The 60,684-nt window shown below is 42.7% G+C and overlaps 2 protein-coding genes across 4 annotated transcripts; one reads left to right on the top strand and one right to left on the bottom strand.

Moving 5' to 3' along the window:
- Positions 1 to 4,270: 4,270 nt before the first annotated feature.
- LOC137258219 (uncharacterized) lies at positions 4,271 to 15,569 on the top strand. The gene is made up of 5 exons (XM_067795812.1): positions 4,271 to 4,567; positions 5,958 to 6,060; positions 7,660 to 7,822; positions 8,851 to 9,000; positions 14,970 to 15,569. The coding sequence occupies exons 1-5, from the start codon at positions 4,367 to 4,369 to the stop codon at positions 15,154 to 15,156; spliced, it is 804 nt and encodes a 267-aa protein (XP_067651913.1). The 5' UTR covers positions 4,271 to 4,366; the 3' UTR covers positions 15,157 to 15,569.
- Positions 15,570 to 17,963: 2,394 nt separating this feature from the next.
- Positions 17,964 to 48,284, bottom strand: LOC137257780 (RNA-binding protein fusilli-like). 3 transcript variants are annotated; one of them, XM_067795208.1, is made up of 13 exons: positions 47,822 to 48,284; positions 47,556 to 47,699; positions 44,711 to 44,936; positions 31,936 to 32,025; positions 28,412 to 28,466; positions 27,901 to 28,011; positions 27,107 to 27,282; positions 26,498 to 26,592; positions 25,745 to 25,960; positions 24,512 to 24,772; positions 23,617 to 23,845; positions 22,410 to 22,681; positions 17,964 to 21,484 (listed from the first exon to the last, which is right to left on the bottom strand). In XM_067795208.1, the coding sequence occupies exons 1-13, from the start codon at positions 47,942 to 47,944 to the stop codon at positions 21,326 to 21,328; spliced, it is 2,157 nt and encodes a 718-aa protein (XP_067651309.1). In that variant the 5' UTR covers positions 47,945 to 48,284; the 3' UTR covers positions 17,964 to 21,325. The 3 variants fall into 3 exon arrangements, with proteins under 3 accessions (XP_067651309.1, XP_067651310.1, XP_067651308.1); XM_067795209.1 differs by having other exon boundaries at positions 22,540 to 22,681; positions 47,822 to 48,062; XM_067795207.1 differs by lacking the exon at positions 17,964 to 21,484 and having other exon boundaries at positions 22,059 to 22,681; positions 47,822 to 48,062.
- Between the last annotated feature and the right edge of the window lie 12,400 nt (positions 48,285 to 60,684).

The following is a 60,684-nucleotide window of genomic DNA, read 5'->3' as shown; positions in this document are numbered from 1 at the left end:
GTGGGGGGAGCGGGGGTTTAGATTTTTTATTTATTTTTTTCTATTACACTTTTTTTTCTCTTTTAAATAAATTCATTTCAGAGGTAGGATGTTGGTGTATTGTATGCATTTTTGTCTTTTTTGTGTTTTTTTTGTGTTTATTTGGGGTTTGGGGGTATTTTTTTTGGCTTTTTTTAAATACTTCCATTTCATTCATAGAATGTTGGTGTATTGTAGACATTTCAGTTACAAATCAAGAAATCAGTATCCTTCTGTGTACAGTCAGCAATATAATTATGTTTGATGGTATTCTGTCTTCATTAAGTGCATGCATGCACTGTAGGTTTGACTACAACTCTTATGCTCCTGATAGGACATCTAAAATTATATCTTTGAGGGAACTATGAAAAGGCAAAATCTTCGTCATAATAAAATATAATCATGTATTTATTCATGCCAAAGTAGAATGTTTTCTGTAGTTATTTATTGTGACCTATGTATCCATTTATCCTGTCACCTTGCAATCTTTTAAGTTGGAGACGTATGTCCAGGACTAAAGAGATAGTTCTAACTACCCTTGGTTATATACGACAAACTGTTACGAGTATGTATGTCAACTTCTTCTTTATTGTTTTCAAAACGTTTCTGGGCTAGAAACGTTGTGAAAACAATAAAGAACTTGACATCCTTAACATTTTGTCGTATATTAGAATACCGACTTCTAAATGCCCTGTCAAGTACCCTTGATTAGTTATCCGTAAATCTGTATATAGATGATTTTTACTCAGAATATTATGTTCAGATTACATGTAAGTATCAGATATGAAACTGTAAATACAAATGTTGTGTGTGGGTTGTGTTTATTTAAAAAAAGAAAGTTAAAACCAGTTGTGTGGTGATGCATCCTGACAACCTGTGTGTTTTAAACCTGAGGTGTTGCTGAGACGCCCCACCTCCACAGTTCATTATGTAAACTTGTGTCCCTCCAGAAACTTAACATCTTGGGCTGGATTCATAGACTGCCATGCCATACTGTTGTGACCAAAACGGTTAATTTCTGAGAACTTTCTTGGCAAGTTAACCCACCAGAGCAGGATGTAAATGTACCAAAATCATTCCATTCATTTTTGTACAAATGGGGCACTTGAAGTACAAAAAAGCATGTGAATCAGGGATTTTGGTAAAAGTAGTTAATATAGATTTTGTAATACAACGTACTTAAATGCTTTAATACAACAGTGTGATTAGTTTAATCGATGAGGATGGGTCCCCTCTGCATCCCTGTAGATTCACCCTCTCTGGATCCACCTGTTGTGCACATACATACCATGGTTGGGTGTGACAACTTTAGAAAGTCACAGATGGTCCAACCAGCCTCCATGCTGGCCATCATCCTACCTCTTTCCTGTCTATCCTGCCTCGTCTCTGCCCTAACATAGTGAGTAATTTGTGGGAAACCTTTGTGTACTAATCAAAGGAACTTAAGAACACACACTCATTTCATACCTCTTTGTTAATATGTCAACGTCTGGTTCACTGTGGTAATTGTTCACTCATGCTACATCTGATTCTTTCATACTGTACAGTTACCCTTTCATGCCATGACAGAGCATAGTAATATGAAAGGATCCCTGTTCCCTGATGACATATTTTTAGATGTATATTCCATCTCCAGTCTGTTTTGATAAAAGACGTGGACCCTTTTGCCATCTTAGCTTCGTTTGGGTAGTGACGTCACCGTCATTGTCTGTATTTCTTCATATTCACCAACACCAACAAGACACAATTTGTCTCTCTGGAAAATATGTTGATGGGAAAACCGTTTCTCAAATCTGGTTGAAAATGAAATGGAATGGGACCAGGTTATTTATCATAACAGATTGAGATCACTGATAGTCATGAAAGCATTTTCTGAAGACTGACAAAGAGTCATTCTCTTTGAGTTCCTGTGCTTCTCAGTTTGGGCACAGTTGGTCCTTTTGGCATCTGTGACTTTTATAATGTAATTTATTGTACTTACTTACATTGTAATAAAATACGTTTACTAAAGTGAGTGTTGTTACATGTTGGCCTCATGAGGATTGCTGGTTAAAAGGGCCACCTCTGTGGAATGGAGGTTAAAGCGTCCCCCGGAGAGCTGAAGGTCGCGGGTTCCATCCTCGACCACGTTATCCCAAAAGACGTTAAAGTAAGGTACTTGTTGGACCCTGTCTGGCGCTCGGCATTAATGGTTACAAGGACTGGCAGGAGAAAATATACAAAATAGGAGTCCTTTTACCTTCAGAAAGCAGGAAGTTGCTTGTACGAACTACAACTACGAACTGTAATATCAGCACTCCAGGGGAGTATGCCCCCAGATGGATCCCCTTATATCCTCGGCCTTGAACGTGGATATTGCCTCGTAATGATAATGCTGGAAAATTGCCAAATATGGCGTCGAACTAAACTCGCTCATTCATATACGTACAACTGTACACTCCTCACCTTAAACTATTTCTGTTCATATATATTACGCAGGCTTCTAAGGTCACTCTCAAGTTATAAAATTACACCGCAATACGGATGGGATAAAGGCGCAGCGTTAAACAAAAAGAAAACAACGAAAGTTTAATCCACTGCAAGTATACGTGTTGGATGTAAGTGATCTTTTTCTGTTGTATGTCGAGGATGTCTTAATACTACCGTGTACCCCATCTCCTACACGCTGTCACTATAGATGTGTGGGATGTGACAAGACTCAAACCGGATCTAACTGCCAGACACGGATGTTGCTTGAGATATGTGTCCAAAAAACATATTGCGTCACACGCATACAAGATATATATCCTTAAAGATAAAATGAAAATAAATATGAACAATTTTTCATAGTTTACGTAGGGGCGATGGGGTAGCCTACTGGCACAAGTGTTCGCTCGTCACAACGAAGATCCATCGCCCACCTGGGTGCAATGTGTGAAGGACATTTCTGGCGTAGAACTAAACCTACGCAGAACTTACTCATGATGGCAAATCTCCCATCAGGTGTTGTAGATGTTAGATATGAACCTGCACACCAACATAAGATCGGTGTTGTAGATGTTAGATATGAACCTGCACACCAACATAAGATCGGTGTTGTAGATGTTAGATATGAACCTGCACACCAACATAAGATCGGTCTGCAATTTATAGAAAGAATTTTCGTGGCTTTTGTATGCAAATGGATTAAGTATATATATTGTTTCCCACAAAATATACACAATCCTGCTGAATTGATTCAGATTTCATTAGTCGGAAATGAAATGTACGACAACCCAAAAACTAACAAGAAAAAACCCCATCAAATTATATATTTACTTTGATTGCATGAGATCATTGCCGTGATATCTTCGGCCGATAATCGGTAAATATGTAGTATTTACGTGTCTTCTAGCATATGGAAGAAGCGGGGTAATCTTGTGGATAATGCTTTCGCTCATCTCGCCGAAGACCTGGGTTCGATTCAGTACTTGGGTGCAATTTGTGGAGCCCATTTCTGGTGTCGCCCGCCGTGATACTGCTGGAATATTGCTAATATTTCATGTTTGAAAGTGCAAGAGTGAGTGAGTGAGTTTAGTTTTACGTCGCACTCAGCAATATTCCAGCTATATGGCGGCGGTCAGTAAATAATCGAGTCTGGATCAGACAATCCAGTGATCAACAACATGAGCATCGATCTGCGCAACTGCGAACAGATGACATGTGTTAACCAAGTCAAATTTTATAGCTTCGCGTTTAGACAGCTTGGGAAGTAGTCTAAGTTAACTGTGTTCTCTGTAACCCGCGAAGATCCGGGTTACAATAGAGGCTCAGTACTTCTTGTAAGAGGCGACTAACTGGACCAGATGGTCAGGCTCGCTGATTTGGTTGACACATGTCGAAGTATCCCACTAGCACATATCGATGCTCATGCTGTTGATCACAGGACCGTCTGATCTATATTTTAAATAATGTATAGACCTCAGAGAGAGAGAGAGAGAGAGACTAATGTGTATTGAGTAACCCATGCTTGTAGTAAATGGTGATCGGGTGGTCAGGCTCGCTGGCATGTCATCGTATCCCAACTGTGTAGAGCGATGCTCATGCTGTTCATCTCCGGACTGTCTGCTCCAAACACGATTATTCAAAGACCACCGCCACACATAGCTGGAATATTGCCGGGTACACCATTAAACATCAAATCAAACAACCAACCGCTGCGATATGATTACGCTATATCCAAATCCATGTAACGTGTGTGTTATCGATCTGTTCTCACCTCGAAAACAACGCGTTCGAGCAAACCACAGCAACACACCAACCCGCATAGCAATATTTCTCGGTCAGTCAGCTAGCATACCTTGGTTTGCAACAGCATAGACGCCTGGTCATGGCTTCGATGACTGTGTATCAGTGTCTTTCTTACGTCCTCGCAGTCAACGTCGTTACGACAGCATGGGTGTACGTGGGTCACGTGAAGAGGCTGAGCTTCCAGACGCTGGCAAAAGCGATGTTCCTACCGACAGTGATGACGCTGTATTTCACGGACGATTTATGGTCCTTGGCTGTTCGAATACTCGGAGTGCGCCAGGTAGGTCACGTGCTCCGCCATGTTATCTAAGTATGTCACACCCTAACATCGTGCTGTGCCGTGAACCAGATCTGAGCGGTTCACGTGATATATCATCTTAGATCATTGTGTTACTTGAAGAAAAGAGGCGACTATGCTTGTCGTTAGAGGCGACTAACGGGATCGGGTGGTCAGGCTCGCTGTTTTGGTTGATGCATGTCATCGGTTCCCAATTGCGCAGATCGATGCTCATGTAGTTGATCACTGGATTGTCTGGTCCAGACTCGATTATTTACAGACCGCCACCATATAGCTGGAATATTGCTGAGTGCGGCGTAAAACTAAACTCACTCACTCACTCACTTGAAGAAAAGACACGGTCAAAACGTGTGCAAAAAGTATTTAATAAAGAAATGTTCATGATGTACAGTAGTTTAGTGGGTGTTTTCTACGTAGGCTTTACGGATATATATAGAGGATACTAACCGGCCTTCCGTGCAATACCATTTTTATTAAACGAGTTAATGATTTGGTATCAAACGAGCGAAAGCGCTGCGCAGGAACACCCCTACCACGACCTTGCCCATTGTTCTGAAATATTACATGTTGAAGAACCAACGTATTGTCGACGGCAACGTGAACCAGCCTGAGTAAGACGGTGACGTACAGTATTGTCGTGGGTCTGTTCTGTCTTCCAGTAGTGTCACGGTCTGTTGTGGTAGCTGGTATGAAGCGATTTTTCAAATGAGAGGTCACAATGTAGCGGTCTTGCCGGTATGACGTGACACGTGAACGTCCGCAACAAGAGTGGTCAGCGACGGTGTTTGTCTGCTGTTAGCGGTCTAGCAGCCTGTAGATGGTGGACTGGTGTGTTCCATTATGCCTGGCGACTCGTAGGATGCTTCAACCTGCCTCAATATTCCCTATTGCTCTCTGACGTTAGCACTAAAACGTGGAATGCTCACTGTTGCACAGACGTTAAGCAGTATCCGTTCCTTAATTAGCATCGTAAGAGCACAAACATCATGCAAAGAATTTATTTCTAACTTCACGACCTGACCCTGCACGGACAAAATGGAGACCACTGAGTTCACGGCGTTTGTGGGAATATTTCATTTGCCGTGCAAAACAGTATTAACGGAATTAATTATACACCAGAAACCTATTTAACACTGTTGATGTACTTCACAGTAGATATTGATGGATTTCGCGTTTCATTTGGTGGTGTGTATTTATGAATATACAAGTAACTTGGTTCAATAAATAGGGATTGACACGAGCAAGTGTGGCATATGACGTTTTACTCACTCTCTCTCTCTCTCTCTCTCTCTCTCTCCCCCTCTCTCTCTCTCCAGTACTACAATATGGAATACTACTTTGTACTTTGTCGCATGCTTCTTTTTCTATCTAGCCCTTGGAAGCTGTGGCCTTCTCGGCGGTAGCAGTATACAGTGTCGCCGCCCTGGTGGGAGCCTGTGCCGTCATTGACCTCCTCTTCGGATGGGCACAACCCAGTGAGTATATGTCTTGCAAAATAAAAAAAAGCCCCATACGTTGGCATAAAGTATATGTATTAGTGAAGGAATAAATGTTGACTGGCGTCACAAAGGGCAAACACATCTCTTTCAAGGAGATCCGTTAATAATTCAATATCGACCCCCCAAAAAACTTGATTGACAAGCTCAACAGGTACTCACTTCAAGAATCAGCGGTCTGGCCATTCACATCATACAGCTTAGTCGAAACGACATCATACATAGGCAGGTAGAATCCCCACAAGTCATCAGTACATTTCGTGATCTGAATTCGTCTCCAGACGCTGTCACGCATGTCATGCAGTATTGTGTAGGAGGAGCGCCATGGCCGTGTGTGACAAATACGTCACGCTCCCAACAGGACAAGTGATATGGCTGTGAGGAGCTTGTGTAGAAATACCGTCCTATATCTATATGGCAGCATCATATCCATGAATCGCGCAGCAACCAATGCCAAAGAGGTTAAGCTCTCGGTAGGAGGCGGGTTACCCCTGTGAGGAGCTTGTTTCTATGTTTCGTTACTATATCGGTGGTGTGCATCAACCAATCCGATTGGAAGCCTTAAATAAAATAATAGCTTCAAGTTTTCAGGGTAACACTGATACTTGGGTATGCAACTAGGGGCTGCTTGCTGTTGGTATTATCCACTCCCTAAACATTTCCTCTGTCACTAGACAGATTCAGCGTACATGAATATGATTTCGGTGGTACATGTGCACTAATATAGCGCCATAATTCAATGGAAACCTAGTTGTATAGGAAATAAAACACGCACATATGCCAACACGTGTCATGAGGTCTGAGTATATTGCTAAGGTGATGACTGTGTCATACAGATTGGCTGCTTTTGTGAAAACGGAAAATAGATAACTATTAAAACAATCATTTGATGATGAAGACATATATGACACACTTCCGAATGCAAGTTGATGGACCCCAATGACAGCCTCACGGAGTCGAATTCGCAAATGGGGGGAGATATACGCTAACGGACAAGTGAAGGTGTCTTCTGCGATAAAGAGAGCATGTTTTCTTGCTGTGTGGTGGAAAGTCCAATGTCTGTATCAGTTCCATGACCTGTTGATTACATTCACACCAGCATCAGGTTCCAAACGTCGTTGGAGTAATTCTGCGGTCATCATTGACGTTGATGGAGTACTGCGTTTGATTCTGGCACTCCCCGACCCCGTGGCTAATGCTGTTGTGCTCCCTGACGATGGGTCTATCTGTCAGGTACCTCTTGAAAATTACGGCTGTGATGGCCTACATCTGTATGACCTGGGGGCGGTTAGGTAGCCTAGTTGTTAAAGTGTTCGCTCGTCATCCAGACACCCGGGTTCGATTTCTCACATGGTACAATGTGTGAAACCCATTTCTGGTGCCCTCACCGTGATGCTGCAGGAATATTGCTAAAATCGGCTTGAAACTGAGCTCGCTCACTGTATGATCCGCATGACACTGAGGTCATGTTGGGTTGTCAAATAATTGTGTAAAGGGTATTTCAGTATGTATTTAATGTATGAAGCATTTATTCTCATCAAGAAAAGTCAGCCTGACTTATCCACTCCCGTGTGGCAGATCACCAGCCTGACCTCCAAGTGGACGTTTTGAACGGCACCTTTTTCAACGGCACCTTCTTGAGCAGCTTCCTCAGGGCGGCAGGGGAAGAAGTTGGATGGCGATGCTTCTTGCTGCCGTCACTGATGTCCCACTTCACGCCAGGTGTCGCTCTGTTACTTAGGTACGTAACGCTGGAAGTTCGAAACGTTAAAGAAAAGATGTCTGACGCTGCCATTGAGGTTATTTACTGTATTCCCCGAGGGTACATCACTGTGTTCCCCTGGTCTTAACTGGTACGTTAATGCGTCCTCCGATATTACATTAATCACTTTGTTCCCCTGCTCTTGGTACGTTAATGCACCCCAGCTATCACATTAATAACTGTGTTCCCTGCTGTTGGTAAGTTAATGCACCCCTGCTATCACATTAATAACTGTGTTCCCCTGCTCTTGGTAAGTTAATGCACCTCTGCTATCACATTAATAACTGTGTTCCCCTGCTCTTGATAAGTTAATGCACCCCAGCTATTACATTAATCACTTTGTTCGCGTTCTTGGTACGTTAATGCACCCCTGCTATCACATTAATAACTGTGTTCCCCTGCTCTTGATAAGTTAATGCACCCCAGCTATTACATTAATCACTTTGTTCGCGTTCTTGGTACGTTAATGCACCCCTGCTATCACATTAATAACTGTGTTCCCCTGCTCTTGATAAGTTAATGCACCCCAGCTATTACATTAATCACTTTGTTCGCGTTCATGGTACGTTAATGCACCCCCGCTATTACATTAATCACTTTGTTCGCGTTCTTGGTATGTTAATGCCTTCTCCCCCATTGCACTAATCAGCTAATGTAGTTCACCATATTCTCTCTAATTTGCACGTCACTATGTTCCCTTACTTTTTGATTCGTCACTGTGTTTCCTACTCTTTCTCACGTCACTGTTTCCCGCTGCCAGTTGTCTCCCCTTGTTCCCCTCATGCTTTGGGGTATATCTTTTTTAATCAGCATATTTCGTGCAGGATATAACTATAGGACCGCGGTCTGTAAAATATCCGAGTCTAGTACAGACAATCCCGTGATTGACATCATGAGCGTCAACGAACGCAATATGGGTGTATACAGATTTATATACTAAGTAGTACTGTGCATATGTTTATTTGTGGAGACATGTGTGCAACATTGTGGCCTCTTCAATTTTCCAGCGGTGTAGCTTGGGGACTGTTCCACGTGCCCGTGTTGATACTAATGACGTCACGACTGTCACCCCCTAGGCCACGCATGACCGTACTCGTACAGTGTTTATCGGTCACGTTGTCGGCGTTTCCCCATGGCTGGGTGGCAATCAAGTCAGGGTAGGTGTGTTTCTGTACAACGAGTGCGGTTGTAGATAAGGATACCAGATAGATATGGCGTGAGCTGGTCTCTAGGAATGTTGTGGTTGATTTGTGACCGATATAATTGCTTGTTTGTTTGTTTGTTGTTTAAAGCCACAGTCAGCAATATTCCAGATATATGACGGCTATCTGGACAGTAGTCTGGGCCAGACAAACCAGTGATTGACATCATGAGCATCCATCCACCGGAGCTGGAAAACGATGACCTGTCAACGAACCTGACCACCCGATCCTGGTTGTCGCCTCTTAGGACAAGCATGGAATGGTGGAGACCAGTTGTAACCCAGATCTTCACGGGCGTGACTGGTATGAGGGATGATTTACATCGCATTAAAACGATATACACCCACAAGAACTTAGTTAGGCACTCTCTGACATATCTCACGATTGAATGAGTCCCGATCTAAACCCCTTGGGACATGATTGGTCGCCATGTGTAACATAGGGATCCTCCTATACAGAACCTCACCCAGTTGGAAGATACTTTACAGGAGGAATGGCACAGACTGTCCCTACAGAGGATCAGGAGGATGACAGGGTGTGTGAGGAGGAGAGTGCTGGTTGTCGTAAAGTCACGTGGAGGTTACAGTCGGAACCGACCTTGAATCGTTGAAGACACGGAAACTGACATTTTTTGTAGGTGCACATTCACCAACAAAATCAATATCATACATTCCAGGGCCACACTTGCACAGTCATGGTTTTTCAAATGAGCAACTATCATCATAAAATCAACATCATTTAGTCGTTTTTTATGAGCCAAGGATCATAAGGCTCAGAAAAACTCACATTTTTCCATTGTTGTCACTACACTACGAGAAGTTCTGTGTACGTGCTGAAAACTTGTCATTGCGAAATACGGGGCGTGCGTAAGTAAACTCTTCGCATATTTACACTTAAATTTATTTCAGTTTGTGTAAGCGATGTTTGAGAATTTTGTCCTAGCATCTTTGAACGTCCACATCTGGGTTGACAAACCAGTTCCTCATTACTGCTGTGACGACATCGTCAGAATTGAATCCCTGGGAACAGGGACATCTGTGGGAGTCATATCTGGAGAATGCAGAGCTATCAGAAGCAGTTCAAACCCACAACTGTGGATTCTAGCCATATAAAAGACAGTGTTCACTGGTGCAATGATTCATAATTTCTATGATCCGCACATCGTTATTCGTAAGTTCACAGTCTGAAAAGAGCGCCTCAGTTAGCGTTTACTGTGTGGTCTTTGGGAAGATAGTCTACCATCATTAAATCTTTCCCAGAACAGAGAGGCCACAACGTGTCTATATATTATTTTGAAATGGCGAACTAAGGTATCATCCATAGACACAAATCGCTACCAGAGACTCTCTGATTGAGCTTAAAACTAATCGTTGAGTCTTTGTGCCTGTTGCTTTTCTATCAGACTTCAAAAGCCTTGGAACTAAAACAGCTACCATTTCAATACCCAAGTTCTTTTGATAATGGAATGTACTCATTTCTGGAAAGCGTCGTCTGAAATACCAAGATGACGCTCAGTCACCCTCAGGCGGAGTGATGGAGACGGAGATCGTCTTTTAAGCTTTCAGATCCACGGTTGAACTCTGTTGACCAACTCTTCACGTTAGGAAGGACATCTGTCTCTGGCGTTGGAGCCTGTCTTTTCTCCAAGTACTTGACCACAGCACGTTCTTCGTGTTTGTCAGTTGGCCAAATGTCACAGACCCATGGGCCATGTTTATCTGGCCCACTTCCAGAGCGAAAGGAGTTGTTCAGATTAGAGTATTTAAGTATGCGCCTCTGTGACTAATGACGTGTCAACAACGCAAGATTTCACTCTCACCCCAAGTCGTTCTATAAGAGGTTCAAAATGGATCGGTCAACCTTAACAGATCATGTTCACGTATCTCTTCATGTGTATCTCGCCCAGTCTCCGTGTTTGGGATACACGATCTGAGACACAGTATCTGTTCATAGCTCACTCGGTACGCTCAGTGTTTCAGATCTCGGTGTGGGTGTGTCTATGTATACCTCAATACTTGTTGGTGTGTCTCTGTATACTTCAACCATTGCGGGTGTGTATACATCAATCCCTGTGGGTGTGTCTGTGTATACATCAATCCTTGTGGGTGTGTCTGTGTATACATCAATCCCTATGGGTGTGCCTGCTTATACATCAATCCCTGTGGGTGTGTCTGTTTATACATCAATCCCTGTGGGTGTGTCTGTATGTACATCAATCCATGTGTCTGTGTATACATCAATCCCTGTGGGTGCGTCTGTGTATACATCAATGACTGTGTCTGTGTAGACATCAATCTTTGTTGGTGTGTCTGTGTATACATCAATCCCTGTGAGTGTCTGTGTATACATCAATCCCTGTGAGTGTGTCTGTGTATACATCAGTCCCTGTGTCTATGTATACATCAGTCCCTGTTGGTGTGTCTGTGTATACATCAATCCCTGTGTCTATGTATACATCAATCCCTGTGGGTGTGTCTGTGTATACATCAATTCCTGTCGGTGTGTCTGTGTATACATCAGTCCCTATAGGTGTGTCTGTATATACATCAATCCCTATGGGTGTGTCTGTTTATACATCAATCCCTGTGGGTGTGTCTGTGTATACATCAATCCCTGTGAGTGTGTCTGTGTATACATCAATCCCTGTGAGTGTGTCTGTGTATACATCAATCCCTGTCGGTGTGATTTCACAAGGCCACTGAGAGTACCACATACTCCATACACTGGTATACGTCTGGCTCATGTCAGTGTCATCGGGTCCGCTGTTATCAGTAGCATGCTCAATGTCAATAGAGTTGTGCCCCTTACAAGACATCAGGGGTCGTTACTCTCCGTTAATGACTCAGCAAAATGAAGCGTGCAGCGGCCGTAACACATAAAACTGAAACTTATTTCAAACGCAAAGCCGTGAGAGCTGCCCCAAAGAAGGTTCACACATCATGTACATTCAAAAGGTTTGAATATTTCTCTCATGTTCTCTCATTTAAAGAATTCGCCGTAGATTTTCGTTACCGTCTCCGCACTATGATAATCGTAAGTCATTGTTAATGTATGGGACTAACGATCATCTTAGCGCCAAGACAGCTGTGGACATCTGGGACCTGAGTCATAAATACACTGGCCCGTTACTTGGAAAGGATCAGCCGGGTTAAAGTTGCTATGTTTTGCAACTAACTAAAACAATTTCTGATCGTTTACAACGAAATACATAGACAATAAACGAATGATGCCATTTATTGACTAAAATACCATGCAAACCTCGTTATTCTCTATGGATGCGCAGAACACTGGATGATAAGAAAGGTAATACCTGTGTAAGTGAGGAATTTCTGGAGAACATCTTGCTAATCTGTTGATTGATACCCTATTAGATTGACTGCCGCTAATTTCGGGGTCAGGGGTACGATGGGGCAAGCAATGCGAGTGCTTGCAATGAGGGGTTGCAGGCACGGATAAGGGAACATTATCCTTTGGCGAACTACGTTCACAGTCCAGGGGCTTCTTTCACGAGAGCAACCTTTGCTAATGTTAACCTTAATCCCCATTCTTTAACACTGCACTAAGGTAACACGGTGGAGTGCACGTACAGATGCACTGACTACTTTCAAAGCATGCTTTTAGGTTGTTGTGGAAGCTCTCATTTTAATGCAGGATGGTGTAGGTTCTAACGCAAGAGCCCGTGTCCACTCGGTCCTTACGTTTGACTTCATGGTGGGTTTGTTGACCGTGGAACAAATTCTGCAGTACACAGTGCCTTTGTGCAAGAAACTGCAGTTCGCGAAAACAGGCCTCCTTGGTGCACTTGATGAATCCTCTTACGTCAGACTTTGCGAAGTGTACGGGATGATGTGCATCTCTTTCTGGACATTCCCGATGACGCCTGTGCTCTGGCAGCTATAAGCATGACATTCAGCCACAGGGGTAATGTTCCTGCTGATGCGCCCTTTCAATATCGGAAGAGAGCACTGTTCTATCCATTCGTTGACCATCTGATCTCTGAATTGCAACAGAGACTTGCGCTCAATGAAAGTCGGTTCCGGATACACTAGGTTATTCCATTCAAATAAAAAAAAAACATGTCACGAGACCTTGGAACAGATGTGTTTGAAAGCCTTCAGCACGACATTTCCCCTGCTGATCAACTTCTGCAAGCCTCTGAGCTCAGGCGCTGGAAGGAGAGGTGACGCAATAGTGATAGTCTTTGTGGAGCACTTGAAGAAGCAGATCCGGTTCTGTATCCGCCAAACCACATTTCCTTGAAGACTCGTCTTGCCATGCCTGTTTCAAAAACAACCCCCGTGACAACATCCAATTCTATGAAGAGGATCAAAACTTGGCTTCGAAACACTATGACTGAAAACCGACTGACATCTTTGGCTTTGCTTAATATTCACCGTAACGTCAGCATTGTAAGTCATCGATGAATTTGTTGGTCAGGCTGACAGACATCCTCGATATCTCCAGGTTATACGTTCCGATAAGTCTCCACTATACTCTGGACGCATCTACGGGTCGGCCCGATAATTTTATTACCTCCCTTTGCTGGCTTCGCATTCTCACAATAGCCAATCAGCTAAGCCGTCGTTGTAACCGAGCTTGCCAGTGTCAAGGAAGGTAGCGGTCGCGAAAGTTTGTCCGCAGTGCGACTCATATTTTGGGGAAATCATACAGACATATTTTTAGGCCCGAAACTTTTTAAAAAAAGTTTAATGTGTTAGATAATTTGAAAAGCGAAAGCGAGTTGTAATTGGTTCGCTCAAGTTCCCAGCGTAGACACCTGACTGAATAAAAAGCCAGCCAAGGGAGGAGGTGGATGCATCCAGGGTATAGTACAGACTTGTCGGAACGTATACCCTGGGGATATCGAGGATGGTTGACAGACGACTAGCAGGGTATAGTACAGACTTGTCGGAACGTATACCCTGGGGATATCGAGGATGGTTGACAGACGACTAGCAGGGTATAGTACAGACTTGTCGGAACGTATACCCTGGGGATATCGAGGATGGTTGACAGACGACTAGCAGGGTATAGTACAGACTTGTCGGAACGTATACCCGGGGGATATCGAGGATGGTTGACAGACGACTAGCAGGGTATAGTACAGACTTGTCGGAACGTATACCCTGGGGATATCGAGGATGGTTGACAGACGACTAGCAGGGTATAGTACAGACTTGTCGGAACGTATACCCGGGGGATATCGAGGATGGTTGACAGACGACTAGCAGGGTATAGTACAGACTTGTCGGAACGTATACCCGGGGGATATCGAGGATGGTTGACAGACGACTAGCAGGGTATAGTACAGACTTGTCGGAACGTATACCCGGGGGATATCGAGGATGGTTGACAGACGACTAGCAGGGTATAGTACAGACTTGTCGGAACGTATACCCGGGGGATATCGAGGATGGTTGACAGACGACTAGCAGGGTATAGTACAGACTTGTCGGAACGTATACCCGGGGGATATCGAGGATGGTTGACAGACGACTAGCATTAGTTTTGCTTAGTCGGCCATTATTGTCTTTTGAGGTCACTATGTTAGTAGTTTGAACTTTCAAACTGTATTAAATGACTTTCACTGTAGAAACTTTGTATCTGTTTTGAGTTCAAAGATGATTCACACTTCAATATCATTTCAGCATCTGCACATATTGATGTTGTTTTTGAATTTCTGTTGAAAGTTATCATTAATCCTACAATTTGTCTTCACGGATGAATATTAAGATAAATCAGTATATATCATTAGTATGTGTCAGTCCAATAAATGGTCAGGAAAAACATCCAGAGCATCTTGAATTATCTACAGAAATACCCTAAAATATATTGGTTTCCTAAAAAGGTCGTGGCGCTCGGATAATCCCCGTGTTATGATCGGCGTGCCTGTGTGTGCTACAATCCCTACACTTTTGTTTCAGATACTCAGTATGGGCGAGTGGCCTGATGCATACAGTGTGGAACCAGGTGAACCCAGTCATCTTGGGCAGCATTTACACTCAAGCACCAGGTATCATTGTCGGTCACCAGTGGCTCATCAACGGCGAGGGGCTGGCGGGATGTATTGTCATACTTCCTCTCGCCATTTGGCTATCGGTAACAATGTGAAGAGCAGATACGACACCAGGATCGCAATGTGTCATCACTGTGTGCGTGAGTGTATTTAGTTTTACGCCGCTTTTAGCAATGATCAAGCCATATTACGGTGGGGAACACCAGAAATGTGTTTCACAGATTTCGGGAATCGAACCTGGGTCTTTGGCTTGACAAGTGAACGCTTTAACCACTTGGCTACCCTACGGCTTCTGTATACGAGGAAAATCGGCGTGCTAATGATTTGAGGTTTCATACCTTGGCGCCAATACCAATAATAACACTTCATAATAAGCCATACTGTTTTTGTATATGTAATGGCACATATTATTGTGTAACGTTGTGGCAAACGAGTTTATATTATATGTGCCGCGTTAAGTTCTGTTTTGAATCATGTAAACAAGACGAAAATGCATTGACATATCAAATGGCTACTGTTATTATTTTCGATGCATATACGCCATAGCCAACTATCTTAAAAAACGAATTTATGGCGTGTACTTGACAGCGAGTGAGTGAGTGGATGAGTTAGCAATATTCCAGTAACATCATGGCGAGGGACACCAGAAATGGGTTTCACTCGTTGAGCTAAGGTGTGGAATCGAACCCGGGTCTTCGGCGTGACTAACGAACGCTTTAACGACCGCCCCAAAGTAAACAATGGAAAATATTTCATATTTTCATGTTATCTTACAGGACATATGTTGCATGTGTGTCGCGTAGCATATTTGTTCTTTGACACATAACTCAACCAACATCCATATCCTGTATGTACATCCGGTGTCCTTCTTGTCAATACTCACATGACAGTGTGTGGGAGGTGGTGTACACGGTATAATTAGGACATATTGAGCATGCAACAGAAAAAAATTACTTACATACAAACATGTGTGCATGTTAGCATGTGTAGCGTTTGTTTTTATATTTCTGACACGTTTGATCTGGATTGAAACAAGACGAGTGAGTGAGTTTAGTTTTACGCCGCTTTTAGCAATATTCCACGGAGGGGACACCAGAAAATGGGCTCCACACATTGTACCCATGTGGGGAATCGAACCCGGGTCTTCGGCATGGCGAGCGAACACGTTAACCACTAGGCTACCCCACCGAACCGAAACAGAACGGGTCGCGGATTGATAACAGTGACATGACATGACGTGACATGTGTTCGTTCCCTTCATGTATGTTTGAACAATAAGTTGTCATGACGCTCATGTATGTTTGAACATTGTTCTCATAACGTCCTTTGCTGTTTAACAACATATGTTGCAGATATATATTACGTTATCCAATATGTTTGAACAAGAACAGTAAACGTGCGTTTAAACAATGTTGTGCTCATGTCCATATGTTTGAACGACATGCTGTCATGACATCCATGTTTGAACATGCTATCCTCGCGTCTATGTACCTGAACAACATTATCATGGCGCCCATTTATTTGAACACGCTATCTTTACATGCATGTATTTGAACGTTATCATGACGTTCATATGGCATATGGTTGAACATGTTATCTTCATGTGCATGAATTCAAACGGTATCATAACGCCCATATGTTTGAACATGTTATTTTTACGTGCGTGTATTTGAACCTTATCGTGGCATCCATTCATTTGAACATGTTATTTTTACGTGCATGTATTTAGACGTTATCGCGACGCCCGTATTTTGAACATGTTATCCTCGTGTACATATGCATTTGTTATCGAGGCGTTCGTGTTTTTGAACATGTCAGCCTCAAGTGCATAAGTTTGAACACGTTACCCTGTCGTCCATATGTTTGAGAGTGTGTTGTTCTGGCATCCACGTGTTCCAGCGATAGATATATGCCATGAAACCCACGTGTGCCAGAACAATATTTAATATATCGTGGCGTGCATGCATGGTGAATAACGTATTATGGATATGGTGTTAAAACAATGTGAAAAACAGGCATGTGTGTTTGAACGAGGTTCTCAGGTAGCATGCATTCGAGTATGCCCAAAGTGTTGACTACACGCGTGAAGCAAGCTTTGCCGTAACGTGTGTGAACAAAGAGTGTTATGGTTTATCTCCTATCCATTATGACTTCCGCGGCGATCAAACAGGAACGAAATAAGTATTGTTTATGTTTACAATAGAATAGCATTTACCTCTGTTGCCCGGAGGGTCATGCGGAATAATCCTTGGGCATTTCCCATGGGGAGTCGAACCCGCGCCACAAGTGACAATGGCCAATGTTTCAACTACCACTTCGCACTTCAGCTGGGCGGTTTGTGGCAAATTGTGGAATGAATGGCGACACCATCTTAGCTCATACGTTTTTCTGACTATCTGACATAATTTCCGCATTTTCCTTACCCCGGAAATCGTAGCATTTGCGTGTCATTGGCGAAGCCTGGTTTCTTACACCCTCTCTTATCATTACGCTTCACTACTGCATAGAAATCATGTCAGGTGTCAGTAATGCTGAAAATAAACTCTCTCCCCGTGCCTCTCTTCAAAGAATCATCAACATTTACAGGTTTGTTCGAACATTATCAACTCGAAAAGGAAAAGCAGAGAAAAAAGGGATTCTTGTTTATCCTTACTTCCGTTTGAGAAGTAATGTTCTGAACCTGTCGCAGACGCAACGTCTCCCTTCATAAACTGCTCAATATTTCGCACTACCCGCCATATTCGTAAACACAGAAATGAAATTCGAATTTCCACCATTTCACTTGGCCTTAACCACTTGAGTTAATCAAGCGCTGATTTGTATGGAAAGCCACGGAATTTATAGTGGCCGTTCTGAGTATGGTTGAAGACGTGCTCGGAAAATAAGCAAAGCCAATACACTGTTATATTTCATATTTTAACTAACGATCGATACGTTTATTTCACGAAATAAATTAAAAGGGCAATACTTACACGAATAGAATACATTATAACTGCCAAACGTGGCGACTTCTAAATAAATCTATGAAAATAGAAGACAAGATAAAATCTTGACATGAGTGATGGCGTACAATGGCGGCCATGTCTCCAGGACAAGTGGCCTGAGCTCCAGACAGGGCATGGAGGCATCGCTTAAAAATATTAAGATCAGATAAATATGACTAGTTTCTCTGGCACGTATCTCTCCTATCTTCTGAAAACAGCAGCACTGACCAGCCTATGCCAAACCGTCACATGATCATCACGTGATCTGGACGGGGCTGGAAGGGGTGAGTGATTAAAAAGTATGGAGACCTGTTAATGGGACGGACATAGCACAAATATAAGCAAATCAGTGGTCTGTTAGAAGTTAACGTGAGGGTTTTGCATCTCACACGTCGGCAATGTTGACACTGACATAAGTCCCGTTCACCGCAGAAAGCTGCGTGCGCATCCCACCACCACTGGATTAGGTCAAAACTGGGAGAGATATGCTGTTGTAGCAATCATCACTATAGCAACCGTTAATATCTATACATGATATTGCGACACCCATAACTTACGTTTCCATCGTTGGCTGATAGAATATATTTGTATTTAGCTTGATCAAAACGGATCATTCTGTTACATAGTTAAAGCAACGCCACGTTGTCACGAAAGAGTATCATTCAGTCGCTTTCCAGTCCCACGCATGAGCAAAGGGTTTAGGGAGACAGTTAGTAGGAGGAGGGGCTGGATAAACGGGTTTATTGGCTTCATCCCGGAAGAGGAAGTGTTGACAACGCCATTTTCGTTGACGAGTAGAGTCAGCAGTAAAGATAGTTTCGAACCATCACCATGATAAAAGCATCGGCACCACCACCAAGTGTATGAAGGGAGTTTATTCAGGAGTATCAGCTTACTAACTACACTTAGTACAATCAGATGGGCAGGTGCCCGCAAAAAATACAATCATATACGAAAATCTAGGTGACGACTCCATGACGTCAGGACTCGTGATTGCTGTCAGTGATAAAGCACAGATCTACAAAACCCAAGTAAATATACATTGCGCAGCAACCTGCACATTTCGCATGCACTGTTGACAAATGATATTGCACATTAAAATAATGTAGATCCAATAGACAAGAACGGCACCCTATGGGTGCCAACATATCCAACATCTACCTGCACGACTGTGCCATAACATTATACTTATTACTCAATAATATCGCCATTTAGTTGGTGTTTTAACACCCGCAACGACGTCAGACAGTAAAATGAGATTGCTTCAAAAATGCATCACAGTGCCCATACCCTACGAACCGTGACCCGGAACTGCTTCCTCGGCTGACGCATGGCAAGATCGCACTTCCGGTGAGACAGGCTAGACAATGGCACTTGACAATTCGCCATTACTTATTTTCTATTGTTTCCGAGTACGATACGTGTACCTATTTCAAACAGTCAAACATTGAGCAAGCTGGTATCAAATATTTGAGTTGTGCACACTAACCGAGGAAGCAAGAACTGATACAATAACCTCCAGACTTGCTCACCGCAGTCACTGTGGGCTCAAGGAATGTTTCTGGGATGGATCCAGAATGTCACGTTTCGTTGCACTGCCAATGTGGGCGTTATAATACTGAAGACATCGAGAACTCAAGTTTCAGAACGAGTGAGTTAAGTCTTACGCCGCTTTTAGCAATAACTGGCGGGGGACACCAGAAATGGGCTTCACTCATTGTACCCATCTGGGGGAATCGAACCCGGGTCTTTGGCGTGATGAGCGAACACTTTAACCACTAGGCTACCCCACCGAAACATTTTCATAATGGCCTATCTCTCAAACGTTGCTTTCGTGCGTATATTAATAAATATTAACAGGATACGAATAACATGCAAATGAAATACCGCAGCCTCTACTCATAAGGTAAAGATATAAGGACAGATCCCTTGTGTTCTCGTTCCTTTCAGCCCGTCAATAACTGAGGTGAGCCCCGGCATCTGGACCCCACCCCACGTCATCTACACCGACATTATAACTACAATCATCAGCCAGAGATATAATATTCAATCTATATGTTTGCAATATGGCAAAAAACAATAAATATGACGTAAAGGCACATTCACTCTTGTGATGAAATACATCACAAATAACTAGAAAATAATTGCAGCTCTTAAGTTTGATTTCGAGTGGAACCCTCTTGGTCTATACACGTCTATGCCGCAATGGCGAACATATTACCTAATCTTTGGTCCAAGCGGAAGTCCAGATTGAGGGAGACTCGGCCAATGTGGTTTTTATTTATCAAATGCATAGAGTTTTATTGCAAAGTCGTAACAGGAGCTCGATCCTCGAAAAATAATTTGGTTCAAATCGCAGATATTTTGGCGTTTTGTAAGTAAGGCACATTTCCAAAATAGAGCAATATTCATGGAAGTCAAGTTAATACGGTACACGTATTGAAGATGGTATACAAAATCGGACACGTAGAACATTCTGTCACCTGCAGGGCAAAATGACTAAATCGTTTCATCACGTAAACAAGCTTATGTATCCACGGTAGGGGCCAGAGAGCGGCTACTTGCAGCCAGGGTGTGGTAACGTGTAAGTGACTAGATAACCAGTTGCGCAGAGGGCTTATACAAAATAAGGCCGTCGTCAAAACGCGACGTCATCAACAGACATAACAAATAACAATGACGTCATCAAAATATGTACACAACAAATCCTATACAAGTCTCTATGTACAACACTGGAGGGGTCTGTAGAAGACCGCTCGTTAAAATATTCTAAATTAATGTATATGTATATATAATTCATCTATTCAGTAACAAGATAAAACACGTTATTTTACAAATACAACAGTAATATCGACATCGAATAAATAGTTACAATTTTCATTGTCTACAAGTCGACATGATGAGGAATGCATGGTTGACAGTGTATATAAATATGAAAAGTGGTTTTAATATTTTACAACTAGAAAAATATGTGTTAAAATTTCAACACAAAATAAATAAGATCTGGTTCAGCTTATTCTCCAACATTGCGACAGTCGACACTGTACAGAAAGCACAATAAATCTCTCAAATTACACAATAAAAGTACCCTTTTTAGTCTAGTAAACTAAAAGCTGGCGTGTTTTTCCTCCCAGGTCGGCCATATTGGCATGTGGAGGGGACGTAAAATATTACTAAAACAACGTCAAGCAGCACGATTGCCAGGCCGGGGCAGAATTCATGTCACCATTTTCAGTCATAATGCGCAGGTCTGCTGTCATGGACTCCCATCACGTGGTCGTCATGCCATGAAAAGCTCTATGAAGCGGTTGCCCAAATGGCGCCTGTTTTTCTCGATGATTGCTCTTTCGCCTTCAGCACGTGACGAGAACGTGATCAAAGCATCGCCGTTTGGCTTCCCGTCAGCGCTGTGTTGGAGTTGGACCGTCTCTGGACTCACCTGCAAACAAAACCCATAAAATTAGGTTCAAGAGCTCAACGAAAAGTTAATCTTCTTAAGTATGTTTACATTTGGTTTCTACAAATTAACGCCAGGACAATCCTTAGCATATCACAAGTTACTATTAATATTATTATCATTATCGTTTTATGTCGTATTTACTCTACTGCGGGGTTGTGCAACATGCAAAAAGATATCTTTACAAGAATAAGAACCAAAACAAAACATCAGGCAGGGAAATACGGAGCAACGAAACCAAAAGTTTGAAATAAAACCAAAACTGTGAAGCAATGTTTTGACATGTAAACATACAGGCTATAAATTTAACCTCATACCCAACACGCGCAACAAAGCTTGCCAATACAAGTCTGCGATATCCATCTTTAACAAATGAATCTCGCGAGACCTGTGGGTGACGCGAGATCACTTGATTGTCACGTGTGACACGCAGAGTTGCTGTGTGGTGTGTTCAGACCACCTCGGGTAATGAGAGGCACAGGCGCTGGGGACAGGAATACCCAGTATAGACAGAACCATTACCAACAAAAACGGAGGCAAGCGAAAGATAGGCGGACTGGGATATCACTACGACACATGGTCCCAAGCTGCAGGAACTCGGAGCACTTGCGGCCGACAACATCCCGATGTGCCGAACACAGACAATCTGGGTCTACCCGGAATCAAAAGACCCCGTCTTTTGAATAACAAGGAGAGAGCGAGCGTCCAATACCCTCGCGACCACCATCATCCAAGCAGTGACTAACATACTGCATATAACTATCAGATATACATTTAACAATAATATATCTTTAGTATGTAACGGCACGGCGAGATATGCATGACACGTTACTGCGTGTTTCAGGCTGGTCGTGAAGGGGCAGTTTGTCCGTGTTCGGCAAGAGGCAGTGTAAGAGAGTTTAAATACCTCTGGGAATCCTTGGAAGTAATTGATAATGTCCTGGACGGTTACATTATAAGGCAGGCCTCTCATTACGATGACCGAGGGGCCAGTATGGGTGAGATAAGTCTGAGGGGAGACAGGGGGGCTGGGGTACCAGTAGAGGATGGGAGGGTAGAAGGACGTCGCCGGACGCTGGGGGATGTGAGTCATCGTCGGGGGAAAGGCGGCTGGCAGTGGCTGTGGCAACTGGGCATACGGCAACGTCCCCAGTGAAGGCATGATGGTCGGTGCTGTTACTAGGAAAAAGAGACAAATGCAAAGTTTATTGTTGTGGTCATAACGTATTGAGTGCTGTACGCAAGAGATCAGCCATGGGGTTAATACTCCCTCCAGGAAGCCTGTAATCGACATGAATGAGTGAGTATGCTTTCACGCCGCTTGCAGCATGTATTAAGCAGTGAGTAAGTGAGTTAAGTTTAACGCCGCACTCAGCAATATTCCAGCTATATGGCGGCGGTCTGTAAATAATCGAGTCTGTACCAGACAATCCAGTGACCAACATGAGCATCGATCTGTGCAATTGGAAACCGATGACATGTGTCAACCAAGTCAGCGTGCCTGACCACCCGATCCCGTTAGTCGCTTCTTACGACAAGCATAGTCGCCTTTTATGGCAAGCATGGGTTGCTGAAGGCATATTCTACCCCATTTATTAAGCAAGATCGTGGACAGGTACATCACAAATGAACTTTACACATTGGAATTATGGAGGGAATGGAAACCGGGTTTTCGACGATGTTTTAACCATGATAACACATTATTAAAAATATCTAGAAGTATTAAGTTAAATTTTGACACATTTTGAAGCAGAGATAACGGTTTCAGACCATTTCCTTACATGTTTTGAATGATTACATAACAAAATGTAACTGTGTAAACAAGTGAGTTTAGTTTTACACCACACTCAGCAATATTCCGTCTATATGATGGTGGTCTGTAAATAATTAAGTCTGGGTCATATAATTCAGTGATCAAAACTATGATCAACATCAGTCTACGAAATTGGGATACCATGACGAGTCAACCAAGTTAACGAGCTTGACCACCCGATCCCGTTAGTCGCCTCTTACGACAAGCACGGGGTTGCTGAAGATCAATTCTAACCCGGATCTTCGCGGGTAAAATGTAGTTGGATAAAGACAATATTGGGTCAGGGTACTGAGACACTCACCTGGTGTTATAATCTGTCTCTGTATCATCTGTGCAGGTGCTTGGGGAATGGTGGCCATTGGCATGCCATTGGTCAGAACGAGGCTCATGTCATCGCCAGAGCACTGTATGACGTCAATCAAGCGCTTCTTGTTGGCAAACGTCATAGGTCGACGGTGTCGGTTGATAGCGGTCATGCTCGATGCTTCTTCCGAGTCCATCTGAATGAAAGCCTCTCCCGATGGCTCGCCCTAAACATAGTACACGGGAGTCAGTGTTATACATCGTGTCACTGCTGACAGCATTAATATCTTCAGCCTCACTGATACGAGGCATTAGGCCTGTTGATTAATTACTGGAGACACGTCGTACAGTATAAATCACGCGATTAACTACATACAGTGATTGCGGGTTTGACGAACCATAATGAACAATTGCCCGTTTACTTATTAAAACGACAGTATGTGTGTGAGTATGGCTTTACACTGCCTTTAGCAATATTCCAGCAATATCACAGCGGGAGAAACCAAAAATGGGCTCAACATATGGGGAGTCGAACCCAGGTTTCGGCGTAACGAGCGACCGCTTTAACCCCTCTGCTAGCCAATACCCATCCGTAACTTTGAATGTCGACTGTCCCACAGGCTTTACTCGGTGGCCTAGACTAAGCGTGTATAATTACCACGCGAGTTTATATAATTACAATTAAAGGACAGGGACCTTTAACATATTACACATCAATAATCATGCATTTATGTGCAGAATCCAAGACGATTAAAACCAAATGGGTTCAAAGTGAAAGTATTAAATGTGAAAGAAAAACAATGTGTGACATGCAAAATTTTACAAACGATATAAATAAACAATTCTAGACCAATAATGGATTATCTCCCCTACACAGGAAGAAGTATACCAACCTGAGCTGTGTAAACCATGTGTACTCCTTGATACACAATAAACTGAGAATATTCGCCTAGGAATGTTAGAATATCAGTCACTTGTGCTATGGTAGGTAAGTTGCGCAGGCGCACACAGTCTTTCCTTGTTCCAGCAGTGATTAGGTTTTGTGGAATGATGGTAGGCACTGTCGTTGCTTGCGCCGGAAGTTGCGCAATGAGAGGCGGAAGTTGTCCGTCTTGCTGTTCGGGGTTGCGGGGATCCATGCTCCTGTTGAGAACCTGTTGAGGACATTACACAGCTACAGTTACTGCACAGGGTTAGTGACGAGAGACTCCTCCAACCAATTAAACACACAAAATTCGTTACTAGAACACAAACAAATGTTAACAAAACCAGATTAGTTGACTTGTGTAAAATGAATTAGAAATGTCAAAATGTTTCTTGAAAAAATAAGGAAAATTATTTCTCTTTTACCATAAACAAAGTGATAAAAAAAATGAAAATATTAATCTTTACAATTAAATGGAGATATGGGTCATGAAAAGAGTGGAAAGACAGACAGATATTTGCCAAGAGACCAAAAGCTGAGCGCGTATGTGGTGCATAGATCGTCCCGTGACGAGCACCTTGTCATGTAGTGTCACTAAGTGCGGTATGTTATGCTACACCCTCGTGTGTCTATATATACGTTATATAACAATACTGCTACACATGTGGTTCAAGTGTGTACCCACGTTTACGGTATCTCAAATGGCATCAGCATACCATTCGATAATTGTTCAATTATATTTTACTTTTTCGAGAGTTTCTTTTCACAAAAAGGATGACAGATCATGAATGATGTCTGAACAATGAAAAAATATGGGTAGTTAGACATTGTGAATCATTTCATCTCATTATGGTAACACTTCAAACCAAATAGTAAACAAACAGTCCCAAAACCACATTGCGAGCAGACGCCCTGTCACCACCTCTCAACCAAATATTCTAAAATACCTCAAACCACAAAATATACAAAATGCTGCTGAGGGTTAACTGACATATAAAGGGTAAGTAGGAAGCAGATGGTCGGTGTTGGGGGCTGACCCTAGGGTTGTTGCCGGTTCTTCCTCCTCAATTTAACATATCCTCCATGGGTCTTCTCTCGCGTGTCTACATTACTATGACAGTTACTCCACGTGTTATTTGTATCGGCGGCGCGAACTATCCGGAAGTGAAGCAGCTTTGGGTCTCTTAAGCAGGAGAGCTACCTGCTGGACTTCCGCTGTTGTGCTCTTAAACAGCTCGATGTATCGAGTGCCCATGATCTCTCGGTGCTTCTTGAGGGCTTTGTTAGACTCGTCTTCGGATGTAAACAGTACAAAGGCATCTCCGGTAGAGCGCCCGTCAGGGTAGTGGACGAACAGGATACCGTCCTCTCCGTCCAAAACTTGACATGGATTCGGCTCTCTCGCGAAGAACTCCAGCTGCAAGCGCAAACACAGGAAATAGCATGGCTAGTAGATGACATGGACATTACACCGACATGCAGCACCCCCACCCGACCCCGCCCACTACTCGTGAGACACGCCCACATCCACGACTGAAAGGCACCACCAGTGAGAAATGGACGTCGGAAGTGAAAGAGGTAATTGAAAATAGCCAGCAACCGCCCCGCACCGCCCAAATCCAAAACACCTGCAATTCGAGTGGACCATTAACACCGTGGATGCGACCAACCAAACAAGAATCACCACACGCCAGGTCTGTTACTAGCCTTTCCCAAAACTTACCTCCAGGGGGAGCCACTAGGTCACGTGATCATACACAGCGCTGCTGAAAATAACACAGACAGAATGATGTGGCGTGCAGTCTGTACTCTATTTGCACCATCCCAGTCACCATGGCTACAGTTTATATGTGAACACTGTAATGTGTCTTCGTGTGTGCATCTGCAAGTACCTTTCACAGATAACTATTCCATATTTCTACACCGCAAACAATTCCAAAGTGTTGGTACTCACCACTTGTTGAGAAGTTGCCGTAAATGGAAGTCCGCGCATGCGTATGATGACTTGTCCTCCTCGCGAAAGAAAAGCTTGTGCCTCAGAGTTACTCCCTGTTGAAGAAATAACACCAACCGATCAGAAATTTTATTCAGAACAACAGCAAAGCCTTAGTATGGCAACCAGATCTTTTACTCTTTCCCCTGTATTATGCTGTTCAAGATTATACCACAAACATTTGAATAGATTCCATACATTCTGTGTTTCCTTGACAACGCACCCAGCAAGTTCCGCGCCAGATGCCTGAGTTAAATGATCGAGTCTTGACTAGACATTCCTGTGACTGACAAAATGAGCATCAATCTACGTGAAACATGGCTAAACCGAGTCAGCGAGCCAGACCACTGGATCCTGTTAATGGTGTCTTGAGAAGCAAGAGTGGCCAAAGATCAGTTTTAATCCGGACATTCAGGTACACTCATTATTGTAGCCAGTAATAGTCAGATACAGCTGTTTTTATAAACCTTATGAGTGGGAATGGTTTACGGATGATCCACAACAACCTTACGACACAAACTTGGTAAAAGGCGACAGGGGAGGTAACTCGTGAAACCCAAAGGGTCTTACCTCCTGCCACGTTGACGAAGTCTTTTCCTGTTGCCTTGTACACCTCGATGTAACGCTGCCCTATGTGATGTTTGTGGCGCTTGAGCGCTAAATCACGATGAACTTCGCCATCAAATCTCACGAGGGCTTCACCATTCCGTCGTCCCTGAGGGCTCAAGCACAGCGCCACACCACCCCTGTAAATACACAGCATCTGTGTAGAGCCTGACAGACTAAATCTCCTCACACCGCTGTTATTGTCGCTCAGTGTTTAACGTTGCCCACCACTGTCATAGCGACAATGAAGTCATTTAGGTACAGGTGCTCATACGAACATTGTGTACGGGTAGTTAGATACTTTCTCCTTTTTCCCTTTTGTTTGCAACTGGGAGTTTGGTTTCGTTTTCATGCTGCCGTCAGCAATCTCCTAGATATATTCCATGGGTATCACGACCTGAGACTCGAGACGACCTTCATGTATAGTGCCCACATAGTGCGAGTGAGTGACGTTTTACGCCGCTTTGTTCAAGCAATATTCCAGCAATATTAAGACACCACATTATAAACATATGGTGAGCTCAACCATGTATTCAGCTTGACAAACTAACGCTTTACCCGCGGCGACCCGACCGACTGCATGTAGTTAAAAGTCAAATGTATAGGACAGGTATCATGTCAGCAATCTCTTCAGTCGGATTTCAAACAGTTTCCAACAATAGTTTTCTACTGGTTAGGAATTGCTTCCTTGCTGCGTTGTGCTTTATTACACGAACGTTGTTTTTATTAGAAATATAGCTTCATGTACTCAAACTCACTTTGCTATATTCAAGCCCTTGAAGAAACGTGCAATGTCCTGGTCTGACGATTGCCATGGCAACCCACGTGCCCTGACAACCGTATTGTCGTCGACGATGTCGGTCTTGCTGCTGTGGACAGAGAGACAAGTGATGCGAGAATCCAACTTGATAAGACGTCGAACAACGGCATGAGTGGACTTGTTTTAATATTGTCATTCGGGAAAAAGAAGAATGTCGTTACTTTAGCAAACAATGGTAATTCTATTGCGCCTTATCGCTAATTCCATCTTTTATTAATTCTGATAGAATTTCCGATGCCTTGTCTCCTGGAAACGGGAGCGCGCGCCCTGACAGAGACAATTAAATAGCCACAAGTGTCTCGCGGCAAATACCGGAAGCTGATCTATAGAAAAACGCCGCTTCTTGAGAGCCCGGATATCGGACGTTGTACGTCAAGACAAAAATGTGTCAATTAGTATTTAATTCTGACTTAAAGGAATTAATCGAAACTGTTGAAAGTTACGCTTACCATATCCCTGGTTCCAGACGCTCACTGATAATTTCTGGCTCCACTAACACGTGACCTACAAAAGAATGACGTCATGAGAACTTACTGTTGAACACACATCAGTAGTTGTACTGTTATTCAACTTCAACTCAGGTAATATATACAATAACAAAGTAATCGACCAATACCTCGAGCGACCTGTCACCACTTCTCAGTTCAGTGACAACATTCGCGTGCAGAGGTATCGCTCTGTTAGAGGTTCTTCTCACAAAATTAAGACTATCATGTTTCAGATGAGATCATCCTGCTCAAGTTAGCAACGGGATATACGTGTATTAGAAGTGAGCTCCCTTAACTGTCATCCATAAAGTCTTTTTAACAGTCGTTGTGCAAAGGCGACCGTCGTTAGACAGATTTAATTGCTTGATAGATCTAATTGCTACCGATAGCTACATAGCCACAGTTGTAGCCCAGATTGTCGTAATTAACTTTTCAAACAAAACTTGATTCATACATACTGACCAAAAACGTTACGAAACATTAATATTTGGGGAAACGTTTCTTTTAACAGTGAAGACTTCGCAACAATTTTAAAAAATACATTTCCTGAAATATGTACGATTCTCTAAACCTTTCGGGTCATTATACAGGGTTCCTTGTTAAACCAAGAGGTCTACTCGACAAACACGATTTGGGGACTATGTGTAAGTGATGAATTGTTAGTAAACGCTCTGAACTAGTTACATCTTTTTCCCTACGGATGTAGCTAATCACGGATGGTAGATGGGCAACCTTCTAACTAGGTGTTCTTTAATTGTTTGGTCGTCTTTCAAGAAGTTGGAGTAAAACAAATGACTCAATAATGAAACATAAGATGATATGGATAGGATAAACTATAAGACATCCTTTTGTCATTGCATTAACCGACGTTTCGGTGAGGATTCTTGCATCGTTATCAAGATTGGCGTTCTGAAACGAGTTTTCAGCTGTACGTATTCCTTGGTATAGCTTTCAGATAATGTAGGTTAAGGTGGTTTTGGGAATGTTTTGGACCCTGAATTAGGACAATATCCAGAAATTTGCCATTCACCCATTACTCCGTCTTTCTTCACAAATCCTGTCAATTCTAGTGTGTCTCTACTAGCACACCCAAGCGGTCATTATTTGCGGATACCCGGATGACGGAATCATCAAGCAGAACTAACTGTTTTTGTCAGGTGGGTAAATGGCGGTTTAAATGCAATGTCGGGAAACACGATGCTCTGCGGCAGCATTCCCTGTGTGAGCGAGTACGCGGTTGCCGCACCGACTGCACCGCAGCTGCACTTCCCAGGTGTGCCTCAACGCTCTTGACTCTCAGGTGAACGACAAGACGCGGATGGGTGTGCGACCACCTCACTCAGAAGGTGTGATCTTGGGTTTGCGACAGGGACGAGATTGGTCTTGGCTGGGAAGGGACGGGGTAAATGCTTGTTGACTTTAAATAGGAGATAACGCTACTATTTACCCAGAGCTGCGCGGAGCCGCATGGTGATGCACGAATTAGCGCTTGTCATTTGCTACCAATTAAATGTGCAGCCTGAAAGGTTACGAGATATGGCGAATGTTGATGGCGATTACGCTACCGGGCGTCGACACAAATCTAGAGGGACAACATGGCATGTGGCACTTTAACGCCGAAACCGTGACCCCCTGTGACACAACCGGAAGTCTTAAACTCTCGGGCATGCGCAAACCAAGCCAGATCGTGCGACGACAGACGCATGAGGAAGCACTGGATTAAACCTTCTCAGAGAAGCATGTCGCTGGTGACTCATGACACGTTGCTTTTCCGAGTAACCTGGATATCTTCTTATCGTTAGTGCAACACGACTTCGTTTTTGATATTCCAGCTTTATGGCTGGGTTCTGTAAACAATCGAGTCTGGACCATACAATCCAGTGGTCAACAGCATGAGCATCGATCTACGCAATTGGGAAACGATGATATCCAACAAGTCAGTGAGCCGATACCGTTAGTGGTCTCTTACGATTATCATTGGCTACTGAAGAGCAATCCTATGTCGCCAAGGTCAAGCGTCATATCACAGTTGATCTTATACCGCTCTGGTGTCGATGTGGAGTTTTAAGGCTGTGATTATATCAGGTAATTACACCAACAGTTCTATAGCTCAATGACGTGACAATCGTCTGGTGAAGTAACGCGATACCATGCTCTCTTCAACTCTCGCAAATTCTCATAGATCGTACACAATGAACTACACACTGACCCCCGTTACAACCCACGAAGAGAGTTTTATTGTATTAAATACACAAACATTATAACGAAATAAATACGGTTATTATTCTGTTGCTATGGTTACTCTATGAAAATGTATCCTGACACTATGCACTTCTCCAAAAGGTTGAAGCACGTGTCTACATGTATGATAAACAAATTATGCGCATTCTCGTATTCAGGAAGGAGTCGATTATCAACTCTACAACAGCTGGTGTTTTATTAGTCACGTGATCGATTCTATGAGTATATCAGGGAGACATTTCAGAGAGGGGGCAGCGTACAAGGCACAAACTCAGCTGGTTCTACATCTGTGTCGACAGTAAACTCGCCAGCTCGGACAGCACAGCGACATCTGGTGCTCAACTATCAGCTCGCAATGAGATCAATACGCGCAGCGCCATCTTGTTTTTGAATATTAATAGATAAGCAACTTTTATATGGCAACATGATAGGTGTAGTCACTGTCATCCTGACAATTTCCCTGACAACATATGTTTGAGTCCCAAAGATATCAAATTTACACCCACGCTGTCTTTCCACGTCGCGTGGAAGAGTTAGCAAAAATACAGCTTTAGAATTCAGTATCAAATATATTGCATAGATTGAAATAGTCCCGGCCTATCTTCAATCTGAAATCGATCTCTCTTTTCAAGCTCATATGACAGGGTTTAAGCTTGTTCATGAACGATAATCTAGTGATGGTACCCATTGCCCCAGTTAAGGATGTCCAGTGGGATTGGACGCGTGAACATTAACTCCGGAGTCCACAGTGGAGAAATTTTAAAGCTGCAGTTGAAATAATAGGTAAGTTTATTGCCTTCCCGTGGTAACAGCTCAGCCGTGTTACCATGACAACTGATGTCGAGCTGCAGGGGTCAACCGAATGAGGTCGAGAGGTTAAAGCAGACGACAAGCTAAGAAGATGGGAGCAAGGGATTGCGGAAGAAATAAATATTTGACTAAGACTCCCTGAATTCCCCCCTGTGACTACTCCATCGGCAAACACACGCGCAGCCCGAACAAATGTACACCTTCAACACCAGTTGCCCCAACGTGACATACGTTCAAGGTCACAAGGTCTTGCGCATGCGCCAAGATGTCACATGAGGTATAGCGGAATTCTTTTTCAAAGTTGGAACATCCTCCATAACACCCACTCTTTCATGTTTCTTGAATTGATTTTATTTTGTACAATGAAAATAGAACGTGTCATTTTGTGATAACAAAAATGTACTACTAACAACACAACTACCTATTACACTTACCATCGTTGATGAGTCTGTGTAGGATGCTGGCCATTTCCTGGCATTGTCTGACACCATACTCCACGGACTGGTCTTCTTGGAGACCGAGGTCTGAGCATGTCGTTAAGGAAATAGTATGTGGGAATGGAATGCTCGTTAGGTTCTGCATTTACACTGGGTAATAAATTTGCCACTCGTAAAAACTTCCATTAAATTAATTGCATGACGAATCATAATACATGTATTTTGTTGAGACAATGCTGTTCAAATGTCAACTAAAATATAAACTGTTGTGTAAAAAAATATTGTTTCACAAATATGACGTCCTTGTTTTGAACGTCATTATAGTTACAATCCGTTCGAAATCATCAAAAACATTTCAGCTGTATATTCCATCATCGCAAAGAACGGGTCGAGATGACCTGTGCAATGTCACAGCCACGTTGGAACTATGTGTTCCTTTGAGTTACGTAGTCTGCCTCAAGGTCCCTCAACGAAACTATTTTCCCTTTTCCAGCACCGTTTGTTATGCACAGGCTATGAACGAAGCAAGTCTAGATTTTCTTAGGCTCAAATCTTATATCTACACGGTATCCTATTCAGTTAAAATCAAGGTTCGTTTCCCAAAAGAGGTGCATATTTTCAGAGACTAAGCGTTAGTCTACTAGCATAAACATAACACCTTCGTTCAAGACAGTTTACTCTGAGTAGATGAAAATGAATGTCGGGCGATACAATCAGCCTACAGCATGTAAACAACCACCAAAGACCTAGCCAAGTGGAGACGGTGAAAGTGAGGAAGAAAAATCAAGACCACGGAACGTTTTAACGCAGCCTGGGTCCTGACTCTAATCTGAGTCTGTTGGGTGTTTGTGAAAGATCCATATCTCGAGTTTGCTCTAAAGCGTCAACTTCCTGTACACAAACAATAGGAGAACACAAGGAACAGTAGTGAGGACCACTTGTAGATTGACCAGCCTCCGAATTCAGACTTAGCCAGATCAAGAATTGCATGTTTGATCAAACTTGGCCATGCTCAAGTCAAACAATCGCAAAGCCCGTCAAATACTAACCCGAGACATTAAGAGCTAGACTTGGGCCCCAAGGTCACCTCGCCTCCTCTACACAGTAAGCTGTCTTCTCTGACTTTTCGAAACAAACGCAAGAAATCCCATCAAATTCAGTTTGTGAAAACCGCCAAATAAGGGGATATTTAAACATCTCTATTTCAGGCGTATGACAATGGACGATAATACCACCCCTTAACATTATGTATAATAAGTGTTAAACACACAGCTGGGTGGGACAAAGGATGGAAACAGCTGATTTATTATGCAACTTCATAAAACAGCCATATAAAATTATCAGAAGAATAACTGAATTTTAGTGGCAGCTTCAGTGGTGGATTGCAGAGTTCAAACATTTAACAACCCTTGAAACAGTATTTAGGTTTGATCAACTAGGGGCTGTCAGCTTAAAATGGGAAAATGTGTCATATCAAATACGGTAGAACACAGAATGACATGATCAGTTTGATTTCTAACTCTCATCGTGCTTTTCAAGACATGATTTAATTGAGTCAACTTAGTGGTTGATAAAACGAGCAACGTCTAACAGATGATACTCATTTAACCAGAACAGCTATCCTGAATATCTGAGCGAGCAGGTATATTGTACAGTTAGATGCATCTGAAAATTTGCCTACATTCCTGGAGATCTATCCCAGCATGTCTCCTGGACGCAACTGTGCAGAGTAATTCTGGCGACTCTGAGACCCTCCCCCCGGGACACCATTTCTGACAGGCGGGGGCATGGGATAATGCTCTATTGTGGATATCTTACATCAATTTCTCATTTCAAGATTATCGCATGCTGCCCTGTTATTTGGCAATACCGAAAGTAAATACACTTAGTAAATATCTCGCTTAAGCAGATATTCCTATTTGCCCACAAACTGGAGATTACACTAGGGCCAGTATGATATTTCTAATCGGATCAACAGGTTATAGAGGAGACTAGGCGTTGAGGGCAATAAACTGGGAGGGGGTACGCATTGACTTAGGGTAGGAGATTGTTGAGTTGTGTAAATTCATATCAGAATTATTATCCATCAACCCAATTGCTCAGCACTTTTCGGTCTCTCGTCATTACAAATAAGATGCATGGTACTGCTTCCTGAGAATAGTGTATGGAGCAGATCCACTAAACGTTTAACGCTGTTGCATAGTCAGTTAATCCCTGTTACACGACGTGCTATTATCCACACCAATACTATTCACATGTATGTAGGTGAATAGTGAATGGGAACTCCTATACAACGCATTGTATACTGCACATATAGATATACTGCTGTACGAGCTCCCCACACCTCCAAACAGGGACTACTGCTAATTGATACACTGCCGTACACCGGGGAGCGTATTGTCGGCCATTCAGAGACGTTCTTAACAGTGAGGGGCATGGGTAGCGATCGACCCTCAGTTGACTGGGTCATGCCTCGCTGAACAGTTCTGTTGTGATCACTGGTCCGGGTAGATCGTTGTGTACGAGTGGATACTGGGAAGGTAGCTGGTGGGGGTGATCATGGTTCTGTACAGTGGTGACCGCTATAGTGGCTATGGACAATCCTTATTAATGCTAATGTTTATACCGTACTCAGCGTTGGGATTCGGAAAGGGTCCTGAGCACCCTGAAGGCTGATCTTAAGAAGTGATATATTGGATCAGTCATGAGGCTCTGTGGCTTGGTTCACAGCGTGTCGACGTAGTCTGAGGATGGAAGTTGCTCATAATATCAATCACTGGATTGTCTGGTTTATGACTTGGACTACATACTGGTCTCAACCTTTTAGATCGAACACAGATTACCTCCTACGACCTTTTACGAAGTTGGGTGCCTGTTTTATCCGCGACTTCACATGGGATGTGCCAGTGGTTTGATTGTTTCCACCTCACGTTAACTTGTCTCTCCCGATACCTCACAACTGCCACGACACTGCGATGATCGATGTACATTGACGTAACATGCCAAAAATACGGGTAAAATATTTGTTTGAGTATTTTAGATACTTCATGAATTCCTCTGGTGGTATATTATTATGAACCACTAAAACAGTCCGCAAGAGCACATCACGCTTAGATCGTGAACGCATGCGTAGATCAAATACCACGTGTTGCCACGGGGCGCCCAAGCAATATGGCCGTTATACCTCACTGGTTTCATGCTCAACGTAACGGTTTCATGACATCGATATCATCTCCCTGCAAGCAACTATTAGAATAGTCCTTCTACCGTGATTCTGTTACCATGACAACAAACCGCTGGCCCCTGACACATACAGGCTAAATACAGTTGTACAACTCAAGCATGAAACGTGTCCTTACTAATGACATGTTAATGAAATGCAAATTTTATGCAATGTGAAAATACGCTCGACGACAGTGACGTAGGACGCTTATATTGTCGTAAAATACTTGTTTGCGCTGTGGATTGTGAGCCGACATTTGCATGACATCGTGTCATATTTAGGAATTTCAGACGGCAGCACCCTGCCTTGGTAAGCAAATAAAACATGCAGATATCGCAGCATGCCGTAAATCGGCGGGACGGGTGGTGCCGCAATGTGGTCTTTTGGCTATGTCGTAAAGGTGCCGACCCGCATTCATTTCAGACTTTCCGAAAACCTTTAACACAACCTAAGTCAGACGTTACAGTGCAACAAAATGAGATATACATCTGATATCAAATCATGCATAAAATCGTTCATTAAAGCGTTTGTCTAGAGGTTACGTTTAGCCGGCGGTAAGAATACGGCTATTATGCGAGACGAGCCTTAAGGTATGGCAATCCGTTGACAATAGGGCTATATATAACAATCACGCGTCACTGGAATCGCGCACCTGTTGTGCCCTTCAATTTTCTATCTATAGCCGACATCGAGATAAACGCAGGATTGTCCAGATACCGTTACTGACTGCTTGTGCCATTATGACGCAACAACTGCAGTGAACAAGTGCAATTCCGACATACTTAGCGTCAGTGCATCTTTATCGCCCCTTAAATGATGTTTTCGATGCGATACAAGTGGCGCAGGTTTCTGTTGATCATTGAGACGAGATATCGTTTATTTGTTGCTGTTGCAAACCATAGAGCTTCTCTCGAAAGACGTTGCTCGCCCATCCCTCAAATCCAAGACAGCCATTAACCCCGAAAGCCTTGGACGTCGTACACCACACCAACATAAACAACCAAGACGTTACGCATGGATATCTCACTAGCACCCCCAGGGGGCACAATGTCACGTGATCTAGATGTGCGTTGCCTCGGGCGAGGGAGACGGGCATCATCCATCACCCACTGCATGAGGAGTCCCCATACCCCTGAGTCAAACACATCAGACCAATGTGACAACCGTTACCTTAAGTAAGGAAGACGTTGATCTGTCATAATCTCCAACTGGCGAGATAACTCGACCGGATCAATCACATCAGTCACCATAAACCTGTCATTTCAGGGACGTCTACAACTACTTCCTCCATGCAACAACTACCGCTACTTGAAGTCTGGTCAAATCGGGATGCAGGGTGTATCTGGCATCTGTTTTGCTAGTATTAACAAGTGAACTGTCGATGCATCACCATTTCTGACATGTAAAATATGTTGATTTGAGTAAGTGAGGAAAATGGGCCAAACACCACCACGATCTGGAACAATGTCGCCTAGGTTACCTAGGAGACCATTCATCCAACCAATGAACCGGTATTTATATGTCAATCTCAGTCTCGAAGGAAAGTAACTAAATTAAAGTTAAAATCTCTAAACTTCACTAGAGTTGAGATAATATTATCGTAATATCGATAATAGTGCCACGTTATCTCACGGTAAATGTCGATGTGTTTTTTTCGCACCATGGTATGTATCGCTGACCTTGAAATTCTTTCTTTCACCTAAAAATCGACGGTTATATAAAAATTTACACTGTTGCTTGTTATCAAAATAGATTTTTTAAAGAAAATAACTGAAGATAGTGTATCGTGATATACATCGAATCGAATCATTCCAAGATATCGCGTACGCTTCGTGACATTTCTGTACCGTTCATACCTATACTATACAGACAGCAAAAGAGACGCAAGTTTCGAAATAATAAAATCTCCAAAAAGTAAGTGTTCATGTTTATGTGTTCTATTCAAAAACTTGACAAGGAGGCAGAATCGCGTTTCTTTTGCTGTTCAGTATATAAACTATAAACCATACAACCCAATGACCTAGGCCCCGCCTGCCACGTCCTCGCATTTAATACATCACCATCCGGGTCACGCACCTCCGCAACATTTAATACTCCTGCAGACGTTAACACGGTTAATATGCGACTTTATATCCGCACCGTTTCGCACACTGCTGGTGCTATCATATTATCATAGCTGACTGTCAGCATCAAAGAGAGAAACGCTGAGTGCTGACACGAACAGCATTCTCCCACATATCGTCACGGCTTGACTGGAGAATAAGATGTTGTGGCCCGTGATACCGTAGACGAACGTGAACGTCGTTAGTACAACGTTATACACCCACCATGAGAACTTGGGGCCTAATGGCGGCGTTCCAAGAGCTCTTTTGTCACAAAAGTCTTGTATTTTCCCAATGTACTGTTATCCTAACAACGGACCACGTAACTGAATCTGGCACGGCCGTCATCTGGCCACTCAACCGTGTCCTCTCAATCACACACGCTTTGTCCCTGTCGTAGATCGGGTAATTGTAATTAGGAGGGGGGGGGGGGGGGGGGGGAGGGGCACATACCGGGTCGACTTCAGGCAGGAATCAGAAGTTGGACAAACTTCATCTACTCAATAATAGCTGTGGGCTATTTCTGTGTGATTGAACTGACGGGTGCGAGTTTGACGTTCACGGTTCTCAGTACAGCAACCCATATATTTATAGTACAGCTTCCCCTCCCTCCCCTACTCTCAGCCACCCGCTGATCAATGAGACTGACGTGACGTGGGTATTCATTATATACAGGGATTATAAGCTCATTTTAAACCGTTACAATATCGTCATCAACTAATTCCGAACGCTATCTAATAATCTGTCGTCATTCCCGCACAGACGAATCCACCCGACACCGCTTCCACTATATTACTGTTGTCTTAGTAAGTCTAGCAACATGTTAATGTAATATCTACCCAACAATGGCCTTCCTATGCTAGGCATCGCACATATGGATTTCTATAGGAATATGATAAATTTACTAAATATTGTCGTTATTGAACGCACGGTAGGCCCCGTTTATTGATAACCAGCACACTCTGATCGTTAAGCTGACAGTCTCAGTAAAGCATAATAAATGCTAGCAAGTTATCAGCAAGCGTTAGTGAATACCCGCATGCATTCTAAAAGCCCGAACTCGAAAAAAGCATGGTTGGAGAAGAGGGGGAGGGGATAGTGGGGGTAGGAGATAGGAGGGAGGGCGAGGAGGAGAGAGTTGCATAAAGAAACTACCAGACAAGATAAAACATGAATCTCGTAAAGTGATGAAATCTGTTGTCAACTTTAACGAGGGAGATAACATTCGGGTTACATGATAATGTTCTAGCTTATGTACGGTGTGCCTCTTAATATTGGCCACGTGTCAAAAAATTGTACATACCCAAAAACGAATCATCCAACATAATATTACAGGAATAAATAGGATACTTGAAGACGTACACGTGATCAATGATTGGTTCTGACATACCGATGACCGACTTCACAAAATGGGGCTCTGACACCACAGTGTCAACTCCGACCTCCGTTCGGTTCTCCGAATATATGGAAAACTTACGGTACCACTTTCGGGGAGAAAACAAATGTGTACACAAAATTCACCCCAAGCCGACAAATGGTATACAGATATGTAAATCACTTTTATATAAACGATTTGGGCACCATCGCTGTCAAATGAGACAAGGTTGTTGGCCGAACGTGTCATGTACATACAAACACCCAATCTTCTTTCAGCCGGTCCCAGAGAGAGTATAAGGGACCGCAATGTATCAGTGCGGTAATACGGGTGGATATGCACCCACGCATACCCTATGACTCCTAAGCGTTATAGCGGGGAGGGTCAGGCTGCATCCACCATCCCAATACACAGGGTTAAATCAACACTTGTACGGAGTGATCAACAAATCAACGCTGCGACAAAAAAAACAGCCCCATCAACAAACACAGTGGCCATCTTGAGGAAGGTTGGAGGGTTACTTAGTGAATCGGTGAACACCAAGATAGATACTATAAGGCGGGGAAACGACAATTGGAGACCTGAGGTGGGGCATGTGTACATACTGTGCTAGTAAAGATAGTTTCTAACAGCGCTCAGCAACTTGCGTGATCTGTGGATGGTCTGCTTGCGTACACCGGCATAGATAAAATAACGGGGAGCATGTGTAAATATTGTGAGATAGTCTGCTCAGCAACACGTGTAATCGGTAGATGTTCAGCTTCTGACAGGAGTTCAGAACCGTGAGATTAATCGTTTGTTTCTAATGGAGTAGACCCAGCATAGCTTGGGTACATGTATATCAGAGAAAGTTTGTATATCAGAGAAAGGTTGTAATATACATGGCGTATTATCAGACATCTTGATAAACTATTTCTCTTATTAATGTGTAAGATAGATTGTCTGCTCCCCAAGGAGCTCTGGTCCACATATTAAATGGACCGTCCGCTCCTCACAGAGATCTGACCTATATATTAGATGGATCGTCTGCTTCTCACAGAGATCTGACCTATATGTTAGATCATCTGCTTCTCACAGAGATCTGGCTCATGTATTAGATGGATCGTCTGCCCCTGAGACTCAGATACGCCCGGAAGAAGGCTCGGCGTGAGAAAGTCAATTCCATTCCAACGCTGGCATTTTGGAGTACCAGTTTGACAAACTCAGTTGATCAAGCAGATATGCAACCGGAGAAATCTGGTCTCAGTCTTATCGTTGACGGTTTTGTTTTAAGGCCTCTTCTAAACATATTGAGGACTGGGTGTCACATTATAGAGGTGTGAAGTTGTTTGCTGCCTTGTTTAAACTTGATTTGGAAAGCATCTGTGAAATTTGACACTGCAGATAAAGCGAAACACGAAAATTGTGTGCGTGATACGGGCTATGATTGAATACGTAAGAGAAATCTATAGGCAATGTGTAGGCATTGTCCAGGTAGTCTACATTGTGGGTATGTCGTGTAGAGTTAGCATTACGGTTGATAAGCCAGGGTGGAAAGGCTCCGATTTGATCAGTCAGGTGCAGAGCAAACTCAAGATGGGAACAGCGATAGAAAGTCAGGCAGGGGAACCTGATCGGACCTTCAAGGAAAGTGGATTCGCTAATCTCGGGTAGATCGGCAGTCTGAGCGTGTATACCCAACAAGTCCACCCGAGTTGAGGCAGACACACATCTCGAGGAGTCCACCTTGTTGGTATTGATCCAGTCACCGATGTCGCACATACCAAAACCTTAGCGTTGCTGGAACCTTTAACCCAACAGCGCCAATTCATCCAAACGGGGACAGAACAACCTAGGCAGGCAGACACATGGATCCCAGCTACCCAGGCCATCAGTCACTGGGGTCCCAGCTCCCCAGGCCAGCTGACACCAGGGTTAAGCTGTGCCCGACAATACTGCCTTGGCTGTATACGGACCCCTGATTGTTTTAATGACCTGACTGTAACACCCGTCATGGGTAACAGGAGCATTATGACTACCTGTGTGCCTGGGCACACCGACTAAATCACGTTTATTGTCCCCTAGTCTCAATCCCAGTTGTCCCATTCCGTAAACAATGGCGTACAAGTTGAAGTTGAAGAAGGACGCAAAGTTGATCCCCTTTGTATAGCCACGAGAAACTTGAATTTACGCTTATATCGGACGTGACGTCATGTCGAATACTACGTTAGATCACAAGAGAATCTGGCGGTGAAGCTTGACCTTAGGTAATCAACCCTTAACCCCTTGACATCAAACAAGCGACCTTGACTACCTGTCTCCGTGTGTTCACCGGTCAGTCAGATGACACTGGCAGACCGGACAGAATACGTAGAATTACTTAAGTTTTGTTTGGGTATCTTGTTTCATCGTTAACACCGCACTCAGTATTTTTCCCGATATAACAGCGTCTTGACTATGGTCGTGCCTTAACCAGACACCCAGTGATTGATATAATGAACAGCTATCCATGAAGTACGGTACGATGATTCGTTACCGACAAAGTCACCGAGTCTGACCACCCGCTCAACTTCTAGTCGCTTCCTGTGATCAAATGTTTGCTGGATACCTGTTGTAACCGGGGTAGATAATGTGTGACAGTGACACAGGTCCAACAGATCGACTATATAGGTTCACAAAGCAAGACTATGGGTACACACAGACGGTCGATATGCTCACCTCAGTTCAGTACTAGCAGACGGTGCATTCGCTGTGCATCAACTTCGAGCACCTGTTTTCCCAACATACAGTTGAACTTAAATATGTTTGCAGTGGACAACGGGCCATACACGTACGTTCATTAAGCGTCGCCTCCTGTAGATGTCAAACCGGAGTGTGCAGTGTACCGAACATGACATGCATATGGGAAATTAAGGCAATATGGACCTGTCATCCCCGTTGTTATGCTTGTCAGCGACAAGCCTGGCACAATATTTTTGATTTGCTACGGGTATATACCGTAAATTATACAGAAGATGTCTAATGCATACTACTGAGGCTGGCATCAAAGCAGCTAAATCGGTCATCCACTCGTATTATGAAGTCGGGCTTTAAACTGGACATACAAGATCTTTCACTTTCACTTTAGGACAAATGATACAACTCGGGATAAAGGATTTATCGTACATCTGGGAATAAAGGATATATCACATACCTGCACACACAGGATGTAGCACACAGTAGGGCATGTAGGATACATCACGTATATGGTCATATAGGAAAGGTCGCACAGATGGGCAACATAATGGGGACGGTGTAAGGACAACTGGTCCCTGACGACACAGGGATATTTCAGTGTGCTATATTTAGGGCCATGTCTGTTGTTTACCGAGTGCCCAAAGGGGTCAGGGCAGCATCGGTCTGAATATGCTTCTCAGCTGGGCGATATCTGCCATATACACAGCATTCTGGTGGCCTAATGTGTTGCTGTATCATCGCACCTCACGTGTAGCATGCACACGGACATTAATGCACAGAAATACACGGCCATTAATCCCTATTCCAATACTGCATACAAATTCCCAAATTTACAATATTCTCATATCCTATTATCAAAAAGTGTCGTTTCACTTCTAACCCACTTCTGTTCTCTCACTCACTCTCTCCACTCTCTCTCACACACTCTCACAGACACACACACTTAAACACCTTAGAAGCTAAATTCTACAGTAAATACGTGATGTAAATAAAGTTGGGTCACGTGACCTACTCAACCGGTGTTTCAGCTACTGGAGATATGGTCACGATATATCCCCGTCACTCTAGTAGTTTCATGTGTCATCTACAACTACCCTCCTCCACAGCCCCGTTATAATGCGAATCGGAACCTTTAACACCCCATTCGGTTTTAAGAACGGTGATATGTTCCCGTCACCTAATGTGCTTCCTTCGCTTCGTAATTTCAGGGAGTGCTGCTACCATGCCCTCGCCGCACCACACATGCAGGTAACAAAACAAGGGCCACGTTATATACTTGACACATTTTTCCGCCATTTCTACAGCTTAAATCACATAAGATCGAGGATGCGATAGCTTTGGAGGGGGAGATCCCCCGGGCCTGCCCTTACGGTGTTGAACACAACACTGGTTGTGAGAATGTTTAGTGCCACGCCTATGAAGGGGTGTTCTGGTCGGCTGCATGTGAATACCCTCTGATGTGTGTGGCGTTACACCCGAAAGACTGAACCCTGACCCGGTGACACTCCGTAACTCACAACAAAAACCTACCAGGCATGGAGAATGCATTATCTGTGATATACCATCTCCCAGCTGACACATCGCCCGGCAATGCTGGTGGCAGTTCACCTAGGACACTATATTGTCAGACCTATTTGTGATTTAGTCACTGATCAATTAGAGCAGATGCCTGGCTATAGGAGAGTTAGGTCGACGGGTAGATACTGCGTCAGGACTACTGTCCAGGTTAGGTACACCCCAACAGAAACATCTACAGCTGTATTACCAGTATCAACAACGTCTACGTGAAGAGTAATCACGCTGCACCACCTAAAGCTATGTCACCTATAGCAACAACAGGTGCCACTTTGACCGGTGGCAGTAGCATCTACACGAACAGCAATCACGCTGCATCACTTACAGCTAAATCAACAACTACCCCGCAATAATCATAACGGCGGAAGCTCCATCAACTGTAACTGTGGCTGCATCATCACAAGCAACACCTGCAGCTGAAGTCATCACAACATTCTCAATATGGACATTCTCAACAAATGCAACACCTAAAACCACATCACGTACAGCAACAATACATACCGCTATAACCATCACCTACATCACCTGTAGCAACAACAGCTACCTGTATAACCACCATTACTACATTCCCCATAGCTACATCACCTACGGCAACATCACCCACAGCAACAACAGCTACCTGTATAACCACCATTACTACATTCCCCATAGCTACATCACCTACAGCAACATCACCAACTGCAACAACAGCTACCTCTATAAGCCCCATCTACAGCAGTATCCTTTTCAACTACCTCACACGAACCTACTACCGCCCTCCACCGTCTCAAAACTACGTCAACATACATGTAAACAGAGGCCACGAGAGTACGTCAAGTCAAATCAGGATCTACACGGAGCCCTGCTAGCCTCAGACTGACCACGAGCTGTTCCCCATGTCAACACTATACATTCCGAGACGTCCAGTAGCTCAGAGACTGTCGGAACAATCCACACAGGTTTCAGATGCTTTAATACTCTGCCATATACAATGCCTCATCCTGCCCCGCGGCCTGTTTGATATTGCCAGGAGAAACTCTATACTGGCTGTAAACTAGGGTCCGGCGAAAGTTTACATATTTGACGATATACTATTACATACTGCCGAGCCAAAAAATTCAACTTTCTGCTGTCTACTTGATGTTCCTTGGTGAAAATATATAGCATATTACTTCCTGGTGAATTGTTAGACATTAATATACTGAGCAGAAAAAGAAACGCAAGTTTCGGAAAAATGAAATCTTACAAATATAAGCGTTCATGTTTATGTCTTCTATTTAGAAACGTAACAAAAAGTGTTGCGTTTCTTTTGCTGTTCAGTATATACTAGGTCTTCGCTATTGTCATAAGTGTCGTAAGTGATATATACTTCTGCCACTCAAGAATACACTTCCCATTTCTAGGGGAGACCAGATGGTGCAAGATGACTCTACTTCCTACCCAGCGAGCAGCAATATACATGTAGTCATATCTCAGTACAACAGGCTGATTCTGGACCAAGCGAACCAGTGACTGACCTAGACCCCCGCGTGGCTTGTGCAGAACATTATTTCAAACAACTGATGTCTCCAACACTGAACTACGGGATACAAGAAACACGCGTGGGATATGTTCTGTGAAGGGTGAAATGGGATGAAAAGCTAATACAACCGGGGGCATGTATGTTGGGTAACCAAAACAGCTTAGCGTCCAACATATGTCGCGATCTAATGCCATAGCCACACGGCTTAAACACAAAAGAAAATAACTCACCCATGTATTCCAACAGAATCACACATTGTCACAGTCAGTTTAAAAGGATACATTCCAACATTTCTTTGATATTCTTGATAGTGTCCGTTTTGTAGAATCTCTTGAACTCTCTTCTGAGATCGTAGAATGAGCTATAGTATGATTGGAGGGAGAGGTTCTTGGTGCATGCCTCTGGGTGCAGCAACTGACGTAGATGGTTCTGACCGTCTGTCACAAAGCAAAACGTTCTTGACCCATGGTCCGGGTGGGCTCCTTTAGCACACAGGAACCGGTCAAACTGGAACAGGTAAACCAGGACTGAGTTAAGTTTTACGCCGCTTTTAGCACTATTCCAGCTATATCAAGGCGGGGGACACTTCAAATGGGCATCAGGTGAGGGGAATCGAGCCGGGCCTTCGGTGTGACAAGCAAACTCTGCAGTTGCTTGGCTACCCTACAAATGAGCATCATAAGTGCACCCATGTGGGGAATCGAACCGGATCTTCTGTGTGACGAGCAAACTGTTTAACTATTAGGCTACCCCACAGCAACTAAAAACCATGACTGAACTCTTAGCCATTCTGAATGGCTGGGATGCAGGATTTCTGCCATTCTGGACTTAGCCATTATAGTTAACATAGATATATCAATCACGTGACAAACTCGCTGAGAAGGTTCACAGCTGGCCAGTCCGAAGTAAGTATATTCCTATATTCAAACATATATTGTGATTAACAGCTGTAATCATAGGTGTGCATGTTCATAACTATTAACTCCATAAACTGTCAACTGTTGGAGTAAGCAAGGTTGTGGTGCAAATTACCCCATCCTTCAAAATCCCACGTAACAAGCTTTAATGTATTTTGTATCTGATTTACTAGATGGAACCGTTCTGAATATATTTACCTGAACACATTCAATACACAATAACAACCCTGAATATGTCAGCCTTTCTCCTTCCTAGTATATATGCAAAACATATACCACTACCTGAATTTTATTCACTCATCTAAAGTGAATTCAAATAAAAAATGTGGCAAATATTTCGTCACAATTAAACATATTTATGTAAAACCAATATATATATATATATATATATATATATATATATATATATATATATATATATATATATATATATATATATATATATATATGTATATATGTATGTATGTATGTATGTATATATATATATGTGTGTGTGTGTGTATATATATATATATGTATATGTATATATATATGTATGTGCGTGTGTGTGTGTGTGTGTGTGTGTATATATATATATATAAATGAATTTTGGTCAATGGCCTATTAAAGAATAAAATGCTTGTCCGTCTAAACATATTAAACTAGTCTCTTACTGTCCATGAAATACTAAGTGCCCCGTATAGAACATACAGAAGACCTATATTTCAAGCCACATTGCTGTTAACAGTTTCAGAGAGTGTGTTGAGGTCCGTGTGGACGTCTACATCCACTGTAGGACATGTACAACAACACTAATTTATTTGAAGGTATAACATAGATATCGTGACATAATTACTTAATATGGATACGAATCTATGTGTTTCCTATTTGCCCCACACGGTATTAAACATACAACAAACAACATACCGTGTGTGAATCGTATCGTGTACATTACTGTCCATGTTTACCCTACGAATTGGGAGAAGCTTTAGAGCGCGGTATAGCGAGGGCATGTTTAGTGACAGCTTGCATGTCTAGTATATGTGAAATAAACCTATATACTACCTAGTATCAGGTTTGTATGAGCCATACCTATACATTAGCTCCACGTGCATCTCAATTAGAAGATAAAGGTTCCGGGAACAGTATGGATTAAAGCCATAACATGAACTAGGCTGAAATTTATGGTCGGGTACTAACGCTACATATATTTGTTTACATACGACAAGAGACACACGGCAATTCCAGTGCGACTGTTTGAGTGCTAATGTTTCAATATTCTGCCTTCTACAATGAATGAAGTGAGGGAGTCACGTGACACCAACACATGGCCATGTGTTCAATATTCTCAGCAGTATAAACAATCCACAAGTTTTTATCATGAATAGTGAAATATTAATAATTATGATATTCTGCTCGAAATTGTAACCTTCAAATGCAATTTCATGGAAGTAACAGATAATTCCCTTATCTGAGAAGTGATTTTAAGTTACAAATCTGCCATATGGTAGCGCTCTTTAGTTTCTCGCTAACTGTATACAGATTTGCTTCGTATATGATTAGACTGAAGTAGGAGCAGTTTCTACATCAAGGGGATTGTTTACTGATTGGTTGAGTGGTATTATTACCTTAACACAAGCGAGACCGATGAAATGACCATAATTTGTAGATAGGCAATCAAACATTAATCAAGCCTGTAAATAATGGAATACGTTTTGTATGTAGGTTTGGGTTGGATATCGACAAGAAATCAGATCCTTGGCTACAGCGAAAACATCCCTTACACAGGTGAAGTTTCAAGACTTACCTGTGTACAGTATGTGACAAGGTGTACATTAATGTAGGTAGATAGATAATGTTATCAGAGGGAGGTGTTGATGTTTGTGGGGGCATGAGAACCCTGCGTCTGGAGTTCAGATAACGACCCCCTCCCCCGTTACTGTGTCCCCTTCTCGGAGTCCCCCTCCCTGTGTTGCCTACCCCTTCAACAACGACAACACGTTGCAACGTCACATGCTGAAGCCCAGCGCGATCGATATCCGTGCAACAGGTTGCATGGCGAGATACGCGAGAGTTTTATAATTAATCGCAGCACAGAATGTTCCCTAAAACAATGTCGAGCATGCTAATTGTACTTTTTCCCTTCCATTCATGCATCTCTCGCCTGAACGGTGGTGAGATCAAAAAGAATACCTGTAATCAACAGGTATGGGTAGAGTTGTGAACGTACCTCCTCCAGTACATGGTCCAGTGACTGCCCGTTTTTAACAGCGTTTTCATCTATTCCAGTTTCTGTCTTACAGTCCTCTGTCAGCAAAGTTTCCGACAGTTCGTTAGGCTGAGGTTTCACGTAGTGATGTTGCACTGCAATCACCTGAAACAAGGGGCAGATTTTGTAACGGGGAGAGCACGAGTGGGTTGGGAGAGGGTGAATGGGTTAGGGAGATGGGTCCCAGATGGAGGTGGCTGACACTGACAGAGTTCTCACTGACTCACCTTGTTATTGGTGACATCAAACAACAGGTAGACGAATAACACAATCTGTTCCTCATCCGAGCCCAGCTCCTCTCCATTCTTCCCGGCTGAGGCGCAAAACAACGCTACAAGGTATGGGGCCATGTCCCTTGCGTCTTGCTATAACTGACTAGAACTCGAGGCAAGACCACCACCAAATGTTTTGTTATACCTCTAGACCATGTGCCGAGACTCAACTTTACTGGCCACTCTCACTCTGATTGGTTCAACACATTGAACGTGGCGCTGAATACCCAATGCGCGCGCACCTCTGTCAACTTGTACCTGACAGGTATGTGGACAGGTCCCAGCTGTTACCGTAGATAAACTCGGGGATTTCACTTTCTCTAACCGTAAACTTTCCACAATTCAATATGGCGACGTGTTTCGTCTGTCCCGAATGTCGTGTGTGAGATGCTTCTCCTACCACAGCCCTCAGGTAACTGATCTACCTGTTGCGCCGCTCAGCGCCTTATAACGAGCGCCCGTCATTTCCTGGACCGGTTGGGTTAGTCCGTGACCTCAAAATTGTCGTCTGCTACACAATAAACCCTTCCCGGCAGACGACATCCCACAAAGTCTGGGTTCAGATCCAACAGGTAGCCTATCCCCAGGCATAAAACTTTCACACCTCTTAAGTAGTTGGGGAGATTAGTTGCATCTTGTGTGGAGTTTATTTAGTGTTTGACGTATCTTGTTATTAAGTAAGCAATGCTCTAAGACGGAGAGCGTCCATGTCACACCTCGCCTGACACGTCCCAAAACACGTCTCGAAGTGACGTCTCCTTGCCATATAGTAATATCTTACACTCCATCACACTCTCAGAGAGAAGTGAAAAAAACACACGCACTACAGTTAGAAATAATTTGTACATGTTCTTTATTAATTTTACTTAGTCAGGACGCAACGAGCGTCAACATACAAACAGCGGGGCGTGAGTCATAAATCTCACTTCAGCTATACAATGGAAATGCTTTGCTGATGTATTTTTTGCAGATCACCTACATGTGCAGTGCAGTGGTGAGACAGGCTGATTTTAACCTCAGCTGCAAGTTGAAGTACTATAGAAGTAACAAAGTCATAGACTTGAGATCAGTGGTCGTCTGGCGGTCTACCTGCTTCAATTTGTTTCAATATGAAGGACATATAAACTGTTTGCTCCTTGAAATGTTCTCATGTCTTGGCTTTTTAATCTCACAAACCTATATCCAACTTTCACCCAGCCTGAGGTATCGCCTCACATAATAACCGCATGTCGAAACACATTGACGGGTGTTACGGGTGCGAGTATATAAGGGCATTTTGTTCATCTCAGTTCGACAAGCGTTCCACAATGATTAAATGTTATTGATGTAGGCATGTATTGGTCATTTTTCCGTCTTAAAATACCTTACTGTCCTGGATTTCATCAAATTTAACATTTCGGTTAAAGACCGCATTTGTATGTTTTGCCAGATGTTGTTACCATTTGTTTTCGGATGAGTCCGTACAAATTTAAATAAAACCCATTTGCGGGAAACGTCTATGCGTCTATGAGTCTATGCGTCTTAAACGTAGAGGTCGTGAAACTCATAAATTATCACCCAAACAACAGGTGAACGGAAAACAGAAATCAACCAAAAATTGGGAATTTAGAGTTACATGTTTTGTTTAATTCATAAAGTTTTGTATTTATGAACAAGTTTGGTCTTTTTAAAGCACATCCAATACACAATAGTTGATAATTCATCATATCGTAGAATATCTCCTTGTTTTGAAATGTATCTATATAGCACATGTACTTTATCCGACCATAAAGGCTCATAACACCCACTAGGAGTCAATGTTTTTTTTACTGCATGTCGACGAGATAAATCACTTGACACGTATTGACTTTAAGATGCAAGAAACAGCCAACATGGCGACGTCTTTGATGTTGGCGTTTGTGATGTTAATGACTTAGCAAGTACTACTTCCTCGTCAGTTCCGAAACTGGTAATGGCTGTCTCTGCTACCAGAGTTTCCAACTTACGAGACAATGACTCGTCGCATATGCGTACTAATCTGGTTAAGACAGCTCGCCAACCCTAATCTACAGAGGTCACGTAAGACAAACTTTGTCAACGTATGTGTTAGTTTTTTTCTTTCTAATCCGTTTTGCCCGAGGAAAGAGCTAATACTGCCATAATTCAGTACCGCTAAGCTCCGATAATGCCAGGGCCAATAAAATGTTTTTAGAATCACATTAATTGCTATTCACGGTTGATCACGTGACAGCCCAAGGGGCGTGGCCATAAAGCCAAATGCCAGGTTTTACTTGCGACCACTGACAGGTTTATTGAGCAGCAATAATTCAGACAAATAGCAGTAATCTATTTTATTGGATAAGTAAATAAAAATTTATATAAAAACTTGCTTGCTTGAAACGTCATAATGGGGCCATATTGATAGACTTAATCTGTAGATAATAATTATCATATACAAAAGGCAGGCAGAATCCTGCGCCCTGGGGTGCACTGAATGTGTGTCTCTGCAATGGCACAATACAGAGGCTTAGTATTTCATGTTGATTTAAATGTCTATTCACACACTTTGCAGCACAAAATAAAAATGTCGAGTTAATACACAGGAAATATATGAATATGGTATATTTACACCATTTTTGTAGGTTGAAATTTAAACATCGAATCGTTTTTAAGTGTAACATTTCACACAAAATATGTTTGAAAATGGTATACGCTGGGTCTACGAAGTCAGCACCAAGCATATCATTTTAAAGCTCATATGAAAATTAAAACACGCTTCAAACTGGCTCCTTGCCTAACCCCATTTGTCTAAATCATAAATGGACAGACATCTGAGCATACACTCACTCACTACAGAACATTGGAGACGCCAAAAATGGGCTTCACACATTGTACCCTTGTGGGGAATCGAACGCGGGCCTTCTGCAGGACGAGCGAACGCATTAACCATTAGGCTCCTACAACCCCGTTCGATAGTTACATTACATGAAACAAACAAGAAGTGGTTATTTGACAGTGATCTATTCTATATGGGTATCAGGCGATATTATTTGCATCACCTCAACGAGTATCACATATCAGTTGATCAAATATGTATTTGAGAAATTCCCTTATGTATAGTTTTGCATGTATAATGGATTTGTGTGTTTGTGCAAACCAGGTCTTGTATATATATATATATACATATGGCTGACACACTTACTCACTCGCTCACTCACAGCGGTCAGCTAGAGAACGTTTTGATGACTGATAACGTTTGCAATATTATTTTGTCAAATCCAATTTTCATAGTATACTTTCTTTTGTCCATCAGTATAGTATAAACGTTTAACGAACATCCCCATTTATGTCCTTTGATTTCGCTTGCATTTCAAATACAAGCAAGTGTTGTTTAAAATACAGGTAATAGTCACACCACTATACATATTCTGACAAGGGAAGCCAAATGGTTGTTATGTAGGAAATAGTCCTTCTATATTTTATGTTTAGGAGAAATGGGTTTGCGAAAGTATGATGCATACTTCACCTGTTTCACTTTGCTGAACAAAGTATAAATTTAACTGCTTTAGTATGAACTACAGCTATGGGTATATGCCGCGGGCGACTTATTTCGCCGAACAGTTTTCATAGTCGTGTGTGTGTGTGTTCGGTGAGCGTCTAGACACGGAATCGTCCCTGTCAGTGGTCCGTATATTATTATGTTTCATTTAGGACAGCAAAGACTTAACAGCACTGTACTTTGCTATGTTTCCTAAACCCACTGTCGTTAAAAAACGGGGCGGAAACCTGTTATGGAAATTCCACCGCATTACTCCGAAACCTTGCACCCAGATTACACCTTCAGTAAAATAAGTAATTTCACCAAGTCATTAAACATTAATTTCCATACCACTTAAAACTACACAGCCGCAAGTCTTCAACAAATACACGCATAGACGTCAGCGGGGACGGTTAATGATGCTCCGCTTTAAATCGAGCATCTTACTCGGCATAAGTAGTTTTGTTCTGCTCAGATGCAAATCACAAAGATACAGACATGCGCAGTAGCTACGTGACGCTCGAATCCGGACCAAGATCAAATGCATTTTTCAATACTTTTAATAAAAATTTCACTCATAAAGAAGTTTAATCGTTGATCTTCCAGTCGTCTGATACGTGTATGGCAGGAACATGATACGTGTGTTGTTCTGACGAGCCGAGTTGTAGATTTTTGCTCAACTTGGAAAAACGTGTTTTAACATTAACCACATGTAAAATTCAAGATGTCTGATGAATTGTATTGAAGTGTATTACTGGCTTCTTGTACCTATTTCAACAGAAAATAATTTATTGTAGTGTGCTAATTTATTGCTGCGTGCTAAATACATTTACATCAACAGTCATTGCACGGTTGTTTAAAAAAATATTTTTCAAAATATGGGTGCCCTGTCGATTTCTTCTACTGGACAAAATTTAAAACAGATAGAACTGTATAGCAGGTACAGGAAGCTGGCAATCAACGTCGCCCCAAGCTTGTCGTCCAGTGTCTGAATGTAATCTTGGTAGCTCTTTCGCGTACATGTACCTGGTGTCATGCACAAATCATTTGAAGTTCTAAGATGATCGTAACGCCTTTACTTTAACATAGATAATTAGTAGCGCTTAGATCGCTTTATGCACATGTACCTTGAGCCGTATATTTAATGTCATGAGGACGTTATCGCCTGCTACCACTGCAGAAAACTGTCGAGTACATTCAGGTTTCTCCAGTATCAAACATGTTCCTGCAGCGTTCATAAATCTGGTGTCTGTCAACACAATGTCGTGCAATCTTAGGCTAACTTTTAACGCTCGGGTGATCAGACCCGCTATCTGGCCACATGTCAGTATCTGTGACATTGTATCAGGGGAGATAATCTAAAGAAAGTTTGGGGCATCCACATGCCGTTTGTATCGAGTTTCTGTCTCGTTGTATCGTGATTTGTTTGTTGTTTGTATGGCGTTTAACGCCACACTCATCCATATTCCAGTTACAGAGAGGCAGTGTATAAATAATCGAGTCAATGCAATGATTGACACCATTGACATCGATCTACATAAACGGGATACGATGACAGTCGGCGCGATGAAACCCGATCCGGTTGGTCAACAAGTACCGGTTGCTGAACACCCATTCTAACCTGGATCTTCACCCACCTATTCACTCACTCACTCGACTTCGGTTCCTAATATAGATATCTATTTTTTTGCATTCTTGGTATTTACCGCACGTTCACGTTACTGTGGAGACACAACTTGCTCATCAACTCACATCACTGCATCCCATAAACAACCCACGAAACAGATAGTATGTTTATCCGTCGTCATTCAGCCGTGTATTCACAGAGATCCACCTGACCCTTATAGCCGAAGTGGAACAGATTAAACTAAAGGTCTCAATCGGTCGTGATGAATGCCCACTGATTTAGACTACTGCAGATGGAATGCAGACGTCCTATCTCCATCATAACACGCTAGTCCGACGTCAAGGTCATATAAAGGTCACAATGTCCTGGTTTCGGATACGCTTGCCCTTCCGACTGGACGTAACCTCATGGTTACACACCGAGTCCGTAATTTCAGTTCTGCGGTAAATAGAAGCTGGTTTGTTGTTCAATGAAGTATTGTTCCAGCTATAAGGCGCCAGTCTGTAAATAATTGTGAGTGACAGTGAGTATAGTTTTACGCCGCTTTTAGCAATTTTCAGCAACATCACGGCAGGTGACAAGAGAAACGGGCTTCACATATGTGGGGAATCAAACCCGGGCATGACGAGCGAACGCTTTTACCATTAGGCTACCCCATCGCCCCACAAATGTGTGACTGGACCTTACGATCCAGTGACCAACATCATGAGCATCAATCATTGGGAGACAGATGATTCAGATCCTAGGTATTTATCACCTAGGTGATACGGGTATGGTGCTGAAAAACCTAGAAACATAATTGGAACGAACAGGGATTCGAACCCGCGATCTCTAGTTTCTGGAAGAGTATTGCCATCATAGTACATGTAACAAATCAGTATTTAAATACACAGAATGAGTGAGTGAGTGTAGTTTTACAATGCCCTCAGCAATATTCCAGCTATATCTGTAAAAATTCGAGTCAGGACCAGGCAATCCAGTGACCAACAGTATGAGCATCGATCTGCGCAATTGGAAACCGATGACATGTGTCAACGAAGTCAGCGAGTCTGACCATCCGATCCCATTAGTCGCCTCTTACGACAAGCATACTCGCCTTTTATAGCAAGCATGGGTTGCTGAAGGTCTAATCTAAACTGGGATCTTCACGGGTCTAACTACACAGAACATGTGGTGTAGAAACGTAGACCTTGTGTATGGAAAAAATGACACCAAGCCAAAGAACTAGTGAACTTATTTTCAATCTAAGATAATGAATCTTTCAACAACGCGCTGCACTCAGGTGACCGTTCTGCACCACACATCACACATGCATGTGTCGAAGTGACAGCAGTATGTCACACACTGGTTACATGATATATTGAACTTTTGCCACACGCTTGAATATGCCATTAAGTGTTATTATTAGCTGACGTGCGGTCATGTGACTCGTCCTTTACATTTTCCAAGATTGATACTGAATTGAGACAGGAGTGACTGAACAAGTTTAGTTTTACGCCACACTCAGCACTATACCAGCTATATGTGTATATAATCGAGTCGGGACAGATAATCCAGTGATCACCAGCACGAGCAACCATCCACAAAATTGGGATACACGTCTTACGACAAGCATGGGTTGCTGAAGATCAGTTCTAAGCCGGATCTTCATGGATGAATTAAGATAGAATTTTAGAGGAAAGTGAGATGTATATCATTTATTAAACATATCAACAGATTCTCTCTGTTGTCTTCATACATCTCATTCACTGAACATGTTTGACTTAGAACATTATAGATTGCACGAGACTGACCGCTACGACCTAGCAGCGACCAACCTGTCCCCAACACTACACATACCTATACAAACTATACCATATATTGAGATTAACTGTACATGAGTACACATTATCTGCTCAATTCCCTGTATACTCTGTGTACTGATACACACTCGACACATATTAGCGATAAACACGGTAACCATATTACCTGTGTACACCGTGTACTATTATCAAACACTCACAGTGTACCAATATTAGCATTAATAAACACAATGTATCCATATTAGCTATTATAAACAAAATGTACTTGTATGAGCTATAATAAACACAATGTACCCACAATAGCTATAAACATTGCGTACCCATATTATCTATGCACCCCGTGTGCTTATATCAACTATCGACAATGTACCAATACATTTACCTATATTATATTAACACAAAGTACTTATATTACCCGCATTGATGCACCGATACAAAGTATAAACAAAGTATTCATAATATCTATAAACACCATGTGCTCATCCTAGCTGTAAATACAATGTATCAATTAAACAGTGTCCCCACCTCATCCAAACACTGTGTACCCTTATTAACTATAGACACTGTGTACCCTTATTAACTATAGACACTGTGTACCCTTATTAACTATAGACACTGTGCACCCACATTAGCTATAAACACTGTGCACCCACATTAGCTATAAACACTGTATGTCCATATTAGCTGTAAAAGCAATACGTCCATATTCTTTAAACACAGTGTACCTTTATTCCCTTTATACAATGTGTATTGATATCAGCTATTCAAAATCTACTATAGTCCCGAAAATAAGGTTTAACACAATGTACTGATGGCAGCTACAACACAGTGTACGCATATCACCTATAAAGACTGAGCACCTATAGTATCTGTATACATTGTGTACCAATACCGAGTACTAGTATACACAATTTCACCCGTATCAACAGAAAACAACGAATACTCGCATCACTTATAATCACTGTGTACTGACATAAATAATGCAATATAAACAACACTTTGTGTTGACGTCAAAGGTACATTCACACCATGTTGAATTAACAATTTTCACACCACTGTCTATCGGGATGACACTTGTCATCGTATCCCGACTGAGAAATGCTCATGATGTTGATCACAGGATTATCTAACCCAAAGTGGATTATTTACTTTTTAAAAAGCTGTGCGGCGTTGAACAATCAGCAAACCAACAAAACCTGTCAACCTGTGAAGAAGCCTCACACAGCCTCAATACAAGTAGAAACAGAGAGCGGGACTGTAGAGCTCAAGAAGGCATTGTCAAAACCTGTCGGAATGAACATAAGCCTATCAGTGTAAGTGGATTTCCCTGTCATACACAAATATTGATAGACACAAGGTAATAGATACCGGACTCGCTGTGTTCCTCACGCCCACGGCTGACTGGAGTGTGATGCTCTCGTATTCCAACACATGAGTATATCTATATCTCTCTGTCTTCTGGCCTCCACATGTCGCTCGACCCACACACGCCACGGTGTACATACGACTATCAGTTTTGTATGTGTTGCATGTGGCCACCACGGGGTGGGGGTGGGGGGAATTAATAAAGACAGAATTATCTGAATAATGTTCTTGATTCTCATTTATTGTAATTCTTATTACAATTTCTCGCGTTCTTTGGAGTTATGGCAGCGACTGATTAAAAGATATACATTTAATATGACGAGGCGGTACGGTTTAACGTTTTAGGTTGGGGTAGGCGGTGTTGGAATGACAACAAAAAGATGGTTTTTGCTTGTTTTTAGAGGTGTGGGTTGTTGTTGGATCGGTCGGGCGACGAAGAGCACATGCGATAAAATGCTGCCCTATCCACGTTTAGCTGAAGCAATCTCACTTGTGGATATACATGTTAGACTACACACTCACAAATGGGAGACGTCGGTAGAGCTACATCATGTTGCACATGCCTAACGCTGATGACTGCAAGTGGACGGCCTTGATTAAGTGAACGTGAACATGACATGACACCATGACAGAAATGCGTCATCTGAACACATTCACCTGTGGAAATAAGTCTAACACATGGCCACGAGAAATCCGGGCGGGATGATTTACGGCTTTTAAACTTATTATATACATTATGAAATTATGCATTAAATTCAACTTTCTATAGGAATATTTCGGGCTGTATATATTCACATATGGGTGTAACATGGGTCATAGGGTATTTTCCTTGCATATTTTGAGTAACATAATTCAGTGTATATGTGTACTGGCGGAGACAGCATACACTTCTGTGTTCCCCGGGCTTTGGGGGTAGCCTAGTGGTTAAAGCGTTCGCTCGTCAAGCGGAAGGTTCATGTTTGATTCCCCGCATGGATAAGGTGTGAGAAGTCCATTACTGGTGTCTCTCGCCGTGATGTTGTTGGGACAATGCTTAACGTGGCGTGAAACTATTCACTCTGTGTTCACACCCAGCAGGTAATTTCCACGCAACAACAATTTCGTACTATGTACAGTGAAACCCCGATAAGTAAGCTAGTGATAAGTGGCAACCCCAATAAGTAAACCTCTTTCTCCGGTCTTGTCAGTAGCCTTCATTATCTATTATTATTTCACGTTGGGTAAGTAAAATCGAATAAGCGGCACTTTTGTAAATTGATATACTAAACATCGGATATTAAGAATCATGGGTGGTGTGGAATCGTTTGTTAGGAAAGTAGCATGTGTTCTAAGAGACAGACTTGCCTAGTAAGTGAGTAAGTAGTCGAAGCTGTTTTTACTCTTTGTCTTGGTTGCACCAAATGTCAGTGAGTGAGAGTTTTAGTTGTACGCCGCTTTCCGCAATACTCAAGCAATCTCACTGCGAGGGACACCAAATATGGGCTTCACACATTGTACCCATATGCGGAATCGAACTCTGGGCCTTAGGCGTGACGAGCGAACGCTTTAACCACAAGGCTACCTCATATCTCCGCACCAGTTGTGAACTAACTCCTTAATTTTGGTTGGGTAATTTTAGGGAAGAGATTGTCAATAGCTTTGCTGAAAACATCAGGAATGACTTCATTAATACAAACAGGTGAAGAATGAAACTCAGATCCTTAGTGCGACGGGCGGACGCTATAACCGCTTGGTTACCCCACTATGCACTTAACAACACAGTTTGCTGTGCCACAGAAGTCGACAGAGTGCAGGCTTTCACTGATGCGGCGGTAGGGAGTACGTACGCCTTGCCGAATGCGGTAAACTTTGCACTTTCCGAAACATTTGTTCCCTGCAAGAATGTTGATTAAAAAGGGTTTGGGCTGAGTCATACTGCATTCGACAGTATACCTAGGTCAGCCATCTCAGAGCCTGAAGCCATCTTGATTCAACTTTCACCTCTGACCCCACTCGACCCGATCTTATATTGGAAACATATCGTGATAACGATTATAAGAGGAATTTAGCAAGCTAGTTGACGACTTTGAGGCACCGACGCGGAAGTCGTCTTGCTGACGCAATGTCAATCACATTGCCGAGAAGATGCCGTTAAGTCGTGACACCCCAGTGCTACCCAGCCTCTCCCATCTGCCCGGGGGTGGTATTCCCTATCCTGCCCTGGGGCACCCTTGTCAGTTTGAGGGAAGAGAAGCTGATTTAAGATACTACCTTCTTCACACACGAGTGACCTCCCCTTGCCATAATCTGGCGACATATTGGATCTTGTGTGGTTGAGGACACCCTCCCATCCCTCCCCCCACCCCTCGGGACACTCATTAAGAGGACCAGCCGGGGGGCTTACTCTGCAAGACGTCACTATCCCAAGACGTCGTCAGTGACGGCGCGTTCTGCCGTATGTTTGTAGTCAACAAAGAAAGGATTATTCGGTGATTCAGAAATAGAGACACAACGCCCTGCGGATATTTATATTCTAATGGAGATGATAAAAGTAACCATTTAGTGTTGATTTAACTGAGACCTCGCAGGGGGACTGGTGGGTGGGGTATCAGGGCCGAAGCAGACAGCGGGAGGGGTGCAGTTTATATGGGGTTATAATCCAACGTAACATGAACCTAAAGCCGAGTTTATTATCATCACTAACCAAAGGTCAATACGTCTATCTAAAGAATATTACCAGTGAACATAAAACAAGTTAGATGCACCGACCTCTTATAAATGTAATATGGTGTTGTCATGGCCTTTTATAAACTGTTTCCAGAATGTCTGTGTGTGAAGCTGAAAGTTATAGCACCAATATAATGCAGGTAAAAGAATATGACGTATTTGTGAATTCATAGGGTCAATGTATACGCCTGAAAATTGAAGCACCATTTTCTGCATGATTTTCTTTAGGAACCTTAATCATTTATTATGATGAGCTTAATGTAAACGGTTTCCAGAATGCCTGTAGGTCATGTTCCTAGTAACAGCCCTGTCCTACATATAAATGAAAGTAATTTTGTAATATCATATGTTCAATGTACTCACCAGGAAGTAAATGAAGCACCACTTCCTATATATTTTCAAGCTTGGACATTTAACGTAATGAGCATAACCTTATGTGTGGACATTTCCAACAAGTTCAGGGGAATGAAAAAAATAAAGGAAGGTGTCTCTCCGTAACAGGGCGAAATACGGGTGCGTTTTCACGTGTTTGTTACGATTTTGCAAAAATAAATCGTGAGACTTGGGGTGGGGGGACTTTTAGAATGATTTTACCCCTATGAAAAAAACAACGCTTTTGGGTAAGCATTGTCCTTTAACATTTTAACGACAACAGCAATAAACCCCTACTCGTTTTTGTATAAAATAGTGATTTAATTCAAACTACACGAAGCCGATGAAACTCACGATGTCGCCAAAATCCGAGTAAGTAAATCAAACTGGTAGTAGATGCTTTACATTCGATTCTCACCGTGTTTATTGATAATGTAACTTTCTCAATGGATTATGTAACGCACAGTACGTCTATTGACTAAAAGGGTAAGTGCGCATATTGTGCCTTAAGCGGCATCAGCAATACCGGGGCTTCATAACTAAATGAGAGCATATACACGTGAAAATTCACATCTCACACTTGTCATCAATATGTACTGTAGAAGCGCGACCTAAATGTTATAAGATACTATTTGATATAATGCGTAAGATATTCCCCATACTACCCATATCAAATGCATCCCCATCGAATAACAATTACCCTTTTGTTTCACTTTTCTCTACCATCAAACCCGTGCCTAATATTTCTGTTCCGACAGTTCATATGACTGCTTGCGAGCGAGATACTGAATGTAGTGATGGCATGTTGATACACACACCTTCATCAGCCCAGCAAAAAGGCATTATGTACTCCCGCACAATCCGTTCCTACTCAAGAGAAACACATCTCAAAAAGACTATGGATAGATAATGGCCACAGTTTAAGAAATGTTCACTACCTATGCTGAATTTCATGAAAAATGGGTTAAAATAATCTCCATGACCAATCCCTACACAGGAGACATCCATCTCAATTAAATACATGTATTAGAAAATTGGAGGTTAAACAATGTTCACTGCCAGTGCTGAATTCCATGAACAAATGAGAAAATATAAAACGGCCTCCGTCGCCAAACTGTCACAACCACGGAAGCAGGTAAAAAAACAATCCCAAACACAGCTGAATGGGTAAATTGTATTTAACCAAACGCATTAATTTACAATACATTGGAGATTTTTCTAACGTTAATGCTTCGCTGAACATAGCATTTCCTGGAATGGCAACATCAAATGGGCAAAGTAATCCATACTACCGTGCGGATTTTGTGCAGAGTTTTCAGATATTTCTGTAATATCGCCTTTATTACAGAACCAGCTGGTGACAAAACCGAGTTTCCATGGCAACTATAGAGTTCTGTTGCGGTGTAGGAGTCGATGGGGGGATACTAAC

Source organism: Haliotis asinina, chromosome 12, assembly GCF_037392515.1.
Source record: "Haliotis asinina isolate JCU_RB_2024 chromosome 12, JCU_Hal_asi_v2, whole genome shotgun sequence".
In the NCBI taxonomy this organism is placed as follows: Eukaryota; Metazoa; Mollusca; class Gastropoda; order Lepetellida; family Haliotidae; genus Haliotis; species Haliotis asinina.
Note: the sequence above shows the minus strand (reverse complement) of the source record. Positions and strands in the feature narration are given on the sequence as shown.

Coding starts and splice junctions, on each gene's coding strand:
- LOC137258219 (XM_067795812.1), top strand. CDS start 4,367: ATGGCTTCGATGACTGTGTATCAGTGTCTTTCTTACGTCCTCGCAGTC. Junction 6,061..7,659: donor CTTCGGATGGGCACAACCCA/GTGAGTATATGT, acceptor CCCGTGTGGCAG/ATCACCAGCCTGACCTCCAA. Junction 7,823..8,850: donor GGTGTCGCTCTGTTACTTAG/GTACGTAACGCT, acceptor TCAATTTTCCAG/CGGTGTAGCTTGGGGACTGT.
- LOC137257780 (XM_067795207.1), bottom strand. CDS start 47,944: ATGGCCCCATACCTTGTAGCGTTGTTTTGCGCCTCAGCCGGGAAGAAT. Junction 47,700..47,821: donor TTGATGTCACCAATAACAAG/GTGAGTCAGTGA, acceptor CCCTTGTTTCAG/GTGATTGCAGTGCAACATCA. Junction 25,961..26,497: donor CGGCAACTTCTCAACAAGTG/GTGAGTACCAAC, acceptor TTGCGCTTGCAG/CTGGAGTTCTTCGCGAGAGA.